We start from the raw sequence: 72,089 nt of genomic DNA, 5'->3' as shown, positions 1-72,089 counted from the left end.
TAGTAGCCTGGATTCGGGCAACCCTAAAAGAAAAATTCAACCTAAGTCCCCTTGCATTGCTTATACTGGGGTCCAATGTTGTAAAGCCAGAAGATGCGATAGGCCTTTAGGCAGTTCTAAACACTCCAAGGTTTATATTTAAAGAATTGTCTTAGCCAAAAGCTACTGATATAATTGTTGTCTCTGTGACCATGCCAATTATGGTTTTAGTAGTATAGGAAGGATTAGTCTTTCCCCTATATGGGGTTAGTGGTTCTAGTTCTTGATTAGTTCTTTTTCAAGAACTAGATTGGTTAGGGTTTATATTGGGAATGGATTGCTCCATGGTTGGCCTTTCTAGCTAGGTGGTCTCTTACTTTTATTAGGCGGTTTGGTGATTCTTTGACTCCCACTCGTCAGTCAGACCTCTCGTGTGATAATTTCTCTAATCACATCTACAAAACTCTTCTAAGTGGTTGTAGGGGAGTCACGTACTCTAACTTCTTGGTCCATACAAGGGTTCGTAGTGATAGGTTCCCATTAATAGGCCTCACTAAAGCTAGCATCTTTGCTATCGCTCAAATACTCAATCATTAGGTTATTTAAATCTTGTGAGTTCCTAGGGACTTGAAACATGTAGTGATTTCTCTTGAGATGGTGCAATCATTTATTGCATCATTCGAGGCACTCTATTTTAGTGGGGAATAAGTTTGAAAATTCTTTCTGATCATGTATACATGAAAGGGTTATCAACTTAAAGCACATCCTGCTGTCACAAGTCATGTGAAGGTTTTAGAAATTCTAGATTCAACTTAGAGCACACCCTTCTCAATCACAAGTCCCATGGTGGCCCTAGAAATTTTGGATTCAGCTTAGAGAACACCCTACTTAGTCACAAGTCACATGGTGGCCTTAAAAAATATGGATTTAGCTAGATTTTTTCAGTTTTTAGTCATTGTTTAGCTTGTGAATGTGCGTTCACAACTTCAAAATGTATGTTCCCACTTGAGTAGGTGCATTGCAAGGGGAGATAAGAACTTGCATGGCCAAATAATGTGTATTCACAAGTTTGGAAACATGCATGCAAATGTGTGAATGCACATGATCAGAGAACATGATTCAAATGCATGAAAATGTGTGAATATGCATGGCCAAAGAAAATAGGAACATGTGTGGCCAGATCCTTGTTTGATCTGCAAACGTGCATTCGTAGATGGTAACATGTGTTCCCACTTGAGTACGTGCGTAAATCTATCTAACAGATAAGCTACTTGTAGTGGTGGAAGTTTGGGCCATGTGTTGGTTTAGTTTTAAGCCGTTTTTATCATTATGGTCATTTATAAAGGGAGTATTTTATAACCTTTCCTCAATGAGAATAATTTGTAATTTTTTCATGTCAGACGTGCTACATTCCTACTTACAAACGTGCATTTGTAGGCTCTGTCGAGACACTACGCAAACAAAATTAGAGAGAAGTTTTTCCACAATTTTAGCTAAAGAAATCCAAGTTTTTCCCTCTAATTCTTTCTTGATGGCACATGTTTTTAGGTTTTTAATTTAATAGGATGCTTTATCTTTTCCTAATCTCTATCTAATGATATGCTCCATACAACATAATGGTGTTTCTACAAGGATTAATGGTGGGATAAATGCCTAAAATTTTGAAAGAACATAAACTTTTAGCAAATGCAAGAAAAAAGAAAGTTGAATCAAGGAAAATGGAAAAGAATGATTACTTGTTATCATAAAACTTAAGCTTAAAGGGTTTCTTCATGCTCCATTGTGCCAAGGTAATTAATTAAACTGAAAAACAAGCAACAAACATAAGTTAGACAACACTAACCCAGTGGATTTTCATTCCAACCAGGCTATGTTAATACTCCAAATGAAAAGTATAGTAAGGGAGCTAGGGCACTTCCCTGGCAATGATGCCAAAGATCTCATTGATTTACGAACACTTAAGCATTTTCAGATGGAGAGAAGAAGAGAAAGAATGCAAGGGTCTTCATATCTTGCACCTCTAGCCACCCTTAGTAGGGCAACCGTCTCTTGTGGAGAGCTAGGGTTCTCAACCTTTCCTCCCTTATTATTATTAATATAAGGAAGTTTTACAAATGGGGGTGGCGAGTAGAGAGAGAGAGAGAGAGAGAGAGAGAGAGAGAGAGAGAGAGAGAGAGAGAGAGAGAGAGAGAGAGAGCTTAACCTCTACTTCAATGCCATGGTGAGTGAGACCATGGGGGGAGAAGGATAGAGGGAGAAGAAAACTTGCATCAACACGCCATCACTCATCCACATAACCCTTAAGCATGCATGCAATAAAGAAAAGAAATCATACAAGAAATCATCAATCACAAGAGCAAGAGACCCAAACTCAAACTCAATTGTGAGAATAGGATTATATGCTTTATCATTAGCTAAAATCTCTTATATACAAGACTTATATTTAACATGTCTTATATCATTAGCTAAAATGTCTTACAATGCTCGACTGCCCAATTTTAAAAAACCTTTACCTATAAAATTTTCATGAATAAAATGATCCCTTTTAATTTTGGCTTACCGGTTTTTTTTTCAAAATTGATTTTAAAAACTTCTTCCGCCGTAAATGTATGTTTGTAAATTTACCTTAAAATATTGAATTAAAAAACCCCTTCATTTGAACTTATGTGTTATACTTAACATATTTTTAGGTGAACCCCACGAGGAATGTTTACACATTATCATGCAAGTCAAAAAGGCAAAACCAACTTAATCGTGACTTTTAATCCAATTCCTATATAAAGAAGGTTAAAGAACATGGAAATGCATATATCTTATAGATCTCTCGGGCATCTTTTCGAAAAGGCAAGCATCTACAAAGCACAACCAAGCTATGGAATTAACAAGCTTTTGTATGCACATACATTAGCATGCACAAATCGGATCTAGGTCAAGATCCAAGATTCATGATTATACATATTTTAGTTTTGGAATATATAGTAAATTAGGTCTACCTTAACTTTTATGTGTTTGCTTATTGTGGAATTAGCATTAATTTTTTTAACTTAGCACTAATCATTGTTAACCCATTCCTAGGGTTAACAAGAGCTACTGCCATTATCTTGCATCAAGAAGTCAAGGTAGATACACCAAAAGGTCATACAATCAAGATATGAAGCAATGGTGTCCAAATCTATAACTTGGACGGGTGCCTGTAATGGTCCAATGAAATACTTATAGCAATTCTCGTTTCAAGAGCATGTGGTAGTAAGTTAAGATGAAGTACCAAGTGATATACTTCATGGATATATTATGAGAGCAGTCATTGTAATAGCATTAGGCCTCTTTTGAGCCTAAAGTACCCGGCCAGCCACAAGTTAAGTGAGTGTGAACACTTATGGCCATGTATATAAGTGAATATCTCTCATAATATAGAGGACTCTCCCATTGTGCAACAATAGAGTCTTGATCTTGCTAATCATCTTTCTAATCTCTCTCTAATGCATGCTAGTGAGTGTGTGTGAGTGAAGTGAGGTGGGATGAGTACACGTAGTCGTGCAACGCAATGGTGTGACAACGCTCCGGGAGACGCAGTGGAATTGCTTCTCAAGGAGTTGTAGAGCTTGGAGACCTTAAGGGTTATGAGCTCGGCCATTGGAAAGATCCTCATGGGAGTTGCGGCTCACCAAGTAATCTCTTGTTGGATATGTTTCAAGGGGGGTTGGGGTGAGCCATAACATTTTTGGCACCACTGCCGGGGAATCATCCCTTAGGTTTTTCCATCATTTTCCTCTAATCTATGCATTACCCATTGCCCATTGTCTTGATTAACAGTTTTCCATGAAAAAGATGTGGTTTTGATGGTGATTTGTGTGTAATTTCGTGTAGAATAGCTCTCTTTTTTGTTTTATAAAGAATGCTTTTTTGTTTAATTTCTAGGTTAAATCATTGTTTTTGTTGTTGTTAATTTGGTTTTTAATGTTGCTAGGGCTTGCACATAGTGTGTCTTAGATTTATTTTGCATACATTACATCAAACAATGCAATAGAATGTAATTTTTTGTGATTTTTTTTAGCTCTCTTTCGAGTTAAACATAGAGCTAGAATCATTAATTTTGTTTGATTTGTGTTTTTTAATTTGATTTGTATGCATTAGAGTGTTAGCAAGCATTAGGAGTAGCTTAATCCTTTAAAAAATATCTCAAAACCATCAAAAAATCCTTGAAATCAACTAATCTTCCTTGATTGGTTTTTGTCATTAAGGGTGATTAATCCAGTTTAAGAGGCAAAAAGAATAGAAAATGTGTTTTTTGGGATCAAAATTGATCATGTAAGAGGTCAAAATTAATACTTTTGAGTGTTTTGAGAGCATTTAGATGTATCAAAATACCTAATTACATCAATTGGAGGAATTTCTCTTGCTTTTGCTTAATTTTGCATAAAGAGAAGAGATTAAAATTAAGAGTTTAATTAATCTCTAATTATAGATTAATTTATACATTAGTTGATACACATAGCTTAGCAATTTCATGCTCTATCCAATGATGTGCTCAATGTTATGAATTAATTAGTGATTTAGTGGTTAATTAGAGCTTTTAATTAGTCTAAAAAGGAGAAAGATTAGCAAAAAGATTAATCTTTGATTAATATCAAAGTACTTTTTTACATAACTCATTAAGGCTAATGAACATTGAATGAAAAGATGCCAATGAGTTGTCAAATTGTCCCTTTTAGGAGTCATTTATGAAGGGTGTAAGGGGGTGTTATAAAAGGGTTAACTTTTTTTATTCTCACTTGTCTTTTTGGGAAAATGCCCATATCTTCCCAATTTAAAATTCAAAAAATATTTCCCCCAAACAAAAAATTCAAATTTCCCTCTAGTCTGGAAAACAGTCCTGTTTGGAGGCTCATATCTCCCAAATCGTGAATCCGCGCTCTAGTGCTCATCGGAAATCTGGCATCGAGCTCTTCGAAATCGGTCTTGATGAGCATTCGAGGAAAAAATCCATCGTTTTGGTCTCCGACCCTACAGCAGCCTCAAAATGTGACCCAGAAATCGAGGCAAAAAATGGCCCTAAGCACTAAAAATTGCCCAAATAGCCCAAAAATGATTGCAAACCATATTCGGGCTACTTTTTGCATGTCTAAACGACGAAATCACGAAAAACTCAGAGAGATAAAGTTGTAGTACTCCAAAAATACTACAACTCTCTCATAGAGAGTTTTTCCAAATTCCTTTTGGAACACATTAGAAAACGGGCTGCAAAACAGGGAAAATCTTTTCGGAAAAAATATCATCTTGAGATAGTGATGGAAAACAGGTTTTGAGATCTCCTCTTCCATATGGGATGCTACTGTTATGTGCTTTTTCCAAAAGACATGGTAGAATTTCTTCTCAAGGAGTTGTAGAGCTTGGAGACCTTAAGGGTTATGAGCTCGGCCATTGGAAAGATCCTCACGATAGTTGTGGTTCACCATGTAATCTTTTTTTGGATGTGTTTCAAGGGGGGTTGGGGTGAGCGATAACAATCACAGACATGCTTTTGCAATGCCTATCACATTGGTACCAGAGCTTAGGTCCACCTAGGGCAGTCTAGCTAGAATTTTTTGTAGGTTGAATTAGGGTTTTTAAAATTAGGGTTAGTTTTGGGGTTTACATACCAGAATTAGGGTTTTCTATCTTGCATGAGTTTAATCCTAGCAACTATGTTTTCAACCCTATTTTTAGTGTGAAAAGTTGATAAACCAAATAAGGGTTACTGATTTTAAAGTTTTAGCCTATTTGTGCATGTAGGACAAGATGTGCATAAGTCTTAGTCTATTTGTGCATGTAGGGTTGCATGTAGGATAGGATGTGCATAAGTCTTAGCCTAGGTCTAACCTAGGCTGACTTATACACAAGGGTAGGATGTGCATGTAGGATAGGATGTGCATAAGTTTTGGCCTAGGGCTAACCTTGGTAGGAAATGGCTTCTTTCGGACACTCGCTTAACAAGAACCTCACATTAATGGAGAGCTTTGAAGACATGCATAAAAGGCATCAATGAGAGGAGAGGATTTACGCAAGGAGGAGTCTAAGAAAAGGCAAGAAGAGATCAAATAACAAGACACTATAGGCTTGAACTAACAAAAGCCTCTCATCAACTAATGACAGAATGAAGAAAGGTAATAACAACATTGACAACGGCCAAGGTGGAAATACCTAGGGTTGTGAAGTGGCCCAAGATAGAGAGGGTTGGCCCAAGAATGGAGTCTCTCATGGATAAACTGATGGCAGAATGGAGAAAGATCACAAACAGCATTGACAAAGGGTTTTGAAGTAGCCCAAGATAGAGAGGGTTGTGGCAACACCTAGGGTTGTGAATTAGCCCAAGACGGGGAGGGGAGGGTTAGCCCAAGAAAGGGATAACTTCCAAGACGGGGAGGGGAGGGTTAGCCCAAGAAAGGGATAACTTCCAAGGTAGGAGGAGATCTTAATAAATGGGATCATAAAAGGAGGTGTTCCTGAGGAGGCCCTATTGCCTAAGATACATGTGCCACAACTAGAACCAGAACTAGAATCCATACTAGCACCAAACTTAAACCCAAACCGCTGATTGAGTCGGTGGATATCTTGGAATAACCTATTTTGAGGAGAAAGAGGTCCGCTTAGTAGTTCATAAGGTGGTGGATCTCTCTGCTTGGAGGAGGATGAGGTCAACCTGAAAGTTTTTTATGACGAGCTTCCATAGAGCCTCTCTGAGACCTATGAAGAGGAGGATGATGCTACATGTTATCCAGAGACCAATCCATAGATCTTGAATACCAAATCAAAGAACTTAGAGATCAAGCTGGAGAATATGGAGATCTTGAACTTAGAGATCAAGCTGGAGAATATGGAGATCTTGAACTTAGAGATCAAGCTGGAGAGATCTTGAACTTAGAGATCAAGCTGGAGAATATGGAGCTGAGTCTATAGATGGACTAACACGGAATTGGAGCAAAGGTGTATGGAGTATCCTAGTGCTTAGAGATTAAGCCAAAGAATATGGAGCCGAGTCTATAGATAGATTGACACGGAATTGGAGCAAAGGTGTAATGGAGTATCCTAGTGCTCCAAGTCTAGTAGGAGGGGATGTCATGTGCATGTGTTAATCCCAATGCTCATGGAATGAATTTGTCCTCACTAGAAGGTATCTGGGTGCATCTCTATGGGTATAATTAGACCTCATTTTAAGGCTCTACTAGTAACCTTGAAGTGTTGGGAACATAGGCCCATGGATACTCTCACAAATTAGGATCTTAGGCTTATTCAAGGGTTTCACAAAAATACCTTCAAACTTAACCCTAACATGGTTTGAAGAGCGATATCAATGCTGGCACATTATTTTGTGTGTCCTCAATTTTTAGGCATTTTATGTTTTGGATTGGTACTTTTAAGAATTTTTATATGTTGTACTTGATGCAATGTACTAGATTAAATGTATCAGTTATATCTATCAATTATTTTTTCGAGCAAAAAAATTAACAAATAGCTGCTTTTTCAAATGTTGTCAGAATTAAGTGAAATTTGAACATAATGAATATCTATAGATGACAAGCTCATTACAAAAAATGGGTTGCTTATCTAAGCACCCTAGGGCTGCACTAGTAATATTTATCAATATCTTCAAAAAAATTGGCAAAAAATCTTATATATCAAATGTTGTCAAAATAAAATGAATTTAAACCTAATGTAGATCTATAATGAATAAGAAAATTTATAATTAAAAAAAGGCATCATCTAAGCAGTGTAGGGTCCTTAACCCAAGGCTTGTGTGAGGCTCCCTATTGTTTTTTAAAAATATGACTCTTCTATGTAAGCCTTTGATAGGCCCCCCTACACTACTTAGATGAAGACCAGTTTTTTTTAATGAGGTGGTGCATCCCAAATCTATGCACTTGTCCATTTTTAGCTTATTCTATTAAGATCTCATTTTTTACAAATTTTATAAATTATGGTTAATTAAAAATAAAGTGTTAGTTGCTAATTATTATATCATTCTAGGTTATTAATTTCAACTTGGCCTCATTTCTCATTTCTCATTTCAAGAGCGTGACTTGCACCATCATTGAATCAATTGGCATTCACGTAAAGAGAAACTAGATTGAAACAGACTTAAATGACACAAGTAGACTTAAAATAGATTAAAACAAACTTAAATGACACAAGTAGACATCATACTCAAAAGATGTTATTTGTTCATTCATATAAAATAGGGATGTCATGTCCCAAAGTGGGTGAAATAAAACTTGTATTCTTAAGTTCAATCGGATAGTCATCATGGATGAAAATGATTTCATGGGATTTATAATCTATATGGAGGCTATCATTTTTAGACTTGAACCAAGAAATTCCCAAAACTGCATCCATCCGATCTAGGCTCTTGATATGGAAGTCAAGGTTCTTATGATAATCTCCAATTTACAACTTCAAATTTGAAATTATCCCAAATTTAAGGGGCTACGCTCAGTGTAAAAGTCACTTGATAGCAGTGGTCACTTGCCACTATACTACTTGTAAAGCTAACGACCACAGTTTTTGCACCAACCAAGAATTCTCAAAGTTATCGAGTATTAAAATTGTTAAAAACTATACAGTTAACTTTCAACCCCTTATCCTTTCCTCCATTTGCCGAAGACCACCATACTAAAATAATCTTGCATGTATTATGTTATAGTTGTACTGTTAAGATATCAAGCTCAACTAGTGTTTCCAGACATTAATGGCCCGCCAAGGTTAAAGCTTATAGAAGACCACCATACTAAAATAACAATCTTACATGTATTATGTTATAGTAGTACTGTTAAGATATCGCGCTCAACTAGTGTTAACACACATTATGACCCGCCAAGGTGAAAGCTTCTACACTTATGTCACTAGAACAATTGCTGAGATTATGATTAATATGCCACCAGTGTGGATGATAGGTTGTGACAATAGCCACATTGGGATTATTAGAGTATGGCATAGTTAAAGTGCTAACTCATATAGTCAAGTTTACACTATGGCCTGACCATTATATGTTATAGTAGGATTGTACTTTCCCTTATAGTATGTACTGTTATCTCTTTAGTTTATGTTTATATAGAGAAGAGAAGAAGATAAAAGAAAATTCAACCATCCATCTCTCTCTTGTGTCTTGCTCTCTCTCGTGTGTGTGTTTGCTTGTCAAAGGAACTCAAGCTCTCCCTCTCCCCACATTCTCTTTATAGTATCAGAGCCAAGTTTATGTGAGAGATAAGAATAAGGCAAGCAAGGAAGTGGTACATGAGTAAGGGTATTTTGTTCTCTTTTTCTCTTTGATTTTAGAGAAACACCTTCGGTAGTAGTTGTGAGAGCTACAAACAAACACAGAAGCCACTATCTCAGATTGAGGCATCCTCCTAGGTGAAGGAATAAGACCATATTATAATCAATTAACTTTGTTAAGTCATATTTTGTGCATTTTGGCATGATTCAAGACACGATTTGGGTCTCTCATTTTAGCTCTGCAAGTTTTAATAGCACTCCATAAAGTTTCAATTTTGATGTGTATGCCCAATTTCTAGTTTGATATAGAGTTGTATGGAAAAAATTTAGTTGGAGGAAAGTATATGTAGAATCTAAGTGTTACAAGTGTTGGTGGATATATGTTTATATGACTAGTTCACATATAGTTAATGTCTAATAGGTTTACAGTACCACAATGTTGGAGATTATAGGCTTGCTGCAAGTGGAGAAGTTTTTAGAAAGCACCATTTGGTAAGTTGCTACAAGTAATCATGTGTGAATTTGATTAGTCATAAACATCGCAAGATGCTGCTTTTAACAAATCCCAGCATACTCCCGGTTGGGATAGGTAGGCCCCTTCATCGGGCTTTCTCAACCGGCACCTCTAGTATGACACATCTTTCAGAATACAAGCGAATACTTCCTAGATTGTGAGCAAGAAACTGGACAAGAATAACTTCTAAGCATGGAAGTTTAAGATGAAAAATTTCCTTATGGAAAAGGATATTAGGAGTTCATCTAGAAAGGTGCTACATTACTCGTCTGGCAATGACAGATTCCATGATTGTGCATATATAGGATGTATAAATGCCTAAGGAGGCTTGAGACACCTTAGTGAAGATGTATAGCACAAACACCCAAAGCTCAAAAGATACAGCTAAAGTAGAAAATGTATAATATGACCAGAGGGAAGCTGAGTATAAATGATTACTCATTTGTGAAGGTTAAAGGGCTTGCAAATACCCTTGCTTCTATTGGATGACTAGTAGATTCATGATGATGATATGGTTTTAGTGACCTTGAATGGTCTTGGCAAGAAATACAACTAGTTTTAGATACGCATTAGAGTTTTAGAGGACTTTCCTGATTTTCAGGAACTGTATAATGTGACCAGAGGAAAGCTGAGTATAATTGATTACTCAATGAAGGTTAAAGGGATTGCAGATACCCTTGCTTCTATTAGATCACTAGTAGACGATGATGATATGGTTTTGGTGATCCTGAATGGTCTTACTTCTATTGGATCATTAGTAGATAATGATGATATGGTTTTGGTGACCTTGAATGGTCTTGGCAAGGAATATAAGCAGTTTCATATCTGCATTAGAGTTCAAGAGAACTTTCTTAATTTTTAGAAACTAATTGCTCTTCTCATCTATGAGGAGATGAATATTGGGAGAGGTTCATCCTCTCAAAATTCACATGAGATGGAATTCTACTTAGATACAGATAGAGGCAGAGGTAGATCATCATCTAGAGGCAGAGGTGGATGCTGTTTTGGAATGAGAATTCATGAGCAACAGCAGCAACAACAAAAATATAATATAAAAACAAGTGGAAGAGGCCACTCCAGAGGTAGGAGGAGCCAAAGAGGCCAAGGTGGTTGGAAAAGAAATCAGAGTGTAAATAAACTGCTATTATTATGGTAACTAAGGCACATGTAAAAGGTCTCCTATAAAAAGCCTAATGATATCAAAAGGGGAAAGTTACAAAGCAAGGCAGCTATGCACCTTCAAGTAAATAGGGTGACGATAGAAGTGAGAAGCTGTTTATGATGCAGCACATGCTTGGTTCCATGGCAAGAGATATGTCAAGCATAATGATATCAAAAGTGGAAAGTTACAAGGCAACTATACATCTTCAAGTAGAGACATGGTGATGATAGAAATGAGAAGCTATTTATGATGCAACACATGCTTGGTTCCACGACAAGAGATATGTCAAGATCAAGAGATGTTTATTATATGGATTTTGGTGTCTCTAACCACATGATCAATCATCATGAGTGGCTTAGAGATATGCAAAAAATGGAAAAACTAGGATATGCATATTGCACATCTATGAGCCACTCACCATGACTAGTAGTGAGAGTGGCTTAGAGATATGTAAAAAATGTAAAAAGTAGGATATGTATACTGCATATCCAATTTCTCATGTTTGCAAAGTGTCATTGTCTATATAAGATGATAAAATGAAGTACTTAGCAGATATACTTCATATTCCAAATATTATGAACCTAGATTTTGTTGTACAAATGGTTGAGTAGGGTATGTAACTGAGGTCTAATCCTCAAGGAGGTTTTGTAGAAGGCTTAAAAAATTAGTGCCACTTAGTTACAAAGGATAACAAAAATGGCAGGATGTTTACTTTAGATGTTAGCATGCCTGAGGTGAAGGCAACCATGTTTGCACTTTGGGCAGGTTTCATTACAGATATTGACATATGTCACAAGCACATTCATCATATCAATATAGAACTGGTGAAGGCTATGCAAGCACAAAATATTATTGCCAATTTGCCAAAGTTTAAGGTTGATGGTATATTGAAGTACGTGAAGTATGCTAGCTTGGTAAGTAGGTGAAACATAACCACATGAAAATCATGTCAATGCAAGGTTGCTGGATGTTATGCAATGTATGGGGACCAACCAAGACTGCAACAATTACAGGTTGCAAGTTATATGTTTTACATTCATTAATGTGATCACACTAGGAAAGTGTGGGTTTACTTCTCATAAAGGAGAAAAGTGAGGTGTTTGCTCACTTTCATAGATTTAAAGCCTTAGTCATAAAGGAAAACGATATGAAAATAAAATGCATGAGATTAGATGGTGGGGGAGAGTAGGGTGTTACATAAGGAAAAATAAGAACATTACAAAAGTGGCACATACCTTGATGTATGAAAAGAATATACCAAATTATTTCTGGGCAAAATCAGTAACAACTACTGTTTACGTTATAAACAGGACCCTCATGCTGTAGCTGTTCATGTTATGATGCTTAAACAAAACTTTACAAAGCATAAAACTAGATGGTGTCTCACTTAAAAGTGTTTGGATGTATTGTATATGTGCATGTTCTCAATGAAGCGAGAATAAAGTTGGATCGAAAGGTAGAAAGTACATGGGAGTTAGTGCCTCTATATAATGAAAAGAAGGTAATGAGACGTAAGTGGGTGTATAAAGTCAAGCATAACTCGGATTGATCAGGGTTAAGTAGGTATAAGGTAAGATTGGTTGCCAAGGATTACACGCAAACCTATGGTATCGACTATGAGAAAATATTTAGCCTGATTATAAGAATGGTAACCGTGAGAGTTGTCATTTAGTATGGCTACATTGAAGGATTGATCTTTACATCAGATGGATGTATGCTTTCTTGCCATGGTGGTTTGTAAGGAGAAGTATTTAGCCTGATTATAAGAGTGGTAACCGTGAGAGTTGTCATTTAGTATGGCTACATTGAAGGATTGATCTTTACATCAGATGGATGTATGCTTTCTTGCCATGGTGGTTTGTAAGGAGAAGTATTATACATGATGTTGCAGCCACTAGGTTATGAGAGTGATACACACCCAGATTTTGTTTATATAAAGCCTTTTATAGCTTGAAGCAGTCACCCATAGCATGGTCAAATAAGATCAGGGAGTATCTTGTTACCATTGGATTTTAGAATACATATTTTTCACTTTACGTAAAAAACACATAGAGGGATCATGCTATTAGTTAGTTATGTGGATGACTTGATTACCAATGGTGATAGTGATACTGAGATACATGATGCCAAGATGCTTTTGAAGTACAAGTTTGAGATTACAGTATGGTAAGCCTATTTTAGTGTCATTGGGGCACATAGAATGTGAGATTTTGGAGGACTCCACTATGTACAAGTGCATAGTGGAGGTAGCTTAATCTACATGACCATTACTAGGCCAGACTTGAGCTATGATATTAAACATATAAGTCAATTAATGTAGGACCCCAGGAAGCTACACTTAGATGTGGCTAGATAGATTATTATGCACATAAAGTCCAGAGTTGATTATGGACTTTTATATGAGGCTAGCACAAAGATATAGCTACATGGGTATACAGATGCTGATTAGGCTTGTAGTGTTGCAGAAAGGAGATCTCCTAGTGACTTTATGTCTTCTTTTGGGAGTAGTGCTGTGAGTTGAAGCAATAAGAAATAACCCTAATAGTTGCCTTCTCATACATAGACAGAGTCCAAAGGTGCTGCTATGGCAGCTTGTGAGACCCGATCTATCATGCTAGGATGAAGCACATCGAGGGGTCTATTATCACTTTATGAGGGAGAAGGTTTGCAGGTGATGTAGATCTAGTATATAGAGCACATTGAGGTGCATTATCACGTTATGAGGGAGAATGTTCATGCAGGTGATATATAGATCTAGTATATGTCAGCACAGAGTATCAGGTGGCTGACATCACAAAGGAGCTCCATAAGTTTAGGAGTTGAGCTTGATGGGGAGTCTTGAGATATCGAGCACAACTAGAAGCTCCACAAGCTTAGGAGTGCAGTGTGTGGAGTTGAGAGTTGAGCTCGACGAAGAGTATTGAGATATCGAGCTAGTACTGTGAACATTGATTGGCCCACCTAGGTGACTTCCCCACTTATGCCACTAGCACGATTCTCGTTGATACACTGCCATTGGATAACAAGCTACATGTGCACATTTGGACTACTAGAGAATGGCATAATTATAGTGCTAGCTCATATAGTCGAGTTCACACTATGGATAGACCATTGTATGTTATAGTAGGAGAATACTTTCCCTTATAGTATGTACTCTTATCTCTTAAGTTTATGGTTGTAGAGAAGAGAATAATATAGAAAAAAATTCAATCATCCATCTCTGTCTTGTGTCTTGCTATAAAAAAAATACATATAGAAAACTATGTATATATTCCTAACAAAACATGTCTACATACTATAGTTTGTGTCTTATTTATCAGCTTCTAGTGTATTCAACTTATAGTAGGTCTTTGAAATATTCATATAAAAAATTGTATATACATAGAAAACTATATGTAGATCCCTAAAAAGATTCATTTGGAAAACTACATGCATACATATAGAAAACTATATGTAATTTCCTAAAACCCATATTTATACCTATACCCTCTGAGCATAAGTGATATGGAGGTTTTCTTAAGAGTACGGCCCCCTCAAAAACAAAAGAAAAAACAAAAAGGAAGAAAGAAGGAATATGCACACATGGAAGGATCTTAAATAATGAATCAACAAATACACAATGTTTGTGGCACACACGAAGATATTGTGTGTGTGGGTGTGTGTAATCTAGATATATCTTTTTCAATAAGTGAATAACAAGTAGCCTCAAATCAAATTTTTAGTAAAGAATGTTGAAACATTTACAAGAAATTGAATGTATTGTGTAAATGTAAAGTGCAAATTACGTAGTGCACCTTGTTATAGTCTTATTTCATGGACTCCTAACAACTTGATTGTGATTTGAAAGGAACATATTATGTTTTTTTACTTTCACAAATATATGATCTTTAAGAGTTGTTTTACATGGTCATCTTCTTTTCAAGAATTTGGCTTTGTAAATGGCGAAAGAAATATGATGAAGGCCAAAGGGTTATAAAAATGATGGAAAATTCTATGAACAAAGACTTTTAGTGTATGTGTCTTTGCCTCATCAACTTAGGATGCCATTTTTCTAGCATGATGCTCTTTGACTAACTCACCAGCAAATCTGCAAGACAATGTTGTCATAAGTTTGCAATCTACATAATTAACAATAAAAGAGATTAACAACAAATGTGTGCATGCATGCTATTTCTCTCTCTCACACACACACACATGTTTAAAAGCCATAATTAACAATAAAAGAGATTAACAACAAATGTGTGCATGCATGCTATTTCTCTCTCTCACACACACACATGTTTAAAAGCGAGGTGCTTTCTGAGGCTATTTAAGCTAGGATTCATTCACTTTCTAAATGTTAGAGTAGACCTTACAAAAGAAAAACTAGTAATAATAAATTTTTTCTAAAAGTTTTTGTTAACCTTTGTAAGACATGCAAAATAGCTTGCATTGTTATACTTAAATAAATCATTTTTTAGCATATGAATTAAAATTATAGACATGCTGTAATGTTTACGCTTGTGAGCTTGGATAATGCTACGTTATAAATAAATCAACCATTGGAAAAAGTTTTTAGTAGTAAAATTATGGACATATGTTCATATGCAAGGTTAGTTGTCTCAAAGAAAAATAAATGAGCTTTCTCTTTTCTTTTTTCTTTTTTTTGGTTCTTCTTTGGGGTTTTTCTCACCGACGAAGCGCATCTCTGTTTGTTCCTCTACAAGGCTGAGGGATGTATTTCCCAGTAGCTACATCGACACTAGTCACTTGTTGGTCTATAAGTGCATTCCCGATATTGAGCAAGGCTTGGAGGTTTGCATATGTGGCATTATCAACTGATGATTCATCTTCTGATAAGCCAGTAGCCTGCCATATTTTTCAGCAATAATTTAGCTTAAATGGAGATATATATAATTGATAGTCCACAACGCTAGATTGCATGCCCTAGCAAAAAATATACAAACCAAAAATTCTCTTCCCAAATCCCTTACAAAAAGCAGGCAGCAGGATATAAAATTATTAATATGAAATACCTGGATACGAAGGTAATTGTCCGGGCATTCAATCGTTTGGAAAACGACGGAGAGATTGAAGTCCACCATGTCCGCGCTTCCATCAAGGCACATGTCCACAATGGGCACCCGCCCATCGTTGTAGACCCATTTCAGAACCCCCCATTTGGCGGCATCACGAGCCATATACGACTCCGACACGCTCCCCGTCCCCAATGAAAGCACCAACAAGCTCCTGTAGTCCTTCTCCACAGGCAAACCCTCAAAGCCTTCAATTCTCGCAATATTTAATTATGGAGTAGTTTGATCAATTCAGACTAATTCTTCAGACAAATCTTATATATATTTATACATCGATGGCTCCTAGGTAGCTCACTAATTTATTCTTCAGACAAATCTTATATATATGTATACATCGATGGCTCCTAGGTAGCTCACTAATTATCAATTCAGACTAATTCTTCAGACAAATCTTATATATATGTATACATCGATGGCTCCTAGGTAGCTCACTAATTTATCAATGACTTCTAATCCTATCATGGTCTAATGCCTCTACTTTCTTTATAAATTATTTTCTTCCAATTTACACACGGAAAAGAAAAGTGTCACCATACAATTTTTAAAAAAAATTAGCGAAAAAAAACCTATGGAGGATAAATATGTACAAAAAAATTATGATTATTGAAGGTGAAAAAAATGACCACCCATGGCTACCCAACCCCAACCGCGTCAGAGAGAGGAGTGATTGACTAGTGCCTAACAACCCCGCGCGCGCGTATATATATATATATATATATATATATGAGATAGCTAGCCCAAGCGCTAAACACCAAGGCTCCCTCTCGCTCTTGTATCCGTAGCCCCAACTTTGTATCCGCATGCCATGTCCCTTGCCTTCTCAACGCTGAGAAGTTCAAGCCTCCGCGTAGCGCTGCATGAGTTCAGCAATCATGGTGACGTCATGTTCAAGGTCTACGTGGTGGGCAAGTACGTGCAGTGCATTTGCCAGAGGTCTCTCTCGAATGTCCACCAGAAGCCTGAAGGAGAACAAGGATACGAGGAAGGGGGCCTACAAACTTAAAGTTGCGACACTAACCTACCCCTCGTTTCGACACCTTAATCGGACCGCTTTAATAGTCTCAGTCTTCCTCTCATTAATTAATTGATTTTTATTTTTCATTAGTTAATTGATTTTATTTTTTAAGTCATTGTAGGCCTCTATCCAAATAAAAGAGAAACAGGTGAAAAGGTTAATGTTCTTGAGGAAAAAGCACCAGAGAAAAAACCAAATTATGAATTACTAGTTTCTAACACAATAGAAGTAAACAGATATTGAAATATTGAAAAGCCTTCACACGCTGTAATAATTTAAAGGTTGCACAAAAGATTAATAAATCATATAGTTGGTATGAAGATACTCACTTTATCCTTCATCCGTTCACAAAACTGGTCATTTCCTTTGAATTTCTCCTTAAGAACGTGAATAATGGACAAATATGTCTACAATACGCATAAAACCAAACATGATTAAAACAAGAATCTAGAGCATTGTCTACAACCATCATAAATAATACAAAGAATCACACATTAACAATAGCCTAGAGCATTGTCTACAACGATGTCTACAACGAGCATAAATAATACAAAGAACCAAACATGATTAAAACAAGAATCTAGAGCATTCTATTATGCTATATATGTATTTACATATGTACTAACACATGCATTAACAAGGTAAGATTGAGTTCCTAGGAGTGAGGTACTATTAAATGGCTTACTGGGTTGTTCTCTGCTAATGCTCCATCCACAAGGTTGTAGTCTCTACTAGTTTGTTGTGGCAAGTCTTGAGTTTGAAAAAAATAGGGAGGGAGATAAGTGGGAGCAGCAGACGTTCCCCTACACACATCTCTTAAGTAGGCATTCTTTAGTTCATCTTCTTTGGCCTGCATACGATGTGATGTGTCTATTATCTCATAATCTTGCATTACTTCACTCAATGCGCTACATGCAAAAGTGATCAAGACAATGACATTATTCTTGTCATCAAAAGGAGTGTTTTAAGCATTGTTAAGATGCCCACGCACATCTGCACATAAACACATACCTCACATGTGCACTTACACACATACCTCACATGTGTACTTACAGACACCTCACTTAATGGGCTACATGCAAAATCCATCCAGACCAATGAGAATATTATTGTCAAAAGGGCCTCTCAAGCACTCCACACATGCCCACATGCAGGTGCACACACACGTACCTCAGAAGTTGAAAAGAATGTTGGCTGCATCAATTTGATATCAAAAGTTGGAATGAGAAGCTCCGTGGTGGAGTCGGACATCTTGATGTCTTTTAATCTCTCAAAAAGGACTTTCTCTAGGCCTTTTGGAGAGTATTTTGGACCTTGGAGCATAGCAAATAGTTGCTCAATTGAGCTAAGAATGCCATCCCTGAACATTTGGACACATGTTGAGTCCAATCAATTTAAAAGTAGAAAAAACAACATTAAGCTATAATAAAATAAAAATACATAAAATAGCATATAAGTTAAACAAAAAAAAAAGATAATACATAAAGCTAGTTAAAATCTAGGTATTTAAAAACAAACTTTTTCTTAGTATAGCCCTTTTAATGCACATGCTATCTATGGTTTTCTTCTAGTCTTTTACAAACAAACGCATGTTTTTGGTCTTGTGCATCTTTCACAAAAGTAGAGTAAACGAAAAATCATCAAAAGGCTCACCTTCTAAGGAAGCATCTATATAACAATGAGTAATCTAGTCAAGCCATGTCTCCACATAATGCAGCCATCTATATAACAATGAGTAATCTATATAACAATGAGTAATCTAGTCAAGCCATGTCTCCACATAATGCAGCCATCTCAGTTACCTTTCTTTCCTTTGTCTTGTTTTCCACTTCTACCTGTTTTTTCCTCAATACTCACAAAATGAGCATATGGGATTATCATATCTAATCCACATAATTAATGATCATGCACAATGTAATGGTATGGTTTTTAAAAGTGAATAGAACAATAACTAGGTACATCTAGTTTCAACTTAGGATAACAAGATTGTGATACAACCAAAGCTAGAGAGTACATGATTTAAGTCACAAGCTACTACGAAGCATTTCTCTCTATATAAAGGTAAAAAGGACGTATAATAGTAATGGACTTGCTTCCAACTCTCTCTCTCTCTCTCTCTCTCTCTCTCTCTCTCTCTCTCTCTCTCTTCTACATACATACATATACATATACATATACATGTATATATATATATATATATATACACACACACACACATAATACATATACATATACACATCATATATGCGTATATGTATATATATGTACACACATATTGTGATAGCTAATGCTAGAGAATATATAAAAGAGATCAACTCATAAGCTATAAGGTATTACCTGATATAAAGCTCAAGGCTTTATGTAGATCTATCTATTGTGATAGCTGATTAAAAGATAGAAAGATTAAGAGATTAAATCATCTCCAAATTACAAATGACCACAAAAGAAGCACACAACTAATGCAACTCTTGATATATTCTAGTATAAACTTTTTAATCAACTCTCTGTCTCTCTCGCGTCAGAGAGGCACAAACGTGTGTACGTATGCTTAATGCATGCATTACCACCAAAAGTAAGGCCATCTCATATGGCCACCGAGTGCAGTGAGGCAAATGTGTGCTTACGTTTTCGGTGGAAAGACCTTCTGGGCATAGTCCAAGTAGAAGGACGTGACGTCCTCCGTGGTGAAGAGGGGGCGCCCTTGTGCATTTGGGGCGGCCAGCATCGCAGCAATCAAACCCCCCGTGCTTGTCCCGGCTATCACATCAAAATAATCTGCTATCCTTGCATCCGGACCGTCCAATTCCTGAAAATAATACGTCGAATAAACATACCATTAATTTAAGCGCGGTTTCTTAATAATAATTAAGCGCCCTCTCAAATCCTAGAAGGCAACATAATGTTAATGAACAACTAAATAAATAAGTAAATAATATCACAATGCAATATCATATATATATATATATATATATATATATAACAGCACAATGCAGTTGGTTATAGGAGGTAACTTGAAGTGCAAATGCCGGATGGGTTAATGGTAATCGTACCTGTAATTGTTTTTCGAGGCATTGAAGCTGTGTAGCCGGGATGATACCCCTCACACCTCCTCCATCCACACTAAGGATGGTAATCCTCTGCCCACACTCGCCCTGAAATTTGCTCAAATTACCCATTCTCTCAGACTCTGAACTTTAATGATATTAGCAATAACAACTTCAATAAGATAACAACACGATCGATCAACCACGGTATATATAGATATACATTGATAATAAATGTGTCTATTATTAGTGAACGACTTTGGTTTGGCATTCAAGCAAGCAAATTAAGCCAGTTTACCAAGCGTCCATGGAGGCTTGGATTACAAGTGTCATTGGCGGCCATGTTGTGGCTTATCGCATTTGCTAAGTAAGCACAGGGATTGGCCCATTGGCTAGACACCAGCTGGATTGCCGTCTACTCCAATTTAGAGATTTTGGCTTCCCCAGTTCCACATCATGCGTTCCCTCACAGGCTCACACTCCAAGCAATTTGCCACCAAAAAAAGGTCGCAAACCTGCCTTTTCTTAGGAAATCTATACCAAGTATTACCCACCACTGTCTAAAGGATTTTGTGTTGTTATTGCCTTCATCAGTTAGGGTCCGGGGCCCCCTTATAACACCCATGAAGGTTAGCCCGTTATTCACCCCGTTACTTTAACTCTTGCATTTCCTAACGTAAGTAACATAAAACACACGCTATTTTGTGGCATTAATTGGAGAGGCATGTTTACAAGGTTAAAGTGGGAGGTATTTCCACCATTAACTTAGGCATTTTATAAACCATCCCCATCCATGCACTATGAATGAGAAAGCATCTCCTTTTGGTTGCACATACTAAGTCTTTGTAGCCCCTTACAATAGATAATTGAATCTAAAATATAGCTTACATAGGGTCAAGCAAACTAGAGATATGGAAGGGCATTCATGCACAATGCTTGCTTCCAACTTCCACGAAATCTTCTACAACAAAAACTCCATGGAAGAACATGCTTCTTGGAGACCTCCAAGGAGATTCCCTAAATGGGTTTCCCATGCGTTCTTGCATGTTCTTTAATATCTTCCATACAAAACAACCAACAAAATAAAGATGAAGAACATGGTATGGTTTAAAGAATAAACATGTGGAAGTACATACATTAGCTATTTTAGGACCGGGGATCTAACTTTGGCTCCTATGTTGCACTCATACATCCAAGCTTGAGACTTGCATTCTAGATCTTTTTGACCTAAAATTTAGAGAATCGCTATGCTTAATAAACATGTGGAAGTACACACATTATCCATTTAAGAAGTGGGGATCTAACTTTGGCTCCTAGATTTGCACTCATAGATCTAAGATTGAGACTTGCGTTCTAGACTTTTTAGCCTAAGATTTAGAGAACAACTCCTTAGAGGGACTTGAGAGATCTATCTTACTTTTTCCTTTTCCTTTCTAGCTTAATCCACCTTATTTGGTAGTCAGGTCCATGTCCTGGGTGGATGCAAGGTAAGGGTACTCACTTCCATTCACTCTCAAGGGGAATAGGACATCGACGCAAGAAGCAAAACTCACGGGCGGGGTATCTCGATCCAGATATGAACATCACTAAACAACTTGAAATGTGTCCCCCGAGCCAATAACCCAAAATCTCAATTGAGATACCAACAACCAAGGGCTCTCATCACGGTCCATGTTATTAAAACATGTCACCGCCCCTTGGATACCTCAATCAAGATACTAAGGCCATTAGGATTTGCGTCAATGCCACAAGGGATCGCGCTCTCGATATACGCATAGTTGCCCACCTAGATGTACATTCACAGCATGCATAGTGATGCCATCTCGATTGCCACATATCTCGAATGAGATATGGGAATGTGATCTCGATCGTTGACATATCTTGATCAAGATACTGAGTTGCGATCCCACCAGTTCATATATCTCAATCAAGATACTGAGCTGCGCTCTCAATCGTAAATGCATACTCGATCTAGATATGAACATCACTAACAACTTGAAATGTGTCCCCCGAGCCAATAACCCAAAATCTCAATTGAGATACCAACAACCAAGGGCTCTCATCACGGTCCATGTTATTAAAACATGTCACTGCCCCTTGGATACCTCAATCAAGATACTAAGGCCATTAGGATTTGCGTCAATGCCACGAGGGATCGCGCTCTCGATATACGCATAGTTGCCCACCTAGATATACATTCAGCATGCATAGTGATGCCATCTCGACCGTCCACATATCTTGAATGAGATATGGGAATGTGATCTCGATCGTTGACATATGTTGATCGAGATACTGAGTTGCAATCCCACTAGTTCATATATCTCAATACTGAGCTGCGCTCTCAACCGTAAATGTATATACATGGTTATAATCGAAGCCATCCATGTAACTCGATCGAGATACTCTCAAAAAATCTAAGATGTTCATTTTACCAACCCTAAAACCACGCATACATTGGGGCCATTCATTTTACAAACCCTAAAAGTTATGCCACATGACCTCGAACGAGATTATAAAAGCCATAAGTTTCTTTCCCCTCATTCTCTTACATCATTTTCATTATTTCACTCTCTCTTCCTTTGTGTTCTTGCTTAGATTGAAGCATAATTAGTGGGCTTTGAATCCAACATTAGTGGTGTTTTAGAGCTTCATTAGTGCTAGATTAGTATTTTCTTAGAACTAGCCATTGGACCTTTCACATTGGCATGCCCTGCCGAGATATATGAACAGGTGAGATTGCGTCTCAGTATCTCGATTAAGATATGTCAACGATCAAGATCACATTCCCATATCTTGTTCAAGATATGTGGATGGTCGAGATGGCATCATTGTGCATGCTGAATGTACATGCGAGTGGACAGCTATGTCTATGTCGATTGAGATCCCGTGGCATTGATGTGGATCCCATTGGCCTTAGTATCTTGATCGAGATATCCAAGTGGCAGTGACATGGATCGTGAGAGCACTTCCAAGGCTAATGGCATGGTAGTTATTAGTATCTTGATTGAGATATTGGCTATTGGCTCAGGGGACACGTGTCAATCTATTAGTGATGTTCATATGTCAATCGAGATACCCCACCCATGAGCCCACATGCTCACAAAGTTTGGTCACTATATCGGACGATGTTTGGGTACGTTGGTATGGGGAAGAGCATGATTTTCCAAGGCCCTTGGAGCACTAGGAGACTTAAAAAATGCATAGTGGCACTACTTGACACATTAAACATCGTCCGATGGTGACCAAACTTTGCAAGCATATGGAGTGTCCCATACATAAGTACCTCCTAGAGCTAAACCTAGATACATAGCCTAAATGGCTCTTGAGACACAAATTGAGTCTTTAACCCCGACATGGTCGCAAAGTTTGGTCACCATTGGACAATTTTTGGGTATGATGGAATGGGAAATAGTAGGATTTTCCAAGGCCTCTTGAGCACTAAACTTGAAAAGACGCTCGACATATCAAACGTTGTCCCGTGGTGGTGACCAAACTTTGTGAGCATGTGGGGGAGGTCCCCCCCACATGCTTGCAAAGTTTGGTTACTATTGGATGATGTTTAGGTACAATGGCATGGGGAAGAGTGGGATTCTCGAGGCCCTCTCGAGCACTACTAGACTTGAAAATTGCACATTGGGTGCTACTCGAGACATATTCAACATCATCGGATGGTTGACTAAACTTTATGAGTATGTGGGGGGGATTGAGAAGGATGGGGAGGAACTTTAGCCTTGCATAAGAAGGCAAGTGTTTGTGTTGGTTGTGCTCCTCCCTGCCTTCAAGGTTTCCATAGCTCTAGAAGCTAATAGAGCCAATCATGGTCATTTTAAATAAGAGGGGGTTCTTTTGTACCAAGGATTTTGATAGACTTGACTTTTTTCCTCTTTCTTAATCCTTTATTTGGCTCAACAATGCATGACACATATTTAGCTTCTCAAGAGGGTTCAAGGATGCTTTAATCTCAACCAAAGTAGCTAGTGCCTTCCTTAAGGAGTTTTCAAGCATGTGGGGGTCCGATGGCATGGGGAGGAAGACTAAGATTTTCTACAGCCACTTGAGCACTAAGAGACTTGGAAAATGCACATTGGGCACTACTTGATATATCAAACATTATCCAATATAGTGACCAAACTTTACGAGCATGTGGGGGATCCCTCCCACATGATCGCAAAGTTCGGACGATGTTTGGGTACGATGACATGGGGAAGAGCAAGATTTTTCAACAAACAATATGATAGCCAAAGTGCAATGAAAAAAACCATAAACCATGAACATCAACTAAAATGCAATGATCCTCAATGAAAACATAACTCATAAAATATAAACATCAACTAAGTACACCACAATGTGAGCTAAGTACATCATAATGTGAGCTAACCCAGCTGATCTGGGTCCCTCCCAAATTTTGGTCACTATTGAACGATGTTTGGGTACGATGGCATAGGGAAGAGCATGATTTTTCAACAAACAAGATGATAGCTAAAGTGCAATGAAAAAAACTATAAACCATGAACATCAACTAAAATGCAATGATCCTTAATGAAAACATAACTCATTTAAAAAAATCAACTAAGGACATCATAATGTGAGCTAACCCAGCTATTTTGGGTTTAGTCACTATCTCAATAGATCAAAGTACAATGTAAATGAGCTAACCCAGCTAGCTTGAGTTTAGTCACATCAATAAATCTAAGTGTAATGTAAGTGATAGTCACTATCAATGGGCTTCCAATCACAATATCGTCATCTCTGACTCATGGTTGACGTGCACGCTAAGAATAATGTGCATGTTGAGGAAATTGTGCCGATTGCTGCATGGGTCATCGAATCTCTATGGCTAGGTTTGCCTAAAAGGCAACATTTTAAGCTGGCGTTGGTGTACTTATGAGCTCACAACCAATGAGCTTCTACAGTCTTCTCCCCCTATCTTGACATCGTGCTACTGCAAGACATCTCTATCTATAACCCTAAAACTTGTAATTAGCAATGGTCTGTGCCTATTGTCACTTTGCACATGTAAGCTCTTATGATGTAAGGATATGCTACTCATGTGAAGCAGCACGCTACCACCACCATTGCCCAGGGTGCCATTGGGACCAGGACAAACCACACGCTTGTGTGCAGTGAGCCAGCTCTCCTAAACGCTCTCCATTAGGGAAAATTCGGGCTCCAAATGGGCCCTTTTAAGAGCCCATTAAAATAATATAAGGATAGCTAATGAGAGTGCTTGGATTCCAGATCCATAACATGGATCTTTTTTGTCAGAGTTGTCCCCAAAATTTCAAGTTCAGGAAAGAGGAATAAAATATATTGGCATAAAACTAATAAATAGAAGAATATCAGGCCTGAATACCACCTACCAAAACGTATGTCATAAGGAATATTAGGAAAAGAGACCAGACTGATTGAAAGCTAGTCTGATTGAATTCTTTCTCCATAATTTGATCTTAGTTCTCTTCATTTCCCGCCTCTCTTACAGCGTCACTTATTTCTGCCATATCTACTTTATCTCTTCTTCTTCTTCTTCTCTCAGCCTCTTTTTTATTCCGTCTTAATAGTCAACAATGATTTCTATTTTGTTTGTTATGTTCATTAATCTTCCTGACCATGGTGTCATTTGTGAAAACTTACAGGGTTATTTGTCAACTCGACTACAAAGGAAAACGGAGTGCAAAGTTCACAACATTTCTTTAAAGTTTTATTTTCATTATTTAGATTGTTGAGCTCAATGAAATGGTAATAATGTTCTCTTTTCCCTTTGTAGATGAGCTCTAGGAGAAAACACATCTGTGGCATTGAAAGTGTGGAGCTTTTCAACATGAAGGATCCTAATGGTAGCTGGATCTCTCAGTGGTTTAGGAAGTCAAACTAGATCACGATGAGACCTAGCACTTTTGAGGAGCATTCAAGGTAAGATATTGGTGATCCTAACAAGCATTGGAAGGGTAGGATGGTAGAGTTCTACAGGTGGCCAAATGGTGCAATCGAGGTCCTTCAACATGTTTATATGCACACGGACATAATGTTACATCACCACGATGAAAGTACAAGATCTAAGATAAATCGTAAGATTCAATAAGTAGTCTTTGTTTTTTGTGTTCAATACCTAGGTTTTTTGTGCTCTATAGCTAAGAATTAAAATTTTCTTATAGCTTTATATCCATTGAATGTGGAGGAGTGGCAGAATGTAGAGTGCATCAGTGGAAGAATTAATGTCTTCCATATAGAGATAGGCACATTGCTATATGATAACCCACCCAGCCATTTAGTAGCACAGGGAATCTTCTTTTATAATTCTATGTATATTTTGGCTAATGCAAATGATAATGTTGGTAGATTGGATTCTATCCCACTTCCACCATCGTCTAGCCAAGAATGGGTTTGTTCGTGCACATACATCATTGTAGCGTACAAGAATAAGATAAGAATAGATATGCATGCAGTAATTAAACCATCAACAGGTTCTAAACGACGTCCATTTGAGTTGGTTTATACCATTTACTGCCTTTGTAGAGATGTTTGCATCATGTGAGGGTGTCAAGAAAATAAAGTTAACATATCAAGTGATGTCCCTTGATAATGATTGGATGAACCAATTTTTGGGGGATAGATGGGATGTAAAGAGGACCTCTGTAGAAGATTCCATTGAATGTAAAGTAACAATACTAGATGTTACATTCAGGCGAAATCACAATGTAAAGTTTGTTTTTGTAGCAAATTCTGCTAGGGTGACATCCGTTACTTTTAAGCATTGATTGTTTTTATGACCAGGTATTTCATTGGGAGGCAAATATTATGCATGCGATTTGATTACTATGGAGAGGCATCTAGCAAAGCTTGGATCATGACATGCGTGATGGAACTCACTCTTCCATCATTGATGTTGTCAAGACCCGTTGGTGGTCAATCTAGAAAGCCATTAGCCATTGGCCTTTCTTAGATAAGACTCGATCAAATTGATGTGTAGTGATGCACCAAGGGATTTCTATTTTAAGTTAGTTGGTAGGAAAATTGGAATCAGGAGTGAAGCTTCCAAAACCTGCTCTGTTTGTATCGAACCACATATCCTAGAGGTTGTGGAAACCTTGAGATTATAACTCAATATCGCGTTGTACTGCAATCAAAGAAACTCCAACATGCAAAATAGGCTCAAGTGATGAACAAAGAAAACATATTCGATAAAACTCACTACAACGCGATAAGAGGACATCCAACACATAGAATGTTGCATACCATGTTGTATTAAATCAACAATGAAGCAAACTCCAACATGGAAAATCGGCTCAAATACAATGTGATATGCAAACAAACAACATATTCAAACCAGTAAATCGCGTTGTATTGCATTCACAATCAAAAAAATGCAACAACATATTTGGATTCAATGCACTACAATGCGATGGGAAGAGTTCCAACATATTAAAACCCCCATATCACGTTATATTGACTTCACAATGAAAGAAACTCACTCGGGAGTCCACATAGAAAAGAAAGAAGAAGACGTGGTGCAAGTTAATAAACATTGTATTGAGAAATGAACACTTACTCGTCAACATGATGTCATCCACGAAGTGATGAGATGGTGTAGATGACAAAGAGCAGATCATGGACGATGAAAATCGATTAAAAGACACTGCTGTTTACAAAGAGCTTAAGGCTTAATTCGCCGATTTAGGGTTTAACAAAAAGGGTCCCACCTTAAGTAGATGTGACACTACATGATGACGTTGACGCGTTAAGTGCAGGTGCCCTGCAATGATGATGATAAAATGCATGATTGACACATGTCTATCACTTGTGTGAATGAACATGAGTGACCACCAATGAAATCCTGCCATGTGTAAAGACCATGGGATAACGCACACACTCCCACATGCATTATTTATAACGTGAATTTCAAACACTCTTGACTTTTTTTTTCATGCAACTATTTTCTCACTCTTGCTTGCTCCTCCTTCGATGGTGCTACTGGTGTTAGCAATTCTCCTGATCTTCCCGGCACTCATCCGTAGGGCAACAAGGTGTAGTACAACGCGATGTAGGGCTTCAATATAGAATGTCCACCCTAAATTGTGCTATACTTATTGACGTGTTATACAAGGTCAGTATAGCGCGAATTCGAAACCCTATATGCGATCTCCAGCCCATACTCTCGTTTTTAGTAGAAATGACATTGTGCCAAATGGCATGATTGTAAGTTCTAAGCATGCTTGACGGAATCCCTTTGTTGGTGTGGTTTTCTCTGTGGGTCGATTTTGGAGAGAACTACACCTTCACACCTTTTTCGGAGATACAATGTGAGTATTACTTCTTGGAGCAGGTAATGGTTATATTTCATATTATTTGTTTCATATTTGAGCTATATTGCTTAATTGATTTTTATGAACTAATCACCTCTCCCCTAAACTCACCAGGTTACTATTATGGTCCACATTAGCTATTGACATGAGGCACAAGTAGATAGGATAGTGAGTACCCTCGAAGCCTGTGCCATTGTTTCGGAGTATCATCTTGTATGATTGCTCACATGATGCACATTTTGTGCAACATTTTTTCTGTCTCCATGATTTTTAATGAGATCGTGGGGTTACGTGGGGTTACATGGCATCAATGATGAAAAGTAGATGTAAATAGAAAAAAAAACTACGAAAAACCTACAAAAGCAATGAATATGTATAAATACCTTGACATATGTATAAATAAAAAAGCAACTATGTATAAATACCTTGACATTTGTCGACATCAATCCTGAAAAAAGATGCACCACACGTTGGATGCTCTCAGTGATACTACACACATTGATACCTGAGCGCTAGTGTCTCGATTGTAGATAAAGGTACAAATGGTGGATGATCTACAATAACTACACATAAGGTTGATGGAGGCCACCTCCCCTTGTCTTGGAGATGACCTTGACTAGCACCACTCCCTGGTCGACTAGTGTAGTCAACTTGTTCTCCCTGAAAAACTTTGCATTTAATTGCCTTGTAAGGTAGATGGGGATCTGGTGGTTGTTCTCGGCATCCTCTCATATGTGACAACATATCGACTATAGATATGTGCTGCTATACAAGGATGCAAACACACCACAAAATAGTAAGGGGCATTCATGCCCCTGGCTACATCCCACGACTATTAGGAAAAAGGTCCAAGTATGCTCAATCTCTAATATGTCCAAGATCACACACATGATGATATGTCAAGCCATGTGATACTGAAGGAATACGGTGATATGATATGTAAAGTAGATGGGGTGCTAGAGACACACCATCTACTTTACATATCATATCATACTTGGAGGCGATGCTCTCATCCCTTCGTAGCCTTCACGATGTTGATTATGTAGATGAGTGGATAGCATATTAATCACCGTATTGCTCCAATATCACATGGCTTGACATATCATCAAGAATGTGAGCTTAGACCTATTAGAGATGGAGCATACTTGGACCTTTTTCTTGATAGCCATGGGATGTGGCCTAGGGTAGGGAATACCCTTTTACTATTTAATGGAGCATATTTGGACCTTTTTCTTGATAGCCCATGGGATGAAATATAGGGTAGGGAAGCCCCTTTTACTATTTAATGGTGTGTTTGCATCCTTGTATGGTGGCACATATCTATAGTCCATATGTTTTTGCATATGGAAGGATACCAAACAACCACTAGATCCCCATCTACTTTGTGAAGCAATTATACGTAGAGTTTGTCTTGGGGAAGCAGATTGACTACACTAGCCACCATCGACCTAGTGGTGCTAGTCAAGGTTATCTCCAAGATCAGGGGAGGTAGCCTCCACTAGCCCTACACTAGCCACCATCGACCTAGTGGTGCTAGTCAAGGTTATCTCCAAGATCAGGGGAGGTAGCCTCCACTAGCCCTACATGCAATTATTGCTTTAGATCCACCATTTGTACCTTTGTCTATTGTCAAGGTACTAGGTGCTCAGGTGGGGATCGATGTGTGTAGTATCACACTGAGAGTATAAAGGATGTGGTGTGTCTTTTTTCATGAGATTGATGCCGATAGATGTCGAGGTATTTATGCATATTCATTGCTTCTATAGGTTTTTCATGGTTGTTTATTTTCGTGTTTACATCTTTATATCCTTATGTTTACATGGTTGTTTATTTTTGTGTTTACATCTTTATATCTACTTTCTATATTTTTAAAATTAAATGATGGTTGATTGTGTATGTAGGGTCCCACATCTACAAGTGAGAGACTCACATAAGATTTTTTAGAGGCAAGAGCAGAGATTGATCGTCTTAGAGTAGCATTGCGAACGATAAAGGAAGCCTACTACATAGGTGTGTTGAGTGAGAGATATTGACATCCACTTGGTAGCTCTCTCTATATTTAAAAGATTTATAATGAAGGTATAAACTTATAAATTTCTTTAAGTTATACCTAATTAGAGAGAATAATTAATTTTTTGTATGCTTTACTTTTGAGTAGGCCATGGCTGAGGTAGAGAGTGCTAGAGTTGAGGCAGATCCGTATAATCATGGAGAGGATTCCTCAACATAGGCTAGAGCAGTTGATCCTGCATATTTGAGAGTTTTGTAGGTCTTTTGACGTGACAATATCTTACTTACCCTTGTAATAGAGGTTTTTCGACGACCTCTCCCTTAGGGTGCCCCACCATTTCTCTATGGTGCCTATTGTGTGCACTCTATACCTCGAGGACATAGGTGCTACTAACGAATATGCTCTGGGATGTGGAAATTTTTTCCATTTGTCTTACATCACCCACAAGATAGTACATTTCTCATTATGTCCCTCTTGCCAAGCACGAGTCGACTTGGCCACATACAAAGTTCTCGGCACAGCAGCATTGATGACCTTCATCCAAGCTTTGCTTGAGTCAAGTCTACGACTTACAAACCTTTGATTTTACATCAACTAGTGACTTAGAAGTTGATGCTAATGATACTTGTTTGTAAAAACAATGGAATTGGAATATTGAGGATTATGATGGAAACACTGTGGTTTTATTGCAATTTTGTCTTCAAGATAGTTGAATCTGAAAGAAGGGAATTTCATATTGGGTGCGTAAGTGGTGTGTCTGTTTAATATGTTTGCATGAGTGTCGGCTAGGGGACCTGGAACTCTTTTCCTTGGTACCCGGGACAAAACACAACCTAATTTTTATAAAAAGGGATCCCACCAATATAGTGGTTGGGTGGTTGGCTAAATAACCCATGGGCCGGTCAGGCTGGATTGGTGGATTCCTACAATAAATTTTAGTTATGTTCAAGTTACGATAGTTAAAGTAAGTCACAGGGAGATTCTTGTTCTATGGGAAAGAATCAATGGCTGTGCCTTGCTTGAGGGGAAAAAAGTGATGACCTCTATGAACCAAGTGCAAGTTCCTTCCTTGATTTGGCCATGTGACCTACAGGTTTGGTCTCCTCTCTCCTCTTTCAAACTGGACCAAACTGGTCCAAAACTTGTCCAAATTAGATCAAATTGAAGCTGGAAGCCTCTAGATCCCAGTTGGACTTAGTTGGCGGCCTCCCTCTCCTATAAATAGAACCCCATTCCTTTGTATTTTCATCTTAGTTTATTTTACAAAGGAATGGGGTCCTATAAATAGAACCCCATTCCTTTGTATTTTCATCTTAGTTTATTTACATGCTAGTGTAATTTTTAGTGTATTTCTATTATCCCTCTTCCTCCTTGCCTCTCCATTATGAAGCTTTTGAGCTTCACTAATCCTCTTCTTCTCTTGGAGATTACCCTCTTCTACTTGGGGGGGCTAAGATTCTTCTTGAGGGCTTCACTTCTCCCTAAAGAATCAAGCCAAAGACCAAGGGTAAGCCTAAAACAATGGTGTTTTACTCTCTTTTTTGATTGGTTATCTCTTCCCAACCTTTCTAATGCTTGGGAAGCATTTTAATCCATGGTTTCTTCTTAAAATAATCCATGATTTCTTCTTAAAACCATGCTCTTAGTAATTTATGTTGTTTAAATGCATTAATGTTAATCTCTTATGCTTAAATGTAATGTTTTGATTCGTAAATCTCTCTTTTTGAAAGAATACTCCCTTATATGGTTAAACCCTTCTTGGAAAGATAGATATTAGTTTTAATCTCATTCTCTTACCCAAAACTCTAGGCCTAACAAGCTAGAGATGGAGATTAAGCATTTTTGTGATTTTTAATCTACTAAAAATGAGGTTCATTCATTTAATCTTATTTTTATGTTAAGAAAATTTATATTTGTTCATTTTAAAATGAAAGAGAGCTTATTCTAACATTCCTATAACTATTTTCATATGCAAATCATATTTGGGTATTTTTTCTTAAATAAACAAGGTGCTTAGATGTAATTATGCTTAGGTTTATCCATAAGAATTTTTATATTTAGAGAGGAAGTCTCACCATATTTTTATGTAATTATGATTGGCATAAATTGAATAATGCAAAAAGAGGAATTTTGATCATATTCTATGCATAAGCATTTTAATGCAAAAAGAAGGATTTTTGTTACATTTGTTTTCATAGTATGTGCATGCATAAAAATCTACATACAAAAAGAGGATTTTTTACAATATTCTATGCACAAACATTTAAATATTAAAAGAGAAATTTTTGTCATATTTTAAAATAGGTATATTCATTGTGTATGTTTTTTATTTATTAAAAGAGGAATTTTCATCGTATCTTTAAATAGGAAAATGCATAATAAATTTTGGTATTAAAAAGAGAAAGTTTCATTATATTTTACGTAGATAATTATGGCATGTTGATGCCTAGGCTCAATTAGAGAAAAGAATAATTAAGAATATTTCTATGTGAATATTTTAATAAAATGATGTATGCATATCCATCAAAGGATCATTGGAAAAAGAAATATCCTTGTTAAATTCCATTATTCATGAATATAATTATCTATAATTCTATTATGTGTCCAAGGAAGAATGAATTTTCATAATTTTGGATGTTTACCCTTACGATTAGAAATCACAGTTATTTTATCAGTTAAATGGAAAAATATCTTTAGGAATAAATTCAAGTAATTATGTGCTAGACCGTGACCACGTGAGAAAGGTGGATCAGTAAGATGCGTGCCCATCTCTTGAATCAGAAATTAAGCCATCTTGTGACCATTCCCATTTCTTCAGTATACGAAGAATGGATAACCGACTGATTTAGAGAAGTTTTTCCTAAGACCCGAAATCATCTAGAAATACGTTAGAAATTCGTTGTAATTGATGAATGGATCATCGAGATACAAGATTCCTGATTTTCATTGAGAAAGTCTGGGTTGAAAAAAAAGGGGGTTTGTGAAACCAAACTCAATGGGAAATTCTTACTTGCTTAGAAACTCTGTTTTTGTAAAGGACTGTCTTAGGCCAGAATGCTGGAGGAAGCATTTGGCTTATTGTTAATCTAAGGAAAGTTTACATTGCAACACTTTGCAGGGAGTCATCAAAGGACATTTCTCGCGGGGCAAAGCCTGCCAAGGTCTTGACTAGCCTCGGTACGGTTAAAAATGGTGCATTTTTTTACGATGGGCGAGGGCCGACGAAGCGGTCCCTGAGTGAAGTGCTAGAACACCTAAGGAGGATCCTAGAGGGTTCTGACCAGGCGATGCATGGGCTCGTGATTGCTAGGACACACCCATGTGTATGTGGAGGGAAATATTCATGGACTGGCGAGAAATTATTAAGTGAACTGAAAACTATGAAATTGGATCTCGTTGGTTGACTAGTTGGTCTTCAACAAAGAGTCCGAATGATACTTGTTTGTAAAAACAATGGAACTGGAATATTGACGATTATGATGGAAACACTATGGTTTTATTGCAATCCTGTCTTGAAGATAGTTGAATCTGAAAAAAGGGAATTTCATAGTGTGTCTGTTTAATATATTTGCATGAGTGTTGGCTAGGGGGCCTGGGAACTCTTTTCCACCTCAGACAAAACACAACCTAATTTTTATAAAAAGGGATCCCACCAATATAGTGGTTGGTTGGTTGGCTAATGGGGCTGGATTGGTGGATTCTTACAATAAATTTTAGTTATTTTCAAGTTACGATAGTTAAAGTAAGTCACAAGGAGATTCTTGTTCTATGGGAAAGAATCAATGGGGGCTGTGCCTCGCTTGAGGGAAAAAACGCGATGATCTCTATGAACCAAGTGCAAGTCCCTTCCTTGATTCGGCCATGTGACCTACGGGTTTGGTCGGAATAGAAAGGCTAGTTAAGGCTCTTGACCCCGTTAGAAGATTTTCTTGGAGGAATCGCCGTGCTTTCTGGGCATGGAAAGTTTTTTGGTCTCAGTTTCAGAAGAACTGCCAGACTAGTCCCTTGCCCTGACATCCGTGGGTGAATGAGGCCTCAAGTGGGAAGCTCTGCCCCACGCAAGAGGTTAATACTTCCGTTGGTTGCTAGCATTCCTCAGTTTGGTGCGCAAAAGGGGGTGTGGGTCTCACAGTTGGTATCAAAGCTTTGTTGAAAGCTCAAGAATTGAAGATGAATTTTGTCATAAATTTATAATAAAATCTTAGAAAGATGCATTCATATGTTATATTTTCATTCAGATTAAGCTTCATTGATGAATACTTATAATTGATAAATTGGATTTTATAGATGGACACCCCATACTTATTTGGTATCCTCGACCTTACCCAAAATCAGGATATGGCTGCCTTTGCTTTTGAGCATATCCTCTCCTCCGCCGCCGCCGCCGCCAGGACTCGAACGAGCAGGGCGAGTGTTGCTAATCATTTCCAGGAGCTATATTTTTCGGACCCAGCAGAGAGATGATAGCATATGTGGTACTACCCAGCGCAATATATCCATGCCTATTTTGCAATCAGTGAGACAGAGGCTGAGTTAGGATGTCTCTTTAGCTATAGTTCTATTCAGAAAAGGGGTAGTTCATGGTGTTATACTTTATCACCCCTCACCTCGAGATTTTATAATCACTTGTCATATTTTCAGGCTTCTCAACTGTTTTATCCCAAGGAGTAGCATTGTAGCACCAATGGCAATAAGGGCACAATTGCATCGCGGCATGTCCACAGCGCAATATCGCCACTTCATGCAGATGCAATTGAGGCATTGACTTTTTGGAGCCATGTTGCTCTATGTATATATTACAAACCTTATGTAAATAAAGAATGTTTTGCAAAGATTCCAGTTGTCTAAGTGATGCCAGGAAAGCTGCATCCCTTAGACATTCCACAGATGAAGTGGGATTGTGTCAATATGGATTTTGTTACTCGACTACCGTCAATGCAATCAGGTTACAACTCCATTTTTGTGGTTATTGTGACAAAGTAACCAAGGTTGCCCATCTGATTCCAGTAAAAGAAACCTACACTATAGTGGATGTTGCAAGAGTCTTCCTCGAGGAGATTTTCAGGTTGCATGGCTTACCCAGAAGGATAGTGAGTGACAAAGATGCTAAATTCACATCAAGGTTATGGACTCCATTCTTCAAAGAAGTGGGAACTGCCTTAGATCTCAGTACTGCTTATCATCCCGAAATAGATGGCCAGACAGAAAGAGTCAACCAAGTAATAGATGATATTCTTCGTTCATGCTATTGCACAGAACCCAAGAAGTGGTTAAGCTACTTACATCTAGCTAAGTTTGCTTATAATGCCTCTTATCATCACCAAAGTATCAAGATGATTCCTTTCAAAGCAGTGTATGGACAAGATTGTCTCACACCATTAAATTGGTCCGACCCATTGATCAGGGTCAAGATGTCCAGACAAATGCTTGATGATATGGAGCAGCAAATGCAGGCAATCTGCAAAGATATTAAGGTTGCCCAGGATAGACAAAAGTAGCATGCTTGATAAGAAGAGAACAGAGAGAGTGTTTGAAGAATCAAATATGGTCTTCATTCATGTACGACCCAAGAGAAGTTCTTTATCTCCTCTAGGGAAGTACAAAAAGCTGTCTCCAAGATACTGTGGACCATACGCTGTTAGAAAGAAAATAGGAGATCTAGCCAATGAACTTCTTCTACCTCCCCATCTCAAGGTACATAATGTGTTCCATGTCGGTTTACTAAAAAAGTATGTACCCCCAGCCCGAGTCATGTGTTGGATTATGAACATTTGGCTTCTCATACGCAAGGCTAGATGGAACGCCAACCCGAAGAAATCCTAGATGTTCGGGAGAAGGAACAGAGTCCTTAGAGAGTTTTTGGTCAAGTGGAAGTTCTATCCTTTAGAGGACGCCACTTGGGAGAAAGAACAAGAACTGATAAAGGACTACCCCCACTTTTTGCGAGATGAGGACGTCTTACGTTTTTCAAGTGGGAGAGGATGTAAGGTTCCTCCTCAGCCCCTAAAAGATGTATAAGTTCTCCTCTTAGTAGCCTGTAATCATCCCGTATTTCAGAACGCAAAAAAACATTGTTTTCCTTTGTTTTTGGCCTAGAGAGAGAAAATATTCTAGAGAGATATAATATAATTTTGAGATATTTTTGGATATAAAGTTATCCCTTTTATTTAATATGAATTCCCTTGAAACAAAAGTTTAAAAAGAGTTTTCTAATATGCATTAGAAGTTAATTGAATATGTGCATTAGACACCTTAGCCTAAGGGTACCCATTCTCAAAAAATTATGGATTAAGGTCCAAAGAGTGTTCTAAAGGGCCAATAGGGTTAATCCAAGTAATAGAATAAGAAAAATGCAAAAATAATGAGTAAATTCTCACATAAGATGAAGAGTTGACTAGTACAGGTAATTAATAGTAAAAATGAGGATTTATTAGTAAAAAATTAAAATTTTGACACCTTAGGAGCTCATGAAGGACGCGCCTAGAATCTCATCATTACCCCTAATTTTTTATTTAAAAAAATGAGATATTTTATCTCTCCTCTCTCCTCTTTCAAACTAGATCAGAAAAGTGGACCTAACTGGTCCAAAACTTGTCCAGAAGTGCCTAACTGGTCCAAAACTTGTCCAAAAGTGCCTAACTGGTCCAAAACTTGTCCAAATTGGATAAAATTGAAGGCTGGAAGCCTCTAGATCCCAGTTGGACTTATTTTGAGGCCTCCCTCTCCTATAAATAGAACCCCATTCCTTTGTATTTTCATCTTAGTTTATTTACATGTTAGTGTAATTTTCATCTTAGTTTATTTACATGCTAGTGTAATTTTCAGTTTAGTGTATTTCTATTATTCCTCTTCCTTGCCTCTCCATTGTGAAGCTTTTGAGCTTCACTAATCCTCTTCTTTTCTTGGAGATTACCCTCTTCTACTTGGGGGCCAAGATTCTTCTTGAGGGCTTCACTTCTCCTCCCTAAAGAATCAAGCCAAAGACCAAGGGTAAGCCTAAAACAATGGTGTTTTACTCTCTTTTTTGATTGGTAATCTCTTCCCAACCTCTCTAATGCTTGGGAAGCATTTTAATCCATGGTTTCTTCTTAAAATAATCCATGCTTTCTTCTTAAAACCATGCTCTTAGTAATTTATGTTGTTTAAATGCATTAATGTTAATCTCTTATGCTTAAATGTAATGTTTTGATTCGTAAATCTCTCTTTTTGAAAGAATACTCCCTTATATGGTTAAACCCTTCTTGGAAGGATAGATCTTAGTTTTAATCTCATTCTCTTACCCAAAACTCTAGGCCTAACAAGCTAGAGATGGAGATTTGTAAATATCTCTTTTTGAAAGAATACTCCCTTATATGGTTAAACCCTTCTTGGAAGGATAGATCTTAGTTTTAATCTCATTCTCTTACCCAAAACTCTAGGCCTAACAAGCTAGAGATGGAGATTAAGCATTTTTATGATTTTTAATCTACTAAAAATGAGGTTCATTTATTTAATCTTATTTTTATGTTAAGAAATTTTATATTTATTCATTTTAAAATGAAAGAGAGCTTATGCTAATATTCTTATAACTATTTTCATATGGAAATCATATTTTGGTATTTTTTTTAAAATTAACAAGGTGCTTAGATGTAATTATGCTTATAATTATGCTTACGTTTATGCATAAGAATTTTTATATTAAAAGGGAAAGTCTCACCATATTTTTATGTAATTATGATTATGCATAAATTTGATAATGAAAAAAGAGGAATTTTCATCATATTCTATGCAAAAACATTTTAATGCAAAAAGAAGGATTTTTGTTACATTTTTTTTCATAGTATGTGCATGCATAATAAGCTAGATGCAAAAAGAGGAATTTTCACGATATTCTATGCACAAACATTTAAATATTAAAAGAGAATTTTTTGTCATATTTTAAAATAGGTATATTCATGGTATGTAAATACATGGGTACTTTTATTTATCAAAAGAGAAATTTTCATCGTATCTTTAAATAGGAAAATGCATAATAAATTTTGATATCAAACAGAGAAAGTTTTATAATATTCTAAGCAGATAATTATGGAATGTTGATGCCTAGGCTCAATTAGAGAAAAGAATAATTAAGAATATTTCTATGTGACTATTTTAATAAAATGATGTATGCATATCCATCAAAGGGTCATTAGAAAAAGAAATATCCTTGTTAAATTCCATTATTCACGACGAATAAAATTATGTATAATTCTATTATGTCCAAGGAAGAATGAATTTTCATAATTTTGGATGTTTACTCTTACGATTAGAAATCACAGTTATTTTATCAGTTAAATGGAGAAATATCTTTAGGAATAAATCTAGGAATAAATTCAAGTAGTTATGTGCTAGACCGTGACCACATGAGAAAGGTGGGTCAGTAAGATGCCTGCCCATCTCTTGAATCAGAAATTAAGCCATCTTGTGACCATTCCCATTTCTTCAGTGTTGTACAAAGAATGGATAACCGGCTGATTTAGAGAAGTTTTCCCTAAGACCCAAAATCGTCTAGAAATAAGTTAGAAATTTGTTGTAATTGATGAATAGATCACTGAGATACGAGATTCGTGATTTTCAGTGAGAAAGTCTGGGTTGAAAAAAAAGGGGGTTTGTGAAACCAAACTCAATGGGAAATTCTTACTTGCTTAGAAACTCTGTAAACTGATAAAGGACTATCCCCAGCGAGATGAGGACATCTTGCATTTTTCAAGTGGGAGAGGATGTAAGGTTCCTCCTTAGCCCCTAAAAGATGTATAAGTTCTCCTCTTAGTCCCTAAAAGATGTATAAGTTCTCCTCTTAGTCCCTTGTAATCATCCCCTATTTCAGAATTCAAAAAGACATTGTTTTCCTTTCTTTTTGGCCTAGAGAGAGAAAATATTCTAGAGAGAGAATACAGTTTTGAGATATTTTTGGATATAAAGTTATCCCTTTTATTTAATATGAATTCCTTTGAAACAAAAGTTTAAAAAGAGTTTTCTAATATGCATTAGAAATTAATTGAATACCTACATTAGACACCTTAGCCTAAGGGTACCCATTTTCAAAAAATTATGGATTAAGGTCCAAAGAGTGTTCTAAAAGGCCAATAGGGTTAATCCAAGTAATGGAATAAGAAAAATGCAAGAATAAAAGAAAATCTACCAAAAATGAGTAAATTCTCACATAAGATGACGAGTTGACTAGTACAGGTAATTAATAGTAGATATTTCATCTTTCCTCTCTCCTCTTTCAAACTAGATCAGAAAAGTGGACCTAACTGGTCCAAAACTTGTCCAAAAGTGGACCTAATTGGTCCAAAACTTGTCCAAATTGGATCAAATTGAAGGCTGGAATCCTCTAGATCCCAGTTGGACTTAGTTCGTGGCCTCTCTCTCCTATAAATAGAACCCCATTCCTTTGTATTTTCATCTTAGTTTATTTACATGCCAGTGTAATTTTCAGTTTAGTGTATTTCTATTATCCCTCTTCCTTGCCTCTCCATTGTGAAGCTTTTGAGCTTCACTAATCCTCTTCTTTTCTTGGAGATTACCCTATTCTACTTGGGCGCCAAGATTCTTCTTGAGGGCTTCACTTCTCCCTAAAGAATCAAGCCAAAAACCAAGGGTAAGCCTAAAACAATGGTGTTTTACTCTCTTTTTTGATTGGTAAACTCTTCCCAACCTCTCTAATGCTTGGGAAGCATTTTAATCCATGGTTTCTTCTTAAAATAATCCATGCTTTCTTCTTAAAACCATGCTCTTATTAATTTATGTTATTTAAATGCATTAATGTTAATCTCTTATGCTTAAATGTAATGTTAATCTCTTATGCTTAAATGTAATGTTTTGATTTGTAAATCTCTCTTTTTGAAAGAATACTCCCTTATATGGTTAAACCCTTCTTGGAAGGATAGATCTTAGTTTTAATCTCATTCTCTTACCCAAAACTCTAGGCCTAACAAGCTAGAGATGGAGATTAAGCATTTTTATGATTTTTAATCTACTAAAAATGAGGTTCATTCATTTAATCTTGTTTTTATGTTAAGAAATTTTATATTTATTCATTTTAGAATGAAAGAGAGCTTATGCTAACATTCTTATAACTATTTTGATATGGAAATCATATTTGGGTATTTTTTCTTAAATTAACAAGGTGCTTAGATGTAATTATGCTTATAATTATGCTTAGGTTTATGCATAAGAATTTTTATATTAAAAGGGAAAGTCTCACCATATTTTTATGTAATTATGATTATGCATAAATTTGATATAAGAGGAATTTTCATCATATTCTATGCATAAACATTTTAATGCAAAAAGAAGGATTTTTGCTATATTTTTTTCCATAGTATGTGCATGCATAATAAGCTAGATACAAAAAGAGGAATTTTCATGATATTCTACGCACAAACATTTAAATATTAAAAGAGAAATTTTTGTCATATTTTAAGATAGGTATATTCATGGTATGTAAATACATGGGTATTTTTATTTATCAAAAGAGAAATTTTCATTGTATCTTTAAATAGGAAAATGCATAATAAATTTTGGTATCAAAAAGAGAAAGTTTCATGATATTTTAAGTAGATAATTATGGCATGTTGATGCCTAGGCTCAATTAGAGAAAAGAATAATTAAGAATATTTCTATGTGAATATTTTAATAAAATGATGTATGCATATCCATTAAAGGGTCATTAGAAAAAGAAATATCCTTGTTAAATTTCATTATTCACAAATAGAATTATGTATAATTCTATTATGTCCAAGGAAGAATGAATTTTCATAATTTTGGATGTTTACCCTTACGATTAGAAATCATAGTTATTTTATCAGTTAAATGGAGAAATATCTTTAGGAATAAATCTAGGAATAAATTCAAGTAATTATGTGCTAGACCCTGACCACATGAGAAAGGTGGGTCAGTAAGATGCCTGCCCATCTCTTGAATCACAAATTAAACCATCTTGTGACCATTCTCATTTCTTCAGTGTACGAAGAATGGATAACCGGCGACGGCTGATTTAGAGAAGTTTTCCCTAAGACCCAAAATCGTCTAAAAATACATTAGAAATTCATTGTAATTGATGAATATATCACTGAGATACGAGATTTGTGATTTTCATTGAGAAAGTCTGGGTTGAAAAAAAAAGGAGGTTTGTGAAACCAAACTCAATGGGAAATTCTTACTTGCTTAGAAACTCTATTTTTACAAAGGACTGTCTTACACCAAAATGCTGGAGGAAGCATTTGGCTTATTGTTAATCTAAGGAGAGTTTCTGTTACAACAACTAGCAGGGAGTCATCGAAGGACGTTTCTCGCGGGGCAAAGCCTACCAAGGTCTTCACTAGCCTCGGTACGGTTAAAAATGGTGCACTTTTTGTACAATGGGTGAGGGCCGACGAAGCGGTCCGTGAGTGAAGTGCTAGGATACCTAAGGAGGATCCTAGAGGGTTCTAACCAGGCGATGCATGGGCTCGCGATTGCTAGGACACCCATGTGTATGTCGAGGAAAATATTCATGGATTGGCGAGAAATTATTAAGTGAACTGAAAACTATGAAATTGGATCTCGTTGGTTGACTAGCTGGTCTTCAACGAAGAGTCCGGATGATACTTGTTTGTAAAAACAAAGGAACTGGAATATTGAGGATTATGATGGAAACACTGTGGTTTTATTGCAATTCTGTCTTGAAGATAGTTGAATTTGAAAGAAGGAAATTTCATATTGGGTGCGTAAGTGGTGTTGGTTGACTAGCTGGTCTTCAACGAAGAGTCCACATGATACTTGTTTGTAAAAACAATGGAACTGGAATATTGAGGATTATGATGGAAACAAGGTGGTTTTATTGCAATTTTGTCTTCAAGATAGTTGAATCTGAAAGAAGGAAATTTCATATTGGGTGCGTAAGTGGTGTGTCTGTTTAATATGTTTGCATGAGTGTCGGCTAGGGGACCTGGAACTCTTTTCCTTGGTACCTGGGACAAAACACAACCTAATTTTTATAAAAAGGGATCCCACCAATATAGTGGTTGGGTGGTTGGCTAACCCATGGGCCGGTCAGGCTGGATTGGTGGATTCCTACAATAAATTTTAGTTATGTTCAAGTTACGATAGTTAAAGTAAGTCACAGGGAGATTCTTGTTCTATGGGAAAGAATCAATGGCTGTGCCTCGCTTGAGGGGAAAAAAGTGATGACCTCTATGAACCAAGTGCAAGTCCCTTCCTTGATTTGGCCATGTGACCTGCAGGTTTGGTCTCCTCTCTCCTCTTTCAAACTAGACCTAACTGGTCCAAAACTTGTCCAAATTAGATCAAATTGAAGCTGGAAGCCTCTAGATCCCAGTTGGACTTAGTTGGCGGCCTCCCTCTCCTATAAATAGAACCCCATTCCTTTGTATTTTCATCTTAGTTTATTTTACAAAGAAATGGGGTCCTATAAATAGAACCCCATTCCTTTGTATTTTCATCTTAGTTTATTTACATGCTAGTGTAATTTTTAGTGTATTTCTATTATCCCTCTTCCTCCTTGCCTCTCCATTATGAAGCTTTTGAGCTTCACTAATCCTCTTCTTCTCTTGGAGATTACCCTCTTCTACTTGGGGGGGCTAAGACTCTTCTTGAGGGCTTCACTTCTCCCTAAAGAATCAAGCCAAAGACCAAGGGTAAGCCTAAAACAATGCTGTTTTACTCTCTTTTTTGATTGGTAATCACTTCCCAACCTCTCTAATGCTTGGGAAGCATTTTAATCCATGGTTTCTTCTTAAAATAATCCATGATTTCTTCTTAAAACCATGCTCTTAGTAATTTATGTTGTTTAAATGCATTGATGTTAATCTCTTATGCTTAAATGTAATGTTTTGATTCGTAAATCTCTCTTTTTGAAAGAATACTCCCTTATATGGTTAAACCCTTCTTGGAAGGATAGATATTAGTTTTAATCTCATTCTCTTACCCAAAACTCTAGGCCTAACAAGCTAGAGATGGAGATTAAGCATTTTTATGATTTTTAATCTACTAAAAATGAGGTTTATTCATTTAATCTTATTTTTATGTTAAGAAAATTTATATTTGTTCATTTTAAAATGAAAGAGAGCTTATTCTAACATTCCTATAATTATTTTCATATGCAAATCATATTTGGGTATTTTTTCTTAAATAAACAAGGTGCTTAGATGTAATTATGCTTAGGTTTATCCATAAGAATTTTTATATTTAGAGAGGAAGTCTCACCATATTTTTATGTAATTATGATTATGCATAAATTGGATAATGCAAAAAGAAGAATTTTTATCATATTCTATGCATAAGTATTTTAATGCAAAAAGAAGGATTTTTGTTACATTTTTTTTCATAGTATGTGCATGCATAAAAATCTACATACAAAAAGAGGATTTTTCACAATATTCTATGCACAAACATTTAAATATTAAAAGAGAAATTTTTGTCATATTTTAAAATAGGTATATTCATTGTGTATGTTTTTTATTTATTAAAAGAGGAATTTTCATCGTATCTTTAAATAGGAAAATGCGTAATAAATTTTGGTATTAAAAAGAGAAAGTTTCATTATATTTTACGTAGATAATTATGGCATGTTGATGCCTAGGCTCAATTAGAGAAAAGAATAATTAAGAATATTTCTATGTGAATATTTTAATAAAATGATGTATGCATATCCATCAAAGGATCATTGGAAAAAGAAATATCCTTGTTAAATTCCATTATTCATGAATATAATTATCTATAATTCTATTATGTGTCCAAGGAAGAATGAATTTTCATAATTTTGGATGTTTACCCTTACGATTAGAAATCACAAAAATTTTATCAGTTAAATGGAAAAATATCTTTAGGAATAAATTCAAGTAATTATGTGCTAGACCGTGACCACGTGAGAAAGGTGGGTCAGTAAGATGCGTGCCCATCTCTTGAATCAGAAATTAAGCCATCTTGTGACCATTCCCATTTCTTCAGTATACGAAGAATGGATAACCGACTGATTTAGAGAAGTTTTTCCTAAGACCCGAAATCGTCTAGAAATAAGTTAGAAATTCGTTGTAATTGATGAATGGATCATCGAGATACAAGATTCCTGATTTTCATTGAGAAAGTCTGGGTTGAAAAAAAAGGGGGTTTGTGAAACCAAACTCAATGGGAAATTCTTACTTGCTTAGAAACTCTGTTTTTGTAAAGGACTGTCTTAGGCCAGAATGCTGGAGGAAGCATTTGGCTTATTGTTAATCTAAGGAAAGTTTACATTGCAACACTTTGCGGGGAGTCATCAAAGGACATTTCTCGCGGGGCAAAGTCTGCCAAGGTCTTGACTAGCCTCGGTACGGTAAAAAATGGTGCATTTTTTTACGATGGGCGAGGGCCGACGAAGCGGTCCCTGAGTGAAGTGCTAGGACACCTAAGGAGGATCCTAGAGGGTTCTGACCAGGCGATGCATGGGCTCGCGATTGCTAGGACACACCCATGTGTATGTGGAGGGAAATATTCATGGATTGGCGAGAAATTATTAAGTGAACTGAAAACTATGAAATTGGATCTCGTTGGTTGACTAGTTGGTCTTCAACAAAGAGTCCGAATGATACTTGTTTGTAAAAACAATGGAACTGGAATATTGACAATTATGATGGAAACACTATGGTTTTATTGCAATCCTGTCTTGAAGATAGTTGAATTTGAAAAAAGGGAATTTCATAGTGTGTCTGTTTAATATATTTGCATGAGTGTTGGCTAGGGGGCCTGGGAACTCTTTTCCACCTCGGACAAAACACAACCTAATTTTTATAAAAAGGGATCCCACCAATATAGTGGTTGGGTGGTTGGCTAATGGGGCTAGATTGGTGGATTCTTACAATAAATTTTAGTTATTTTCAAGTTACGATAGTTAAAGTAAGTCACAAGGAGATTCTTGTTCTATGGGAAAGAATCAATGGGGGTTGTGCCTCGCTTGAGGGAAAGAAAGCGATGATCTCTATGAACCAAGTGCAAGTCCCTTCCTTGATTCGGCCATGTGACCTACGGGTTTGGTCGGAATAGAAAGGCTAGTTAAGGCTCTTGACCCCGTTAGAAGATTTTCTTGGAGGAATCGCCGTGCTTTCTAGGCATGGAAAGTTTTTCGGTCTCAGTTTCAGAAGAACTGCCAGACTAGTCCCTTGCCCTGACATCCGTGGGTGAATGAGGCCTCAAGTGGGAAGCTCTGCCCCACGCAAGAGGTTAATACTTCCGTTGTTGCTAGCATTCCTCAGTTCGGTGCGCAAAAGGGGGTGTGGGTCTCACAGTTGGTATCAAAGCTTTGTTGAAAGCTCAAGAATTGAAGATGAATTTTGTCATAAATTTATAATAAAATCTTAGAAAGATGCATTCATATGTTATATTTTCATTCAGATTAAGCTTCATTGATGAAGACTTATAATTGATAAATTGGATTTTATAGATGGACACCCCATACTTATTTGGTATCCTCAACCTTACCCAAAATCAGGATATGGCTGCCTTTGCTTTTGAGCATATCCTCTCCTCCGCCGCCGCCAGGACGCGAACGAGCAGGGCGAGTGTTGCTAATCATTTCCAGGAGCTATATTTTTCGGACCCAGCAGAGAGATGATAGCATATGTGGTATGTTACTCGACTACCGTCAATGCAATCAGGTTACAACTCCATTTTTGTGGTTGTTGTGACAAAGTAACCAAGGTTGCCCATCTGATTCCAGTAAAAGAAACCTACACTATAGTGGATGTTGCAAGAGTCTTCCTCAAGGAGATTTTCAGGTTGCATGGCTTACCCAGAAGGATCGTGAGTGGGAACTGCCTTAGATCTCAGTACTGCTTATCATCCCAAAATAGATTGCCAGACAGAAAGAGTCAACCAAGTAATAGAAGATATTCTTCGTTCATGCTATTGCACAGATACCAAGAAGTGGTTAAGCTACTTACATCTAGCTGAGTTTGCTTATAATGCCTCTTATCATCACCAAAGTATCAAGATAATTCCTTTCAAAGCAGTGTATGGACAAGATTTTCTCACACCATTAAATTGGTCCGACCCATTGATCAGGGTCAAGATGTCCAGACAAATGCTTGATGATATGGAGCAGCAAATGCAGGCAATTTGCAAAGATATTAAGGTTGCCCAGGATAGACAAAAGTAGCATGCTTGATAAGAAGAGAACAGAGAGAGTGTTTGAAGAATCAGATATGGTCTTCATTCATGTACGACCCAAGAGTTCTTTATCTCCTCTAGGGAAGTACAAAAAGCTGTCTCCAAGATACTGTGGACCATACGCTGTTAGAAAGAAAATAGGAGATCTAGCCAATGAACTTCTTCTACCTCCCCATCTCAAGGTACATAATGTGTTCCATGTCAGTTTACTAAAAAAGTATGTACCCAGCCTGAGTCATATGTTGGATTATGAACAGTTGGCTTCTCATACGCAAGGCTAGATGGAATGCCAACCCGAAGAAATCCTAGATGTTCGGGAGAAGTATTAGAGTCCTTAGGGAGTTTTTGGTCAAGTGGAAGTTCTATCCTTTAGAGGACGCCACTTGGGATAAAGAAGAAGAACTGATAAAGGACTACCCCCACTTTTTGCGAGATGAGGACATCTTACGTTTTTCAAGTGAGAGAGGATGTAAGGTTCCTCCTCAGCCCCTAAAAGATGTATAAGTTCTCCTCTTAGTAGCCTGTAATCATCCCCTATTTCAGAACGCAAAAAAACATTGTTTTCCTTTGTTTTTGGCCTAGAGAGAGAAAATATTCTAGAGAGATATAATACAGTTTTGAGATATTTTTGGATATAAAGTTATCCCTTTTATTTAATATGAATTCCCTTGAAACAAAAGTTTAAAAAGAGTTTTCTAATATACATTAGAAGTTAATTGAATATGTGCATTAGACACCTTAGCCTAAGGGTACCCATTCTCAAAAAATTATGGATTAAGGTCCAAAGAGTGTTCTAAAGGGCCAATAGGGTTGATCCAAGTAATAGAATAAGAAAAATGTAAAAATAATGAGTAAATTCTCACATAAGATGAAGAGTTGACTAGTACAGGTAATTAATAGTAAAAATGAGGATTTATTAGTAAAAAATTAAAATTTTGACACCTTAGGAGCTCATGAAGGACGCGCCTAGAATCTCATCATTACCCCCAATTTTTTATTTAAAAAAATGAGATATTTCATCTCTCCTCTCTCCTCTTTCAAACTAGATCAGAAAAGTGGACCTAACTGGTCTAAAACTTGTCCAAAAGTGCCTAACTGGTCCAAAACTTGTCCAAAAGTGCCTAACTGGTCCAAAACTTGTCCAAATTGGATCAAATTGAAGGCTGGAAGCCTCTAGATCCTAGTTGGACTTATTTCGAGGCCTCCCTCTCCTATAAATAGCACCCCATTCCTTTGTATTTTCATCTTAGTTTATTTACATGCTAGTGTAATTTTCATCTTAGTTTATTTACATGCTAGTGTAATTTTCAGTTTAGTGTATTTCTATTATTCCTCTTCCTTGCCTCTCCATTGTGAAGCTTTTGAGCTTCACTAATCCTCTTCTTTTCTTGGAGATTACCCTCTTCTACTTGGGGGCCAAGATTCTTCTTGAGGGCTTCACTTCTCCTCTCTAAAGAATCAAGGCAAAAACCAAGGGTAAGCCTAAAACAATGGTGTTTTACTCTCTTTTTTGATTGGTAATCTCTTCCCAACCTCTCTAATGCTTGGAAAGCATTATAATCCATGGTTTCTTCTTAAAATAATCCATGCTTTCTTCTTAAAACCATGCTCTTATTAATTTATGTTATTTAAATGCATTAATGTTTATCTCTTATGCTTAAATGTAATGTTTTGATTTGTAAATCTCTCTTTTTGAAAGAATACTCCCTTATATGGTTAAACCCTTCTTGGAAGGATAGATCTTAGTTTTAATCTCATTCTCTTACCCAAAACTCTAGGCCTAACAAGCTAGAGATGGAGATTTGTAAATATCTCTTTTTGAAAGAATACTCCCTTATATGGTTAAACCCTTCTTGGAAGGATAGATCTTAGTTTTAATCTCATTCTCTTACCCAAAACTCTAGGCCTAACAAGCCAGAGATGGAGATTAAGCATTTTTATGATTTTTAATCTACTAAAAATGAGGTTCATTCATTTAATCTTATTTTTATGTTAAGAAGTTTTATATTTATTCATTTTAAAATGAAAGAGAGCTTATGCTAACATTCTTATAACTATTTTCATATGGAAATCATATTAGGGTATTTTTTCTTAAATTAACAAGGTGCTTAGATGTAATTATGCTTACGTTTATGCATAAGAATTTTTATATTAAAAGGGAAAGTCTCACCATATTTTTATGTAATTATGATTATGCATAAATTTGATAATGAAAAAGAGGAATTTTTATCATATTCTATGCAAAAACATTTTAATGCAAAAAGAAGGATTTTTGTTACATTGTTTTTCATAGTATGTGCATGCATAATAAGCTAGATGCAAAAAAGAGAAATTTTCACGATATTCTATGCACAAACATTTAAATATTAAAAGAGAAATTTTTGTCATATTTTAAAATAGGTATATTCATGGTATGTAAATACATGGGTATTTTTATTTATCAAAAGAGAAATTTTCATCGTATCTTTAAATAGGAAAATGCATAATAAATTTTGATATCAAAAAGAGAAAGTTTCATAATATTTTAAGCAGATAATTATGGCATGTTGATGCCTAGGCTCAATTAGAGAAAAGAATAATTAAGTATATTTCTATGTGAATATTTTAATAAAATGATGTATGCATATCCATCAAAGGGTCATTAGAAAAAGAAATATCCTTGTTAAATTCCATTATTCACGACGAATAAAATTATGTATAATTCTATTATGTCCAAGGAAGAATGAATTTTCATAATTTTGGATGTTTACTCTTACGATTAGAAATCACAGTTATTTTATCAGTTAAATGGAGAAATATCTTTAGGAATAAATCTAGGAATAAATTCAAGTAGTTATGTGCTAGACCGTGACCACATGAGAAAGGTGGGTCAGTAAGATGCCTGCCCATCTCTTGAATCAGAAATTAAGCCATCTTGTGACCATTCATATTTCTTCAGTGTTGTACGAAGAATGGATAACCGCTGATTTAGAGAAGTTTTCCCTAAGACCCAAAATCGTCTAGAAATAAGTTAGAAATTTGTTGTAATTGATGAATAGATCACTGAGATATGAGATTCGTGATTTTCAGTGAGAAAGTTTGGGTTGAAAAAAAAGGGGGTTTGTGAAACCAAACTCAATGGGAAATTCTTACTTGCTTAGAAACTTTGTTTTTATAAAGGACTATCTTACGCCAGAATGCTAGAGGAAGCATTTGGCTTATTGTTAATCTAAGGAGAGTTTACGTTTTGCAACAACTAGCACGGAGTCATCAAAGGATGTTTCTCGCGGCAAAGCCTGCCAAGGTCTTGACTAGCTAGAGTACTTCGATGTCAACAGGTACAATGAGAAGAGCAAAATGGCTCTTGCAAGGCTAAAGGTAGTGGAGTTAGCTAGAGTGGCATGGAGAAACCACTGTGAGACAAACCGTCTCGACCAAAATACCCAAACTTGGACTGATCTCAAAATTTACCTAAGGACAAGGTTTTGTCCTCCCGGCTTTTTAGAAACAAAGATGAACGAATTCTCAGAGTTAACCCAGGGGAGTAGAACTATTGAAGCATATCACCAAGCATTCGCCCTCCTCCTCTAATACTCGCCTCCGTTGGATGAAGAACAGCTAATGGCCATGTTCATTCGGGGACTAAACGAACCTTTGAATATCCTGGTGAAGAATGCCAAGCCAGTTTCCATGGCCAAAGCAGTTTGGGTGGCGAAGGATTTCGCCAAGGCCTTTGATGTCAAAGTCCTGCCAAGGACAACACCATCACCTTTCAAAAGGTTTTTATTCCCAGAAGGTGATTCCAACCTTCCTTCGCCTAAGAGATATCAGGGTCAAACCCAGGATATGGGAAGTTCCAGAATGGAAAAATGTCGTTTTCCCGAAACTCAATCCCCTGGATTTCAACTTCAGAAGTTCCACCCTTGAACAAGAGAGTGAAATGCTATACCTGTCAAGGGTTTGGAAATCACAGCATGGATTGCCCAACTCCTTTTGGATCAAGGTTTTCAGGGCAGGAAAATCAGGGATCAAGATTCCAGACTCCAGCCCCTTCTGTCCAGAGTAATCACGGTTCTATCCGCTAAAATTAGGGAAATCCCAGAGGTAGACCCTCTATCCAACCTATAGTTTCAATCCAAGGTAATGTAAGGCCTCCACCTCAGAATAGAGGAAGTCAAAGAGAGTTGTTCCCAAATCGGCCGTCCACTTCCAAGGCAGTAACGCTGGAAGTGATTGAAGAAGAAGATGATGATGAAAGATATCATACTCCACCTGCGAGATGAGGACATCTCGCATAGAATGTAAGATTCCTCCCCATCCTCTCAGGATGTCTAGTATCTTCCCCTGTAGTCAAATGTCTCTTCAAAAATATAAAAGATCTTGTTTCTACCAGTTTTGCCCTAGAGAGAGAAAATCTTCTAGAGAGTGGTAATTCAGTTTTTAAATATTTTTGTATGGAAAAATATCTCTTCTTATTAAAATAAGTTTCCCCGAAACAGAAGTTCAAAAAGATTTTTAGAAAGTGCACTAGAAATCAAGTATAATCTGTTCAAGAGGCCTTATCTTGAGGGTCAAGATTTTTTTAAAATTTTAAATTAAGGTCCCTATGGGCCAATAAGATTCATCCAAATGTGTGGAGGAGATAAATGGAAGAAATAAAGAAAATACCCCCAAAAATGAGTAAATACTCACATAAGATGAAGAGTTGACTAAGGACAAGGTTAATAGTTAAAAAAGAGAGATATTTAGAAGAAATGATGCATTTTTGACACCTCAATATGGGGGAATTCCCCTCATGAAGGAGGCATCCATTTCACATGCTTGAATGAGTTTTAAACTCCCAAATAATGAGATATTTTTATCTCTCCTCTCTCCTGTTTCAACTAGATCCAAAAAGTGAGCAAAACTAACCAAAAAATGGTCAAAAATTGACCAAACTGATCCAGAAAGTTCTAGAATCAGTTTGCTTGGTTAAGAGCTCACTTTTTCCTACAAATAGAAGCCTCCCCCTTGTTGAAGCTTAATAGTGTTTTTTGCACTGTTACCCTGCTTCTCCCAAGAGCCAAAAACTGTGAATTTACTCATAATTCATTAGTTTTTGACCTTCCCTCTTCTAAAGATTGGTGGCCACTCTTGTTTCAAACAAGAGTAGATCCCTCAAACCATCAAGCCAAAGGAAAGCTCTCAAATTCTCCTTGTAAGTTGGAGATTCTTCTCTTTTCTATTTCATTTTATGGTTTTTATGATTTTTGTCTTCTCTAAAATGATTATGATGTTATGCCTCACTAAAAAAAGGCATTCCCCTCTCTTCTTTAGTAAATCCAACCATTCTTTATTCTAGATGAATGATTAATGGATAAAATCAAGTTTTTCATAATGTTTCTCTTTGATAAAGTAGAAAATGTTTACTTTAGAATGATTTAAATACTCTTGGTGAACTTCTAATTAAATGGATTTTATGCATAAATTAGATGCATGAGAGAAATTCTTTTATTCTAAAAGTGTAATTCCTACTAAATTGGATTTATGCATGGAAAGATGCATAAAGAATTTATTTTAATCCAAAAGTGTTATTCTCATCAATTTTGATTTTATGCATAAATAGATGCATAAAGAATTTTATTTTTAATTCAAAAGAGTTATTTTCAACAATTTTGATTTTATGCATAAATAGATGCATAAAGAATTTTATTTTTATTTCAAAAGAGTTATTTTCATCAATTTTGATTTTATGCATAAATTAGATGCATAAGAGAAATTCTTTTATTCTAAAAGTGTAATTCCTACTAAATTGGATTTATGCATGGAAAGATGCATAAAGAATTTATTTTAATCCAAAAGTGTTATTCTCATCAATTTTGAGTTTATGCATAAATAGATGCATAAAGAATTTTATTTTTAATTCAAAAGAGTTATTCTTATCAATATTGATTTTATGCATAGAAAGATGCATAAAAGGTTTATTTTTATTTCGAAAGTATTATTTTCATTGAAATTAAATTTATGCATAGTTAGATGCATAAAAGATTTATTTTTATTTTGAAAGTGTTATTCTCATTGAAATGGAATTTATGCATAGTTAGATGCATAAAAGATTTATTTTTATTTTGAAAGTGTTATTCTCATTAAAATTGAATTTATGCATAGTAAAATGCATAAAAGATTTATTTTTATTTCGAAAGTATTATTCTCATTGAAATGAAATTTATGCATAGTTAGATGCATAAAAGATTTATTTTTATTTTGAAAGTGTTATTCTCATTAAAATGGAATTTATGCATAGTAAAATGCATAAAAGATTTAATTTTATTTTGAAAGTGTTATTCTCATTAAAATGGAATTTATGCATAGTAAAATGCATAAAAGGTTTATTTTTAATTCGAAAGTGTTATTTTCCTTAAAATTGAACTTATGCCTAAATAGATGCATAAAAGGATTTTTATAAAAGTGTTATTCCTACTAAAGTTGTCTTTATGCCTAATTAGATGTGTAAAGAATCTTTATATCAAAAAATTAGAATTCTCCTACATTCTATAAATAGATGTGATAAGATGTGATAGGAATAAGATAGATGTAAATGGATGGATGGAAGTGATATGAAACAAATAAATGTGAAAATGGATGTATGGACGTAGATGTGGATGTATGGATGTGGATGTGGATGTGGATGTATGGATGTATGTATGTGGATGTGGATGTATGAATGAGGATGTGAAATTGGATGTATGAATGTGGATGTGAAAATGGATGTATGGATGTAGATATGGATGTATGGATGTGGATGTGGATGTGGATGTGGATGTGGATGTGGATGTATGGATGTGGATGTGGATGTATGGAAGTATGTATATGGATGTGGATGTATGAATGAGGATGTGAAAATGGATGTATGAATGTAAATGTGGATGTGGATGTGGATGTATGAATGTGGAATGTGGATATGGATGTATAGATGTGAATGTGAATGTGGATGTATGGATGTGGATGCATAGATGTAGATATGGAATGTGGATGTGGATGTATGAATGTGGAATGTGGATATAGATGTATGAATGTGAAATGTGGATATGGATGTATGGATGTGAATGTGAATGTGAATGTGGATGTATGGATGTGGATGTATAGATGTAGATATGGAATGTGGATGTGGATGTATGAATGTGGATGTGGAAATGGATGTATGCATGTGGATGTGGATGTGGATGTGGAAATGGATGTATGGATGTGGATGTGGATATGGATGTATGAATGTGGATGTGGATGTATGGATGTGGATATGGATGTGTATGTATGAATGCAGATGTGGAATTGGATGTATGATGTGGACGTACAAATGTGGATGTGTATGTAGAATAATGAATGCAAATGTGTAAGTGAAATGATGTGTCGTCGATATGAGTGAATGGATGAGATGTGATGACATGTGAATTGGGATGTGAATATATGATATGTGATGTGAATGAATCTGAGGTGATGAGATGAAAAATGATGTGATTGGATGAGAATGAGTACACATATGAATGGAATGTGGTATAAGTAATGTGGAGGACTGATGAGGGATAATGTGGAATAAGTAATGTGGAAAATGATGTGATTGGATGAGAATGAGTACACATATGAATGGAATGTGGTATAAGTAATGTGGATTGATGAGGGATAATGTGAAAAGACGAGAGTTCAATATAGAAACTGTATTTGTGACCTGTTTGTAAATGACTGTTTTATGTCAAGAATGCTGGGGAAGCATTTTGACCGTCTTGTGATTAAGGTCGTGGAGACCTAATTGATAAAGTTGCAACTGCTGCTGACGGAGAGTCAATGGAGGATGTCTCGCATAGCATGTTCGGCCGAGGTCTTGACCAGCCTTGGTTCGATTTAAATGGTGAGATTCTGGTACGGTGGATGAGGGACCAAGGAAGCGGCCTATGAGTGAAGCGCTAGGTGACCTGCGAAAAAACCTAGAGGGTGCTGACCATACAATGCTCGGGCTCTGGGTCGCCGAAGATACCCACACGTGCGTCCTGGAAGATATTGGAACAAGGGGTAAGAGTTGTTTTCTGAAACCGAGTATGGATCTGGTTGATTGACCTTGCTGGTCCTCAACTCATGAGTCCATAGCTCTCTTATATGGATCTGATGGTTGATCTTGCTGATCTTCCACTGAGATTCCATTTTGTTATGTGAATATATTGCCGGTTACTATGAGCTAGGAACTATCGAAAAGGCCCCTGAGTGAATACGTGCTGAGCGTTCTGGTTGCCAATGATACCATAAGTACACCGATGAAGGAATGATTGGAAATAAGGATTCGAACCGAGGCTGGTCAAGACCTCGACCGACCTTGCTACGCGAGATGTCCTCCATTGACTCTCTGTCAGATGTTGCAACTTTATCAGTTAGGTCACCACGACCTCATTCACAAGACGGTCAAAATGCTTCCCCAACATTTTTGACATAATAGTCATTTAAAAACAGGTCATAAATACAGTTCCTATAATGAACTCTTGTCTTTCACATTGTTCCACATCCGTTCACATTACTTCATCCATATCCAATTCATATGTATACCCATTCTCACCCATATCCAATTCATATGTATACCCATTCTCATCCAATCACATCTTTTTCCATCTCATCACATCTTTCCTCATTTATTCTCATCACATCTCATCCACTCGCATCAACCCATGTTCACATCCCATCACACCTCATTCATTTCACATCTATCTCAATTTACATCACATCTCATCTCATTCATTTCACATCGATATCACATTCACATCCATTCTTCCACACATACACAACCACATACATTCTTCCACATACACATCCGCATTCATTCTTCCACATAAACATCCACATCCATTCTTCCACACATACACATCCACATCTACATTCATTCTTTCACATACACATCCACATCCATTCTTCCACATACACATCCACATCCACATCCATTCTTCCTCATACACATCCACATTCATTCTCATTATAACTAGAGATTTTGAGGATTGTGATCAGTGACTCCATGGTTTCATTAAAGGATTGTTTAAAAGATAGCTGATGCTAAGAAAAAGGCAATTTCATATTGGGTGTGTAAGTGGTGTGACTAGTTTTATGTTTGCATGAACATCCAGCTAAGGGGCCTGGGAACTCTTTTCCCTGGTACCGGGACAAAACCTAACCAAATTCCTAATTGGATCCCATCACTTTAGTGGTTGGGTGGTTGGCTAACCCATGGGACTGGATAGGGTTAGGTTGGACTGATAGATCCGTAAATCGAGACTCAATTTTTGTTTAGTTCGATAGATGAAAATGTTTACTTTAGAATGATTTAAATACTCTTGGTGAACTAATTAATTTTAGAGAGTTAAAAATTGAAAAATGGTCAGCCATACAAAGGAGGTTATGGCAAAATTTTCTAGAATTGTGAAAAATGAGGTGCCTCTAGAGATTGAGTAGAGTGCACACAATTTTGACCTTGTAAATCATAACATAAGATTGGGAGCTAATCCCTACCTTGTTACATATACCCTGAGAATATGCCGTTTTGTAAAGGTATTTCTCGCCTCTTGCAGGTGTTCTCCTCATTCAACATCATCATCAACTAATTCAAACTTTGGATATTCTAGTGCAAACTTAATCATTCCTTTGGTAAGCAACCTAATTACTTCATCCACTTTTTTGCTTGGATTGAAAAACATATTTTTTATGTTTCAATGCTATACATAGACTCAACGATTGTATTACCCACTTCCTTTGACCAATTCATGGATTGGTTTATCATCCTCACCTGTTCACATGTCTCCCTTGTTGTGTACATGGGTCCACAAACAAAAGCACTAAAACATGGTTTTCAAAGTCTTTCTAATCCTTCTTGATTTCTACTTGGCCTCCACGTTCTTGCAAAACATACATATATAATCCAATCTTAGAAAAAATTGATTCCACATTCTTGCATGCTGCTTTAGTAATTTGGTTATATCTTATTAAAAAAACACACACAGTTGTATACCAACTTCCTTGTCATCCTTTACTATGGTAGGCAAGGTGTATAAAAAAAATACACACACTTGTATACCAACTTCCTTGTCATCCTTAAAAAAACACACACTTGTATACCAACTTCCTTGTCATCCTTTACTATGGTAGGCAAGGTGTATAAAAAAAATACACACACTTGTATACCAACTTCCTTGTCATCCTTACTATGGGTAGTCAAGGTGTATAAAAAAAACACACTTGTATACCAGCTTCCTTGTCATCCTTACTATGGTAGGCAAGGTGTAAAAGTGGACCCTTGTCAAGGGTATGTCTAGGATAGGATCCATTTGCACCATTTTCACATCCTCTTTTACAAGTTAGTACAGGTTGGGGCACCACGTACACTTATCCTTGTAATCTAATGTTTCTTCCCATCCTTTCTTTTTTAATGTATAATACAAGTAAGGGAATTCTATTGTTATTTGATTAGACACACTAAACATTCATTTTAATGGTTGAGATCTCTAGCAAGATGATATTCTACTTGCTGCTCACTAAAACCATATCAATATGTAAAACTTATCCATTATTTTAATGTTGCACAATATTAGACAGCTCTATCAAGTCAAAAATACCTTTAGTATCTTGTGTTCCTCATTTGGCACCTCGAATTGTAGCAATCACCATATCTCATTCTCTAATTACCTCTCTAATTTCACACCAAAGTATTTTGGGTGAGTGGGCTTAATCTTAAGATTCAATGCTTTATCTAAGTTACATTATATGTTATACATGAATAAGGGCATATTTAGTCAAATACACTTAAAATACGATTGTATTATTCCATGCCACATCGGACATTAGTCGACTTAACGTTTTAGTCCCAGCAAATTGATCGTATGGTATTCGATAGAATGTCAAACAATCAAAAGGTATTCTATATCGTATGCCTTTCGTTCGAATTCAATCCTATCAAAACAATTAGTATTAACTATGTAAGCTTGCTTATGGGCCGCATTGTCATTGTACAATTCCCCGGGTTCCTGCAAAAGGAATCTGCCTCTTGCCACGTGGTAAGAAAAAAAAATCTAATTTAGTTAGAACTATTAAACTATGCAATTTAGGTGAGTTGAGACCCTTGTGTTTCAACATAGTTCACACCAGGGTTAGTGAGTCTAAGTAGTTAGAATCCCTTGTGTTTGAACTTTGTTCACACTAGGGTTTAGATCAATTAAAGTAGCTAGAATCCCTTGTGTTGGAACATTGTTCACAGTAGGGCTTAGGTCAATTAAAGTAGTTAGAATCCCTTGTGTTTGGAACATTCTTCACACTAGGGCTTACATATTGAAAAATAATTGTATACACAAACAAAGAAGCAAATACAACTAACAACAAATATCCACGCTTATTGAATCCTACTACCCCAATGCCATTTATGAAGCTAGCTTCTAACACGGTCTATCAACAATGTCCCACCCCTTAGACCTGAGTGTGAACTATGTCCGAATACAAGGGATTCTAGCTTTTACAATTTAATAACCTATACCCCAGTTTGAACTATGTTCCAACATAGGGGATTCTAGCTCCTTTAAGTAACCTAAACCCTAGTGTGAACGATGTTCCAACATAGGGGATTCTAGCTCCTTTAAGTAACCTAAACCCTAGTGTGACGATGTTCCAACATAGGGGATTCTAGCTCCTTTAATTAACCTAAACCCTAGTGTGAACCATGTTCCAACGCAAGGGATTCTAGCTACTTTAAATTAGAAATAGAAATTTTAAAGTGTAGAATGCATAATGGTAGATGTGTAGGTTATTTTATGGCATCGATGATCATTTATTGATGTAAAGTTACTCAATCATGAGTCATTTTGTGATTTAAACAGCTTAAGATTACGATGGGTGGATCCCGAGGGCCTAAGTGGGACTATGTAGAAAAGTTGAAGCATGGTAGATACACATCTCATGTTAAATGTAAGTCTTGTGGGCCATGAATTTCATGGCAGAGTAGTGCAACGAGGGTTAAGGAGCATCTATTCAGAGTTGGTGTTAATGTTACAACTTGTTCTAATCCGCCACCTAAAAACGTTAGCACTAAGTTATATAAGTATGTTGTAAAACTAAAAACCAAGGCAATATCCATGGCAACCAAAGGTAAAAATATCACCACATATTACAAGAATCACGCTCTCAAGGATGCATTGGTTAGGATGAGGATATGGTATGTCCACAAGTGAATGCGTTAGTAGCATCAAAGAGTGCATCAATTCAGCAAGAGAATGCTCCTTTGCAAATTGGGGAACCCTCTAACATGCACTCGAATCCTCCTATGTGCACTGCTGCCTTAAGACAAAGTAATGGTGTGAGCAAATAGTCTAGTCCACTATATTCTGCCTTTGTTCAAACTGCAACATTGGAGATGGATTTGAAGTGGACACAAGCGTTTGTTGCTTGTGGGATATCATTTAATGTCATGTGTAACCCTATATTTCAAGATGCGTTGTTTTGCACAGCAAAAGCAGGATCAAAATTTACTATTCCACCTTACAATAAAATGTGCACAGAGTACTTGGATAAAGTAAGCATACAATGGAGCAAAGCCTTGCACGTATAGTGCTTGATTTTGTGCCAGGCTTTGGATGTATATTGCATTGGATGGATGGACAAGTTGTCAAAAAATCCCACCATTAATAAACATTATGTGTATATGTCCAAGGGGCACAGTTTTCCTAGACGCAATTGATATTTCACTTAAAGAGAAGGCAAGTTCTTATCCTACTAAACTGTATGAAAGGGCTATTTCCCATGTGGGTGGTCCAAAATATGTAACTGCAATATGCACTGATAATGTGTCAAACTTCAAAAATGCTAGCCATTTGATTCAGGAGAAATATCCTAAGATTACATGGGTGCCATGTGCTGCGCATACATTGAATTTCTTGTGAAAAGATATTGGAAAGATGAGTTTTGTTCAGCCAACTCTTGTAGAAGCTAACCATATTGTGAAATTCATTCGCGAACATCAGTTTACTTATGCACTCTTTTGTACTAAGAGTGATAAGTGCTTTCAAATATTCTACGCCACAAGATTCATGACAAGCCATTATGTGTTATAAAGGAGATGAAGTAAAATGGGTAGAATAGTTAATGGTATATATAGTCAATGGTGGGTAGAATGTTGATTCCACCATGGATATACCTAAGCTATATAGTCTCAAGAGATAAAGAAAACTATGGATATGCCTAGTTTCAAAGCTATAAACCTAAATCTAAAGCATGATAGAATCATGAATGTTGATTTCACCATGCATGGCTATGCAAAAGCTTATCATATAGAATTGAGTGAAAGAGAGTATCAAGCTAGCTGAACTTTGATAATAACACCCGTAGTAGTGGCACAGACGTTCGCCTATCTTAACACTGCCTCCCCCTACCATTCCTAGGGAACCATTCCTAGGGAGCATAAGTGCTCAAAGTGCCACCCGAATCAATGGCACTGAGTACAAATGCTTGGGGTGTTCTAGCAACTAATCTATATTCTAGAATCTACGATATGGGAACCTAGAAGTACAACAATGCCACCCAAACCAGTGACAAAGTTGTACACAGGTGGTGCCTAAAGAGAAGAGGGAAAGACCCGAAAATGATACATTGCCACCCAAAAGAGTGACAGAGTACTCACACGGGTGAATACAAAAAAAAAACCTGGAAGTGCACAATGCCACCCGAAACAGTGGCACAATGTACACATGTATAGCAAACAAACCAACCTACAATCACCACCCATCGCATCACTTAGCAGTGGTAGCAAACAAACAAACCTACAATCACCACCCATTGCATCACTTAGCAGTGGGGTGAAGTAGGCTGCAGTAATCACAACAACGTCCGATTCAACGTTGCAGTGACACTGCAATGCAAATGCAAATGAATACAATTTTTTTTAATTTAAATATGCTTTACACACATATTGCTGTCCCACTTTTATTATAAAAATATTTCCATTATGCATCTTTTATGCATAGAAATTAAATTTAATGAAAACAACACTTTTATAATAAAAATATTTCCATTATGCATCTTTCTATGTATAGAAATTAAATTCAATGAAAACAACACTTTTTTTTATCTAGTTGAAACAGGAGAGAGGAGAGATGAAAATATCTCATTATTTATGAGTTTAAAACTTCTCCACACATGGGAATTAGGCACATCCTTCATGAGGGGAGATCCCCACACTAAGGTGTCAAAAATGCATCATTTCCTCTAAATATCTCTTCTTTTTTAACTAATAAACGTTGTCCTTAGTTAACTCTTCATCTTATGTGATCATTTACTCATTTTTGGGGGATTTTATTTTATTCTTCAATTTATCTCCTCCCTACATTTGGATTAATCTTATTGGTCCATAGAAACCTTAATTGAAGCATAATTCAAAAATATTTCAAAAACTTGGACCCTTAGGCTAAGGTCCTTTTTACCTATTTTTAATTAATTCCAATTGCACATTGGAAAGTTCTTTTTGAATTTCTCTTAGGGGAAACCGTTTTAGACACTAGGAGGATTTTTATATCCAAAAATATCTCAATTTTGAATTACCTCTCTCTAGATATTTTCTCTCTCTAGGCCAAAACAGGGTAAAACAGGATCTTTCTTTTATTTCAGAGAGGGGAATAATTATAAGATCAGAAGGGGAGGTTCTTACACCTGCACACCTCAAAAGTCGGAGGAAAGAATCTTACAATTATGATCAGTGATACTATGGTTTGATTAAAAGATTGTTTTAAAGATAGCTGAATCTGTGAAACAGACAATTTCATATTGGGTGTGTAAGTGGTGTGACTATCTTGAAGTTTGCTTGAAGCACCGGCTAGGGGGCCTAGGAACTCTTTTCCCTCTGGTACCCAGGGAGCCTGGGAACTCTTTTCCCTCTGGTACCCAGGGCCAAACATAACCAAATTTCTAAATGGATCCTATCACTACAGTGGTTGGGCGATTAACCCATGGGATTGGATGGGGCTAGGCTAGACTGATGGATCCCTAAAATGAGACTCAATTCTGTTAAGTTATGATAGCGTAGGGCTTTCACTTAATATGTTGGAAAGCTACCCGACTAATCAGGTCCACCCGTCCGTAGGATGGTGCCGTCGGGGCATTCCATCCTCCCACTTTCCACCCTACTCATGCGTGAATTTGTTTTCCAATTAATCCTACCACACTGTTTGACATAAATAAACATGTTCCTTAATTAAGGCTCTTTTCACAAGGTTTGTTAAAACAGCCTTTTTCCACAGTACAATAATGTCAAAGACAAGATTTATAAAAAAGGTTTATACATGAATCAATTCCATACAAGCCAAACCGGCTCTCTTATTCTTTTCCTTTATACTGTCGCCGATGATCTAGAATTCGGCCTTCCAGCCTTTACATGCTGACGGGACCATACACCTCGTCGTCGACCACTAGCAAGGACTCAAGCCAGCCTGTTGCCCTCTCAAGCTCCGTCGCTCGATGCTTCCGCTCCTCAGAGGGATGTCTGCGCACTAGGGTGGACTTATTCACCGCACTAGCTTGGGCCCTCAAAACTAGACAGCATCATAATCTCTTGCCTCAATCGACGAACCTTATTCTCCCAATGGTATGAGAGCTACCTTGGGCCAATCCTCGGCTTTGCTAACGATGCCGCCCGGCTACACAAGCACGGAACGGAGTTAGCGTCAAAGCCAGGAAAAACCTGCACTCTTTCTCTTAAAGATAACAATTTCAATACAAATCATTGAATACAGCATCACTTCAAATCGTAGCTTCATACATTTTTTTCAAAGGAAAGGATACACATCTTCTTTCTTCATTTATTGACATTAATATTAAAGAAAAACTCTTTTTAAAAGATAACCAAGCTATCCTGGCCACCATTTCCTTGAGGAGCTTGCCAACGGGAGGGTTGGAGCCGCGAGCATCTTCTCCAATCTCATTGTTGCGTGCTCCTCCTGAGGTAATATTTTTGGTGTTTCCGGGATGGGGCCATATTGGACGTCGCCTTGTAGTGATCACTGTCCTGGTCAGAATGCTTTAGTCAGATCTCGATTCCAAGATTGTTTACTCACTCTATGAGCAAAAAACTACAACACACGAACCCTCTCCAAGGTAAAAAAACCTCTTGCTAAAGTCCACGCAAATGGGGGGGAATTTGTGAGATGTCCTTAAGGAGAAGGCAAAAACGTTTTGCTGAAGGAAGAGGGGTGGTGCTGTAAGTCTCTTCACATGGGGGGGAGGGAGAAGAGTTAAGGACAGTGTCTTCTAACAAGGGTGGGCATGTTGAAAGTTGGCTTATCTAAAAATTGGCAGATGAGGGGGTGTTCAAAGGGGGCGACAGAAAGGGACGGCTATAGGTACTACAACAAGTACACTGTGTAGGGATAGAAGGGTGGTACAGACTGTGACACAGCCTTACGCAGAGTATAGGCTATGCAGGAATGCGTACTAGGGCTATGGAGCACCCCGGGGGTTTATATAGCTGTGGGGTACGGGTGTGGATGCTATGCAAAGTACAGTTGAAAGGACGGTGTACCGTCAAAGGATGTGGATCAGTGGCTTGCATGGGCCTGGGGGAAAGGTACGGTGGCAGTTAACAGGGAAAGCAGTGGTACGCATGTACCTTGTTTGGACAAAGGCAGCATGGGTGTCCACGTAGCGGTGCGTATGGACCACACAGTGGGTGGCTGACCTTTGGTTCTTGTGCGGCCATTGTATGGGCACGTTGGTGAGTGTGTACGGTCCTTTTTTGGGGCGGGGTCCCCAAATTTGGGGCTCTAACCTCGATTTGCATACTGGACCACCCGGGGGGGATGAATTTTTTTTTATCCGAGATGTTCCCCTGGTCTTTGGGGTGTAGACCGTTCACCCCAATAATTGTGCTTCATGCGCCTAATCCTTCTTTGAAAGATCCCTGCCCCCTCCGCACAACGAATTCGGGGGGTGCTAGCAGCGGAAGTAGCACTTCTTGTGTAGGGCACAGCCTCTCACTCAGGGCCTTGCCCCCACGGATATCCGAACAAGAGACTAATCCCTCGGTTCTTCCAAAACCGAACCCAAAAAAACTTCCCTCACCCAGCAGACATAGGCGATTCCTCCAGGATATTTTATTCTAACGTAGTCAAGGTCATCATTAACCAAACTAATCTGACCAAACCCGTAAGTCTCATGGTTAGATCAAGGAAGAGACTTGCACTTGGATCATAGAGTCCAACACTTTTTTCCTCATCAAGAGGCACATTCATAGATTCTTTTCCTCCATAAAACAAGGGTTATCATGGATTTACTTCAACTATCGTAACTTAACAGAATTGAGTATCATTTTAGGGATCCATCAGTCTAGCCTGACCCCATCCAATCCCATGGATTAGCCAATCACCCAACCACTATAGTGATAGGATCCATTTAATAGTAATTTGGTTATGTTTTACCTCAGGTACCAGGGAAAAGAGTTCCCAGGCTCCCTAGCCGGCGCTTCAAGCAAACTTCAAGATAGTCACACCACTTACACACCCAATATGAAATTGTATGTTTCATAGATTCAGTTGTCTTTAAAACAATCTTTTAATGAAACCATAGTATCACTGATCATAATCCTCCAAAATATCCAGCTTGAATTCTAATTTTCAATCATTCCTTCATCGGTGTACCTATGGCATCATTGGCAACCACAACGCTCACCGATTATTAAAAAATTCAATGTAGATGGCTCAGGAGGACAGGAGTAGAGTAACAGTGCATAAACACCATTAAGCTTTTACAAAGGGAGAGGCTTCTATTTATAGGAAAAAGTTAGCCTCTAACCAAGCAAACTGATTCTAGAATTTTCCAATTCAGTTTGGTCAAATTTTGACCATTTTTGGGTCAGTTTAGCTTACTTTTTGGCTCTAGTTTTGAAACAGGAGAGAGGAGAGATTTGTCAATTGGACGCTTGGTCGTGCATTTATTAAGGTTTAAAGGTCGTCGTTTTTTAAACTAAAAATATCCCAAATTTGCATATAAGCTTGATCTGCTGTTCGTTTTGGATGCTATAAAATCCTTTATTAGGGTAAAATCACGCGCAAATTCTAAATTTGCGCTCAAAATTTGAAGATTCTAAGTAGAAATGGCTCATTTAATAAAATCGTTGATTTTTATACCAAAGAAAATCATGAATTCATCTATTACATGGATATTTCTTTATTAATGAAGATAGGTATGTTACAATGTCCAAAATTTAGTCAAGAACCCCATCACTTAAAACTTGGTGTTGGTCTCGATGGAATCAATCCATTTTTGCATAAATCAAGTAAGTTATCAACTTGGTTAGTGTACCACCATTCATGTCCGTAAATAATGAGCATGTAATATTGAGTTTACTAATTCCAGGTACATGCAGAAGCAACATGGTCTAAAATTGTATCCACCCAATATGTTTATACTTCTTGAAAACTCTAACTTGATACATCACTTCAATGCAAGAAAATGACAAGTCAAAGACATCAGTATGTACCTAGCACCACTCATCAAAGATCTACAACAACTATGGAAAGGGAAAAAAAGTGCTTGACATGTCCACAAGCAAGACATTTCAATAAAAGGATTGAGAGTGGAGAGTGCCCTATTATACGAATGAATCCTATGGATTGGTATAGAAAATGGAAAATTGGGCCTATTATAGATCCAAATGTAGAGCTCACAAGTGATGACGAAGACAAGGATTGTCCCAAAGACAGAGGAAAAAAATCGATGACACCTGAGATTTCAATATGGTATAGTTTGGAATATTCGAAAGAATTGAAAATCGCACATATTCTTAACCCCATGCATATTTTCAAAAATGCTGGACACTCGCTTTGGAAACATTTTGTGCGTATTAAAGATACAGAGGCTGTGAGGGAAGATTTAAAGGAACAAAACTATAAACCATATTTATGGCCTATAGTAAGTCCTAAAATAGGAAAGATGATTTGTCATCGTGCACCATGGGTACTGATAAAGGACGAGATGAAAACGATCAATGATAGAATGAGATTGATACGTACACCTACAAGCTATGGTGCATAATTACAAAACATGTTTACTATGGGCGATAACAATCTTTTTGGATTAAAGACACATGACTGGCATAACCTCCTAAAGGGTAGGCCATGGTGGCTCTATCTTATTCTTGACAGGCATAACTTCCTAAAGTTAGGCCATGGTGGCTCTATCTTATTCTTGACATTTGTTAATTTGTATGGATACTAACGTCAAAGGTGAACTATTTTCAGCATATCTTGCCACTTGTAATTGATAGTGGATGCTTAACCGAGGGCATTCGAGATATTATATACCATTGGGGTTGCTTGTAAGGTACTGCTCCTTAAAAAATATGTCTAGGATTCTTCTTTGCAATTGAAGTTAGTTATCAATTGGTGTTTTATCATTTGCCAAGTGGATCATGTCAAAGGAAATAGACACTAGAGAGATTCCATAAAAAAAAAGTTAGAGTGTATAGAGCTTCTATGCTTGATGGAAAAAGAGTTTCCTACGTCTTTTTTTGACATCCAAGTCCATGTGCTTATCCTCCTTGTTGAGGAGGTGGAGCTTGCTGGAGTTGTAAGCACATAATGGATGTTTTGGGTTGAAAGATTCATGGGAGTCTTGAAGGGTTTTGTACATTAGAGGGCAAGGCCCAAAGGATCTATGAGATCGAGAGATGATTGCATCATGAGTGCATGTACTATCTCTTTGAGTACTTGCATCTTGTTGATGAGGAGGCTCCCCCTGTTAGTAGAAGAATCAAGTAAATTATTAGAAGAGGTGTTATGTGGAAAGAGACTCCCAGTACATCTTGATCACGATGAAAGAGAATTTAAGTATTTTCATGATCTACAATTCAGAATGTATGCAAAAATGGATCAAAGAGCACGACAAAGAATGGCAAGAGAATATGCGAAGAAAATCAAAGAGGCAACAACAAGTGACCCCCACCATGTTAATGAAATGGATATATGTTAATCCCATTTTGGATTAACAAGCATGCTTCTCTAATTGAGATAATTAATAAGTGTTATGAGATAGCACTATAAAAGTTGTACATTATGAGATATTGGCCACCCACGAGTTAAGTAAGTTTTGGGCACCCAAGTGTGAGTAAGGGCCAAATGTATATAAGGCATTTTCTCATAATGAAAAGACACAATCCCCCTTTGTGCTATAGAGAGCTCTTCTTTGTGTCTTGAGAGAGATTGAGAGAGAGAGAGCATACTAGCATTGTGCCTCTTCTATGCTTGTATGATTCATGCTTATGTGGGAGAGTGAGAGAGAGTGATTACCTTATGCGACGGTGTGAGTGACTCTACGGTGACATCATGGAGGTGGAGGTGGAGCTTGGAGGTATGGAGCTTAACAAGTGAGCGAGAGTGATTACCTTATGCGACGGTGTGAGCTTAACAAGTGAGAGAGAGTGATTACCTTATGCGACGGTGTGAGTGACTCTACGGTGACATCATGGAGGTGGAGCTTGGAGGTATGGAGCTTAACAAGTGAGGTTGGAGGCCTCAAGGGACTCAAGTTCGAAGCATTGGCAAGTGCCCTACGACGGTTGTGATCTATTGCTCATCCTTTAGGTGAATACATTGAGTTTCCTCTGGAGGTGAGGTAGCCCATAACATTTTTGGCCCGTCAGGAAAACACCTTTGTTTCTTCCTTCCTCTTAGAGTTTCAGCTTCCATTGCATAAGATTCATGATTGCCTTTGCATTCTAGTAGTGCATTGTGTAGAAAATGAATGGATAAGATCTGTGTGAAAGTAAAAAATCGTGTGAAATTGGTTGTGTTTGTTGTGTATATGTGTGGTGGAGTGGTCTTAGAATAGAGTTTCATTGTTTTTTCTAGTTAATTTTGATATTTACATCATTGGAAGCATTAACATGAACAAGCACGTTGGTGTTCTGTTTTTCTTCTTTTCTTATTCACCGTGAACTTTTTCAGAACTCTTCATGGCGTGAACCAATTCGTTCACAATGTCAGCCATTTTAGAAGACCTTCACGGCGTGAACCCTTTTTTGTTCATGACGTGAACTTTTTCCTGCAAACTCATAGTTTAGTCCAATCCAACACATGAGTTTGGTATAGTTAGGTTAAGGCTACAAAGGACAAGGAATTATGACCCCAAGAGCAAATATTTTTGAACACATGAAAGTGTAGAAAAACATTCACGAGACGAACTGTTTTCTGACACTTCACACCGTAAAATGTTCTCTGCAATCTCACAGCCTCAGAAACATATCGATAGAATTTGATCAAAACTAAATTGGGTCATCAAAGTAGCTTATCGAATCATACATACATGCACTTAAGATCTAGAAAGCTCATTGGAGACGATCTTATACCTAATAATAGTGCATTGAATCACCCCAGGATCTTTCTATCAAAAAAGTGTGGGTTCAAGTCACTTAGTAAGCACTCACCTGAGTGTCTTAACCGTTGTAGTGAAGAGTCCATGGAAGAAGGGCTGAGGTACTCTGGGTTTGGGGAAGAGGAGAAACCACCCTCCCCAACCAGATCCAGTGGTATCATTGATATCGCCTGGGGATTTTTTGGTCTCCAAACCAGTCATGGATGAAAAAGCGCAATATGCAAGCATGGGTTTGTTAACCAATGTTGGACTTGGTCCAAGACAAGTTCCCATCCAAACATCAAATTCAAGGCTGTCAAACACTGACACCCCGTGAATGAGATGGGACATGGAAAGTGTGGCAAGGATGGGTAAAGTATTCTTTCCCACCTCTCAGAGGAAGTAGAGTTAGATCTCAGAAGGAGTGAGGTGGAATGACAGCACGAGAGTTGAGCTTAAGGAAACAAGAGCTCGCTACTCGAAGAGCAAGAGCTGAACAAAAGGAGATGGGAAGTTTAAACCTACTCCAATCATGGGGTAAGGAGCCGAAACTAGTCATGAGAAGAAGTGAGAGAGAAATTCCAAATTTAGAATCCATAAATGAGGAGCCCATAGCGAGGAAGGGTTTGTAACCCTAGAAGAAGAGGATAATCTAGAAAGAGTGGCGAGTGAAGTGGAGGACCATATGTACACCAAAAAAGATATTGAGCAGATGATCAATCATTTTACGTTCCTACAGGACATGGAACTTTTAATTCTACAAAGGCGTACAGAGGAAACTAATGATGAGCCACTCCAAGGTACAGTGGTTAGCAGGACCATCCCATGGACTGAAGATACCTAGAAGAGCCAACACAGGAAGAGGATGAGGTCTAGGAAGGGGGAACAATTCCTCAAAGACCAAGGGTGGATCCAAAATTGACCTTAATGCAACCCACAAGGATGGATCTGTTGAATATGGCGGCAGAGATGGGCCGAGGAATGGTCAGGGAACTAGGCACTGCTCTAGAATCCCAACCCTCCCAAATGAAGCCATATATCATTTCCAAACTCGTCCAAAAATTATTTGGGGATGAAGATCCTATCCAACATGTAGAGATTTTTGAATCCATATGCAAAATTGCGAACCTGTCAGTGATGTGACAATAATTCATGCTTTCTCACTGACCCTAGAAGGGAAAGCGCAAGAGTGGTTCAAAACCCTCAAGCCCGAGGATATAAGGTTAACTTCACACAACTCAAGAATGTATTTGTGCCCAGCTTTGCCAGAAGTGGTGACAGATGGAGCCCTGTGTGGCACAACTGCACAATATCAAACAAAAGGAAATGTAGTCAATGAGAGACTATGTGTCTCGACTTAAGCACTTACATTTAAGGTGAAAACTACGGGAGATGATCAGTTATTGCCTTGCTTTTGGAGAGGGGTTAGAGACCACAAGATGTATAATTATCTGGTACTAGCTTGACCAGCCACTCTTGATGCATGTTGCAAATTGGCAATTGAATATGAAGATAATATACTAGAATTGCTGCAACCGGAAGATGTCAAAATATCTTCAGAAGCAACAACGACTGCTCGTGTCTTGAGTCACCAAGAAATTGGAACTTGGAGCAAGCAAGTCAGAAACATGACTGTGGACGAGCTCAGTAACGCAATACTAGAGAAATTGAAGGTAAATGAGGTAAGAGAAACATTTGGGCATGGGCATAACCATCTTTACCCCCGCAGGGAATCGGTGTGGTGCTCTATGTGTACAGATTGAATCACACTACCAACAAATTTTCACAATTAAGAGCAAGGCCATTACTCTATTATGCACACTGTGTAAAACTAGGGAATCATGACACTTCAATGTGCAGATATCCAAGGTTCCAAGGTCAACCCAACTATTCCTATTTACCTAGGGGGATGTTCTAGGTACATGATACTTCACCTCTACCACCATATGTTCTACCACCACAACCACTAGAGGCTAAAATCAACCAAGTATTAATTGAAGATCCATCAAAAGATATTGATATGGTGTGTGAAGTAGAACTTAGCGGAGAGTACTATGAAGAAGCTGCGCACACCAGAATTCTATGTCCTACAGAATAACATGCTAGTACTTGTGTTTCAAACCATGGTACAATGGAAGGGCAAGGACATGAACTCAAACAGAGAGGACTGCTACAATGTTTTGGCTACTACAGAGGGCCGCATCAAATCGTTGAGTGCCCAAACAAGAATATGGTTCATATGCACCAACCCCAACAAGTGACTGCTTCACCCAATGATATGCCATTACTCATTGTACTAAATGTGGTATTGATCATTTGATCAAGGATTGTCCATATCGTGCAAGTGGTTCAGCTTCCACTTCAAATCAGGCCATTATCCGAACCATTAGTGTGCAGCCTGGAAATATCACACCATCAATGTTCTGAACGAGCCCAAGCCCAATTAGGAGATAAGGGAAAGAACCGAGAAGATGCGACTATTTCCAGAATTGTGAAAGTGATGACACAAATGCTACAATCTCGATTCATCATAGCAAGTACCAGGCATTGGCTATCCTGGATGGTGGGGTGGGGGTTAGCGTTATCACAAAACGTTGCTAGGAGAACTGGAAAAATCCAATCTAAAAAGGCAAATCTAATCGTTAAAATGGTTGACGGAATATCTTCAAGGCCCATTGGACTTCTGAGAGAATGTGAAACTCAAACTCTTTACGTTTCCTACCATCATACATTTGTGGTAATGAACTTCCTATGCGAACTTGACTCATATGAGATAATATTGGGGATACCCTTCATGAGGGAATCCAAATCGGTGCATGATTGGGCATTAGATCACATGTATGTACGTAGGGATTTGCAAATTTTAAAGATAGATTTGAGAACATGGAAAGCACATCCCATGGAAGGGCAATTGTTTGGTAATGATTCGGTCACAATGGAACGGACCATATCTGTACAAATATGCCAGCCCATGGTGGAAAATTCCAAGGAAGAAGAGGAAATAGAAATGTATGCATCACTTCCTCCTCCGGACTGCAGTGAAAATTGGATGCATGTGCTAGCTACCATAGATGTGATGCAACCCAGAGGGACCCAGTATGTGGAATCTAGAACTATCCCTACAACCTCTATCTATATGGTTAATTGGCAAACCATTGATGAAGCATCAGAAGAGAAGACCTCTAGCATAGAAGGGACCATAACACGAGGCCGTACCAACACTCAACGCCTCAGAAGATGGCAAAAACATAAACAATATATTGCCAGATGAAATGCCCTATTACGAAGAAAACCCACGGGATGCCCAATGGCTAAGATACCTTGAGGCCACTAAGGTACATGATGCATTTTCCAAGGATTGGGGTGAAGAATTGAGTAAGATATCATTGGAGGGAAAACACAAGGAGAGAGTCACCCTTCAAGAGCCAGAACACCTAAGCTTACAAAAGCTGGGCGTCGAAAATGGAATAAAGCTTTGGCAGAAGCTGAACGTGAGGCAAGAAAAGTCATGGCTAAAACAAAAAGTGAGAATGAGAATAAACCAGTGCCAGACCACTTCAAAACCTACACTGTTGAGACGAACGGAAAGTGGTCTGCGATTGACGGGAACAAGAGTTAAAGAGGATGGGCTATCCACATTATACGATGGCCCGGCAGAAGTCAAGGAAGTTGACATTGCGGGACCAAGGGAGGAAGTTAGACCTATATACATTGCTAAGGACTTGACTTTAGCTGAAGACGATGAGCTCGTTGCCCTCCTTAAGGAATTTAAGGACTGTTTTGCCTGGAATTACAAGGAGATAAAGGGTGTACCACTGTACCACCTGAGGTAGTACAACATACGATTCCAATCATGGAAGGATCAAGACCAACCAAGTAGAAACCATACCAGATGAATCCTAAGTATGCGGTAATTGTAAAGGAGGAAATAGACAAGCTCATTGCTTCGGATTTCATCTATGAGATAGAACACATGGATTGGTTATCACCAATCGTAATAGTGTGCCAAAAAAGAATGGAAAACTTAGGGTATGTGTCAATCTTAAAAAGGTCAATGCAGCTAGTAGGAAAGACCATTATCCATTACCCTATACAGAATATGTTTTGGAGAGAGTGGCTAGTGAAGAAGCTTACAGCTTCTTGGATGGATTTTCCGGCTACAATTAAGTGTCCATAGCACCAGAAGACCAGCATAAGACGGCTTTCAATACAA

The 72,089-nt window shown here is 37.3% G+C and overlaps 1 protein-coding gene across 2 annotated transcripts; it reads right to left on the bottom strand.

Annotated features, from left to right (window-relative positions):
• Window positions 1-14,672: 14,672 nt before the first annotated feature.
• On the bottom strand, window positions 14,673-20,214 carry LOC147615633 (patatin-like protein 2). 2 transcript variants are annotated; one of them, XM_086777953.1, is made up of 8 exons: window positions 20,045-20,214; window positions 19,619-19,800; window positions 18,165-18,354; window positions 17,680-17,844; window positions 17,324-17,401; window positions 15,920-16,141; window positions 15,577-15,752; window positions 14,673-14,991 (listed from the first exon to the last, which is right to left on the bottom strand). In XM_086777953.1, the coding sequence occupies exons 1-8, from the start codon at window positions 20,168-20,170 to the stop codon at window positions 14,940-14,942; spliced, it is 1,191 nt and encodes a 396-aa protein (XP_086634079.1). In that variant the 5' UTR covers window positions 20,171-20,214; the 3' UTR covers window positions 14,673-14,939. The 2 variants fall into 2 exon arrangements, with proteins under 2 accessions (XP_086634079.1, XP_086634080.1); XM_086777954.1 differs by lacking the exon at window positions 15,577-15,752.
• Window positions 20,215-72,089: the final 51,875 nt, after the last annotated feature.

The sequence above is a fragment of the Cibotium barometz genome, chromosome 39 (assembly GCF_041138505.1).
Source record: "Cibotium barometz isolate CiBa-2024 chromosome 39, ASM4113850v1, whole genome shotgun sequence".
NCBI lineage: Eukaryota > Viridiplantae > Streptophyta > Polypodiopsida > Cyatheales > Cibotiaceae > Cibotium > Cibotium barometz.
The sequence above is the reverse complement of the archived record's forward strand: the minus strand, read 5'-3'. Positions and strand labels throughout refer to the sequence as shown.

Coding starts and splice junctions, on each gene's coding strand:
- LOC147615633 (XM_086777953.1), bottom strand. CDS start 20,170: ATGGGTAATTTGAGCAAATTTCAGGGCGAGTGTGGGCAGAGGATTACC. Junction 18,355..19,618: donor AAGGTCTTTCCACCGAAAAC/GTAAGCACACAT, acceptor CCAAATGTTCAG/GGATGGCATTCTTAGCTCAA. Junction 17,845..18,164: donor CATTCTTTTCAACTTCTGAG/GTACGTGTGTGT, acceptor CATCGTATGCAG/GCCAAAGAAGATGAACTAAA.